Source organism: Nannobrachium achirus (assembly GCF_963921795.1).
Source record: "Nannobrachium achirus genome assembly, chromosome: 6".
NCBI classification, from domain to species: Eukaryota; Metazoa; Chordata; class Actinopteri; order Myctophiformes; family Myctophidae; genus Nannobrachium; species Nannobrachium achirus.
This window is the reverse complement of record NC_137815.1, coordinates 49941323-50013411: the sequence shown is the minus strand read 5'-3', so window position 1 is coordinate 50013411 and position 72089 is coordinate 49941323. Positions and strand designations below refer to the sequence as shown.

The 72089-nt window shown below is 41.8% G+C and overlaps 3 protein-coding genes across 9 annotated transcripts in view; 1 reads left to right on the top strand and 2 right to left on the bottom strand.

The window, feature by feature from the left end:
* fam83c (family with sequence similarity 83 member C) overlaps positions 1-11456 on the top strand; it is a 23145-nt gene extending 11689 nt beyond the window's left edge. The window contains exons 4-5 of the mRNA XM_080727887.1: positions 7544-7768; positions 8944-11456. Of these exons, the coding sequence (XP_080584013.1) occupies positions 7544-7768; positions 8944-9775 (1057 nt within the window). The 3' untranslated portion in view covers positions 9776-11456. The remainder of the gene's footprint in view (positions 1-7543; positions 7769-8943) is intronic.
* Positions 11457-22228: 10772 nt separating this feature from the next.
* Positions 22229-26240, bottom strand: LOC308287148 (transmembrane protein 233-like; the record flags this gene model as incomplete). The annotated part of the gene is made up of 4 exons (XM_080728268.1): positions 22229-22240; positions 22330-22464; positions 25213-25368; positions 26145-26240. The coding sequence occupies 4 exons, from the start codon at positions 26238-26240 to the stop codon at positions 22229-22231; spliced, it is 399 nt and encodes a 132-aa protein (XP_080584394.1).
* Positions 26241-31809: 5569 nt separating this feature from the next.
* LOC308287856 (RNA-binding protein Musashi homolog 1-like) lies at positions 31810-68725 on the bottom strand (the record flags this gene model as incomplete). 7 transcript variants are annotated; one of them, XM_080729163.1, is made up of 14 exons in its annotated part: positions 31810-31851; positions 32855-33012; positions 33506-33586; positions 35575-35631; positions 37606-37689; positions 38475-38592; positions 39102-39184; positions 40805-40853; positions 51075-51167; positions 53012-53053; positions 65128-65212; positions 66160-66241; positions 68063-68103; positions 68664-68725. In XM_080729163.1, the coding sequence occupies 14 exons, from the start codon at positions 68723-68725 to the stop codon at positions 31810-31812; spliced, it is 1077 nt and encodes a 358-aa protein (XP_080585289.1). The 7 variants fall into 7 exon arrangements, with proteins under 7 accessions (XP_080585289.1, XP_080585288.1, XP_080585290.1 ...); XM_080729162.1 differs by having other exon boundaries at positions 32855-33036; positions 33512-33586; XM_080729164.1 differs by having other exon boundaries at positions 33512-33586.
* Positions 68726-72089: the final 3364 nt, after the last annotated feature.

Sequence of the window (72089 nt, the reverse complement as noted above, 5' to 3'; positions counted from 1 at the left end):
TGCACAGTGCACATCCCATAACCCACACACTGCACATCATTTCGGAGCTCATATCTTTGAACGGGTAAGGACTAGTGTACTGTAATACACTAAAATGTGTTCCCGCCTGAATGGGTTGGGGGTAGTCAGAACTTTACATTGTGCTAATATGTCCTGAGAGTCAGGTTAAAGAATTCGGATAAGGTGGTTTATCTTTCACACCAATAACGATACAATGACATACCGGTATACCGGTATTTACGTGGCATCACATGAACATTCTATACATTATATAATATTATGTGTAGACTGCTGGTCATAAAGGTGGAATGTCCACCATTGTGCAAGTGTGTAGCTTGTAAAAATAAATGTCTAGTCGCTTACAGGAGAGGTGTTGCATTTCTTCTCTCTGATCTGTTAGTGGTATCTGTGTGTGGCAACTCAGTGGGTAGAGACAATGCAAGGCAGCCTGACAGGAATCAAACGCTCAATGTGGAATGTGTTACATGAACATCATTCCAGTGTTTACTATGAAGCTTGTACAATTGAATATCTAGTCACGAACAGTAGAAGTGTTGCATGTCTTTCCATAGATCTGTTTGTAGTATCGGTGTTTGGCAATTCTGGGTAGACACGGTCCAAGGCAACCTGACAGGAATCAAATGATTAATGTGGAATGCATGGGTGAGGCTTATGTCGGTGTTCTCTGTCTCATCTCTGGCTTATCATTCAGAGCGCTAATTTAACTCATACAGCATTATGGTTACTGGACATGGCTAATGGTGAAGTTGTTACACTTAAAGATGCAGGACATAAAACACAGGAGACTATTGGAGAATGTCTACATCTTGATTGCCAACACTGGCATGGCCACTTTCAAGATTAAGATCTTTGGTTCCAGGGTGAGAGTTGGCTCAGCAGCGAAGGTTGCAGAATTTCTGTATAATACATATTTAACATTAGAAAGGGTTCTAGAGCATTGAAAATGGACCTGGTTTACGAGACATCAATGTACTATAGGTCAGTATTGTAACAGTCAATAAGTACAGTCAGTACAGTCATGTACAACTAGCAACATCCTCCACTCGTGATGTCATAATTATTCAATTATATTCTGCTACCCGTACAGTCGCCTTTTAATTTATTTTCCATATAAAAAGCAACTGCTGAAGTTGTTGTCTAGATATGGCGTTACTTCTCCTAACTGGCTTTACTTTTGACATGTGATGTTGAGATTGTCCCTCTTTCCGCATAGCCTTTGTTAGATCTGATCTGAAAAACTAACACCGTAAAATGGAAATAGCGGCTCAATATTTGAATTGATAGGGAGACATGTAACCTAGGCCTAATGTTTTACATATGTGACAGTCTTGTATGCAACCTTAAACATAACATATAACCACGTTGTATGTAAAAGATCTGACAGCAGTTGTTGAAATTCTATATTGTGGTGTCTGGTGTCAGTTTAGAGCGGTCTTCAGTTAAGGTAATCATTTTGGTAATCCAGAATGAGTCTGTTCTATTTCAAGGTGAAGTTGTCTCTTCCATTTGAACCCTTCAAGCTAATTAAGATCACAAGACTCGGCTATCATACAGTACTTGGCCTTTTATGAGTGAGAGAAGTTCTGACTATGAAATACATTCTTATCGCACTCTTGCAATGAACTTGTCTTCAACAACCCAATCATTCTGACATCATACAAACTTTATGATTTACCACTTAGTGTAATAGGTAGCCTAATCATGGATGAGAATACATGGTATCATTTTTGATTTCATAACATTTAACACTGAAAACCCTGCATATTAAATAATAAATCATAAGACCTGTACACAGGGGCGTCACAAGGGGTAGGAAAGTGGGACTGAGTTACCAGGGCCCAAGGTGGAGGGGCTCTAGTAACTTTAGCTATTGAAAAATAGCAGATATCTGCTATTTTTGAAAAGTCGTGAAAATGTGTGCAAATCTTTGAATATGTATTTTTTAAGCGGCCATTTGAAACTCAAATTTTGCTTCCGGGGGGGTCCCTGGAACTAAATATTTTGAGATGGGGGTCCGTGGCCAAATTCATATCATTTTGGGGGTCCTTCACATGAAAAAGTTTGAGCATTACTGACATGGAAACATGGGTTTCTTGCACACTTTTTCACAATTTTTCAAAAATAGCAGATCTACAAGCTTGCAGCGCGGCACTCGGTGCCACGCTGTGAGCTTGTATTTCTGCTATTTTTCAATAGTTAACATTCATGGGGGGCCGCAGTGAATCCTTGTACCCAGGGCCCAGAATTTGGTGTGACGCCCTTGCCTGTACACCATGGCGTCTTGGAATTGTCTTAAATGCACCTGTATTTGACCCCCCTGCTTACATCATTCTGTGGAGCTTTGTGTAAGGCAGGGCTCCCTCCCTGTACAGTAGGAACAGTGAGTGGGTTAAAATGATAAAAGGCTGTCATGCAGGTTAGTCAAATGGCAAAGAAACTGACGGTGGCTGTGTTGTTTTTGGGTAATGGAAAATGCATTATCTGTCTCTGAATGTGTGTGACAGCTTTTCAAGTCTTTGACAGCTTCAAACGATTCAACCTTTTAAGCCCCATCTTTTTTACTTTGTTGTGCGATGGTGTCAAAGAATAGTGTGAGAAAACAGTTTATCTAAAATCTCACAATGCCTCACATTGCGAAACGTTGTGAGCTTGTAGATCTGCCATTTTTGAAAAATAATTGAAAATGTTTGCCTTCTTGAATATGAATAATAATGACATTCCCAAAATAGGGACGCCAGGTTTAAAGTGTTTAAAGTAAGTGCTACATTCTTCTTTCTCTACCCCGCACATTGTCTCTGTCCTACCATTCTTATTTTATGTCCCGTTCCCATGGCCAGTTCGCCGCCATGTCTGTCCAGTCAATGTGTCAAAGTACGACTAGGTGAGCAAAACACTTAACTGACAGTATGCCACTAACTGCTTCCCTTGCTGCTGTATTAAAACACCTTCAAAGCCGTCCGCACTTGCCCGTACTTGCCTCGACCTCCAATTAGCCGATCGTCTATTCCCGTACTTTCCCATAATTTATGAAATTAATCATAATTTTTTGAAAAATACAGTCGCAGGTCGTGCTCTGTCTCTTTAAGAGACGTTGTGCAATAAGAGACGTTGTGCAATAGGATCACGTCAGAAACGTGATGACGTCATCGGCTGGCTCTGCCACTGGCTCCACGAGCGGCCATTACGTTCCTTTGCACTGTGTGTGCGGCAGCCTGGCTTAGCCCATCCCCTCGTCTTTTTCGACCAGACGACAGGCGAAATCAAGGCTTCGGAATGAGTGGAATACATGGAATTAGATCGATGTGCGTGCGACGAGGACGTAATGTACTTTCGAACGCTGTTTTTTCTCGCGGATTACCCCATCTCGCTCCATGCAAATGAACGGCAGAAATACAGCCAGCAGCAGCTTCTAAGTAAGTGGCCGCCCAAACACGTAGTGTGTGCACGTCCTGCTGGCTTGCACTGAACGACCCGCGCGCGTTGTTTATCATTTGGTGTGTTTGTTTTTTAAAACATGTTTGTAAATAAAACGCTGATTGCACGGCAGTACCGGGGTTCAGGGGGTTCTGCCGGGGCTTGGAAGGTGTTAAGGTCACCCACATTTACACACGCATTTCACATGCGAAAATGTACTGTACAGATGCCTTAACAACAACATCATAGCTCCATGCTTCCATTTTGATAATTATAATAGAGTTGTTGACACATATAAGTATAGGTATAGGTAAGTTATGGCGCTTGGGTTACTATTGTTACCTTTGTTTACATACAGTACTTTGATATGCCTCCCCCTGGCCAGCCGGGGCGCTTGATGGAGGGGAAAGGAACTGGTTGGAATAACGTGTTCCTTCCACGAAAAGAAACAACTTGGACTACTCATGTATTGAAGGAAGCATGAGGTCAGTCCGTTGTCTCCCCAGGCGCGGCAGAGGGAGAGCAGAGCCCAGGATTACATAGGCAATTGGCACAGGGTGAAAAAATAATAAGATACAGTACTTTGATAAAAATGGTAAATTACCAACCAAGCACTTATTTATTTACAGTATTTTCTGGACTATAAGGCGCACCTGACTATAAGGCGCACATAATAGACGCTACCGTTGCGTTATGCATCCAACAGATGGAGCTGTGCTAAAGGGAATGTCAACGTCAATGAATGATCCATATATAAGGCGCACTGGACTATAAGGCGCACTGTAGTTTTTTGAGAAAATTAAAGGCTTTTAAGTGCGCCTTATAGTCCGGAAAATACGGTAGTTGGAGTATTCTGGCCTTTGTATATACACATTCTAAATTGTCCAACCAAGTTCCCAGTTGCCCTGATGCACCCATGCTGATTGGTACTCATATTTAGGGCAGTGAGTCACCACCTCAGTGACTCTGTTTGACCAGGAAGTTGTTAAAGGAAAATGCAGGATGACTTGCTATCTTATCGGCTAGATTTGAGTGGATATTTACCCAAGGCCAGTTAATAGCTTATAGGTTTTATATTAAGTCAATATGGTTTGAGTGTTTCACACTCCCTAGTTTAATCAAAGACACATGAAGGCACAGTGGATATATTTAATAGGCTAACTATACCAGTCAACGTAATTATGATGTTATGATGGAACTTAAGTATTATTAGTGATGCAATGTCCTGTTTTTCCATTTCCTGCCGTTCTGCCTCCTGCTTAATCAAAGAGCTTACACGGGAAGAAGTGGCAGCTAAAGCCTGAATTATACTTAGTTTCGTGCTCACAGCTGGGTGTGGGTGCACATGCTGCTATGTATGAACCACTTACGCCTCATTTGTAGAGTACTTCGTTGAAAACAGCTTTGTGCACCGAAAATAGACGATCTCCAAGCTCACTACACGTCGCAGTTCGATGTGTTGTGAGGTTGTTGATCTGCTATTTTTACTACTTTTGTGAACTAAATTTCATCATACTGTTGTGTACTGAAATAGTTATTTTATTTAAGGAAAAACAGATATAGGGGTTCAGACCGACAGCAATGATACGTATGTGGTTCTGTTGAAATGGACTAAAGTGGTATAACGAGTTCCAGTCTGTGCATGCGATCAATACATTGAATTTAAACAAGAGTTTAAATGTAAAAGTATGTATTGTTTAAATACAACTCTCAACAGTAACAGAGAAGAAATTAAGATGTATCTGCTGATGTAAACCGTCCCTCTGTTAAAAGTTATGTTGTTAATTACAGTCAGATATTCATAATATCCTGAAGCTCATAGCTAAGTATATTTCAGGTTCAGGTTCAGGTTCAGGTTTATTTGTCACACGCATATCCATACAGGTACAGATATACAATGAAATGCTTGTGCCAGGAGCACTCTCAGCCTTATTAGACACATGAGACAACCCAAAACAACAAGACAACAACAAGTCACCCAAGACAACCCAAAACAACAAAAACCATGCAGTGTAACAGTGTACAGTTTAAAAACTGCGTACAGTGCACATGACTACCTACGTCTCGCTTTCATCTCTTCGTTAAGCAACCTGATTGCTTGAGCATAGAAACTATTACTGAGACGAGTGGTGTGCGATGTGATGCTCTGGTAACGTTTTTTGGATGGGAGGAGATAGAACAGGATTTTGGATAGTAGTTAGTAAGCCTTGCCGAGCCTTGAGGCCCATAGGGCAGCAGCCTATCTCCTGTTTCTGTAGTGTGAGGCAGCTTGATGTACAAGTACATCCCCTCTTTGGTATGACCCGGCCACGGTTTTCCCGGTGACCCTGAGCGCAATGGTGGGGGCCGATGGGCAAGGAGGGTTGTGAGCTTATGAGAAACAACTAAAATAAGACCTTAAAACCTGGCAAAAACAGTTGTGTGCATTAGCGCAATATGACGATAAAGGAAATAATTAAATGGAAAACATTAAATTAACTTCTGAAAAGCCTACTAGGCCTTAAAACCTGGCGAAAACAGTTGTGTGCATTCGCGCAAGATGAGGATAAAGGAAATCATTAAATGGAAAACATAAATTAACTTCTGAAAATGATTCTAAGCCTACACTAGCCTACTATGAAAACTAGTGGAACCGCGATCTTGTCACACGTGAATAATTGTGGTTGTAAACAATAACACAGACAATATAAATCCGTATTAGTCTACTGTGGGAAGAAGGGGTTATCATCATGGCCCCAAATAACTTTTAAATATCTTGCAATTGGCGACGAGTCTCTTACGAAATCGGCAAGAGTGCCTCTCAATTCATAAAGCTACGGTATATAATCTCTCCATCATCGGCAATAATCAGTGGTGTGTTCCCCACACTCCCGCGCCCCCACAGTTGCGCTCAGGGTCACCGGGAAAACCATGATCGCCTACCTCCCAGTCTCAGGGACACTCTAACCACAAGGCCTGCTGGTATATTTGTACCATTGTATTAATTAATTGTTTGTACTTTTATGTGATTAGATTTGATATAGATTATTACAGTTAATGACAGCATTGTTCATGTGTCAAATACAGTATATACACGATAGTTGTCTTGGTATCAAGGCTCTTTGACATTTCAGAGCACATGTTGAAATTTCATATGAATATCAAGCCACTCACATTGTTTGGTATGTTGAATGTAAGTTCATCTGTATTCATCACGTAATGAGATAGTACAGAACACACAGAGACACGTGCAGGGATGTTAAAGAGCCTGAAGCGGAGAAAACCCCAGGACGTTGTACATACGCAGGACACTTACTGTATGAACTGGTAGAGCTGCCTGAGCAACTGCAGCTTCTAACTGACACGATCCCGGATGTTGTCACAGAATATTGACACCTTTGTGAGCTTCTTAACAATCTTTTGGCACTTCTGAACAGAACAGATTACTAGCGTTTTCATTTGGGATCAATATTTGTCAAGGCACTTCTACATGATTGTCAACAAGCACTGTTACGGTATGTGTATTTTATTGCGACCGTAGGTCGTGGATTAGTATGTAAACGGTCACAGCTTGTGTGTGTGTGTGTGTGTGTGTGTGTGTGTGTGTGTGTGTGTGTGTGTGTGTGTGTGTGTGTGTGTGTGTGTGTGTGTGTGTGTGTGTGTGTGTGTGTGTGTGTGTGTGTGTGTGTGTGTGTGTGTGTGAGTCACTGTGGTTCTATGGATGGATGTGTCGCTCTGACATCTTGCTCTGATGTCACTGTGATGTCAGGGGAACCACTCTTAACAGAATGGGTTTGCCGCTCTGACATCCCACTCTGGCTTCACTGTGATGTCACACTAACAGAAGGTCATTGTGCATGGTGAAAATGACACTTGCCTGTTCATGTAAGCAATCAATCAATGTCTCATGCCAATGAAGCCTATCTCCTCTTTAATTGGCACTTTTTCTTTTTAATTTAAATTCATATGCCCGGCGGGTAAATGTCATCCGCATAGCACATACAGTATCTGTAGCGACTCGCATTTGATACAGGTTGCACAGGTGTTTTCACTTGTACACTTCAATAGGATATACTTTCCTGTTTCCTGTGTAACATTTCCTGGTTCCTCTGTCTCCCCCCCCCTTTAGTTTCACCTGGCTATCAGCTCAAGTCCACAGTAACATGGTAATGCACTTCTCCGGACGCATCGTAGACAGCTTCGATCGAGAGTTCCGCTGTCTGTACGCAGACTCGCAGATCATCGACTGTTTCTACAACCAGGAGGAGGAGGAGGGACTGCCCTACTACCCCTCATACCCCTCCATGATGGGGATGGGCCAAGGAGGCCTGGTTCAGGACATGTTTTCTGAAAGGTAAGAAATTGCCATCAGGTGCTCAGAATTCACCATAATTCCCCACAAATATCCATAAACAAATAGACATAATGCTTGCAGCTTGCATAACATTTAAACAAATCATGGTACTCGCACAATTCACTATGTCAAAAATGGATATTAACAAATAGACACTATGCTTGCACCTACAGTAGCATAGTAACGACAAGGTTAACTAATCTGCTCAATTCTATATTTCAATGATTGGTGGAATAATTAACTAACCAATTAAATTAACTTTCCCTTTTTCACTTTCGATGTTATCATACAGGCTCATGGTGGATAATTGTGACATATTTGTCCCCGAACATGACGTGTAACCCTCAATTTAGTCACACACTTCACTCAAGCACTCAGTTGGTTATGTAACTGGCGTGTCACTAGCAGCTGACCTTAATTTTCTTTTTATGCTTGCCACTCTCCTTGCTCATTCCACTGCTATCATATGACACCAGCGCTGTTGGTATGCCATTCTATTGCTTACACCAACACCCCATTCCACCTGGATGCTCTGTTCTCCCCCGCAGGGTTTTGTGCTATATCTTGAGTTGAGCAGGAAATAATACGTCATGTAGCTGAGCCTGAACGCCTAGATTAAATATAATTGCTCCTGTGTTTACGGTTCATCAATAAATAAATAAATAAATCCAATCTGTACTTCAGTTGTCTGGACTGATTAAGAGTTTATGACTAATGCCAGTAAGTAGTATCACATTGTTTTTCTTGTATATACCGGTACTGTAGTTTCTTTGCAACACAACTTCTCCAAAAGAGAAGTATTATTCTTTGTAATTGTCCCAGTGTTAAGTATGGACAATAAATGTTACCCACTAATGAGAATTAGATTTATCCATTGAGTAAATATGATTATAATGTATTTATAAAAGGCTGAGTACATTACAGTATTTATGAAATAAATAAATACAGTACAAATGTAAAAGAATGACATATGAGCTGCTGGAAACATGTTTTCTGTGGATGTGGTTTCCCCCTTTTCTTTCATTGCATGCAGTAACATCAGTCAGCTTTGAAAGCTGAAGCTGAAATGCACAGACTTTAAACTTCATTACAACTTCATTAGACTCAGTTTCCAATGACTTTAGTCCAAGGGTTTAGTATGACAATTTGCACTTTCTCCCTTGCGTCTCCTACAGGCCGAGGGATCGGGAGAGGGTGTGTTCTGAAAACTCCAGCAGCCAGTCAAGCAGCAGCGTGTCCAGTGTGAAGGCTGCGCCCGGGATGTCCCCTAACACCGTCTACAAGGTGACCCAGGGTCACGACAAGAAGGAATCCAATAACAACTCTCCCCTGAGCCCGGACAGGAGGGGAGGAGACAGAGACAGAGACAGAGCAGGAGGGCAGACCCCAACACCTCAGAATCCAAACTCGCCGGCCCTCCGCAACGGAGGAGCCAATCACAGCCCGTCTCCGGAACTCCCATCAACGACTTTTGGCCAATCGCTGGGCATCGAGTGGGCCAAGTCCAACCCGGCCGACTTCCTGCGACCGAACTTGGGCGGCACCACCAACAAGTTCCAAGCGCTGGGTTTGTACGACCACAAGCCCAGTGCCTTCCACAGCGCGGGGAACGCCATGGGCAGCCCCAACCTGAACTCCAACCGCGGACCCAAGCCGCGGTCCCCGTCTCCCGCTGGTGAAAACAAGTTCTCCTCCAAGCAGAGGACTCCTTCCAACCAGTTCCTCAACAAACTCACAGACCTCTTCCTGCCCCCTTCCGGTAAGGAGAAAGACCTCTACAGGAAGTCGCCCCCGCACAGCGGGGTCCCGTCGCCCTGGAGTGGTCCGGACCTTACTCAGGCAGAACCAGAGAGCCAGCAGAGCCCGCCGCCCCCTCTTTCCCCAGTCGGGCTGATGAGCCGGCAGGACCAGAAGAGGATGACGCTGGGCCACAGCAAGCTGGACCTGGTCAACCACTACAACAAGATGAAGTCCAAACAGGTGTACAGCCGCTTTGAACTCAAGTAAGTGGGTTCGGGAGAGGCTTATTGTCGATCGGTATCAGTCGATAACGCGGGAGTCTGTCCCCGTTTACAATGCGCTGGACCCCTGGGAAAGGGACTGCTGAGGTGGCCAGACCTACCATCGGCTCCCAGTACTTAACGTACGACTTGCCGCACACAAGCTGTGCTGCGCATACGCTGAGTTGGCGATGCCCGGGATCGAACCCATGACCTTGTGGTTCAAAGGCAAGAGCTCTACTGACTGGACATTGAACAACTAACTACTGTAAATGGTGGGTTGGTTGGTGCCTTCCTTGATGGATGCAAACATCCATCTTACTAGTGGTGCACAAATAATAACTGGCATATCGGGTGATAACCAGGCTAAAATACTCATACTGTGTATTGGTGAAGCTCACCAATAACAAGAACCAATACATTCACTTCCACACACCTTGACCTACCTTTTTTCTTGAATGCTTGCGTTTGACCAGCTTTTTTTTTCTATATTTTTGTCCAAATGTTAGCAGTGTTCTAAAGGTATACTGAGTAGCTTTCTGCTGCTTGTCACCTGTAAAAACAAAAATCTGTTTACAAGCAACAGTTGGCTGGTTAGATCCAATCAGCCAGAAGGACGGTCACATTTTTGGCTGTTTGGTTGTCAAACAACTGCTATAAAGTACAGCACAGAAACTGAAAGTAATGCTTGAGAAGGATAACTTCAGGATATGTTGATGCTACTTAAGGGAGAAATCCTGCTCAGTATACATTAAAGCTACAATGCAACTGTTTTTGCAATGGTTGCATGGGGGAGAATTTGTTCTGGAATCTGGAGTTAAAAATGACTCGAATATATTGAACTTGCACATTGAACTAAGGGTGTTGCCAAGTCAAAAGTCACTGTTAAGTAGTGTCATCATCAGTGGACAATATTCAAGAGAACTGACTTGATTGAGAGCAGCGTGTTGTGACTGCGCATTATGGACAAATAATGTTATTACCATTTCCTTGGACTTTATTATAGAATTAATTAGTCATTTTCATTTTCTCTATCTTTTTCTCCTAACCTTTATATGTTTCTTTTTGCTATTAGAATCAGTACAATGTCAGCTGCTGTCTTTAAAACTTTAAAACACTCCAACGTGGTGATAACACAGTATAACATGTGCCTTCACCATACTTGCCTAAGGTTTACAATCCGATTTTTGTTTCTCAGTTCCACCTCAGATTAAAATTAAGTCATAAATCATAAATTAAATATGGGAAAAGCACTGCTGATTAACTCAACTATTCCCCTTTTATCTCCAAATATGTCACAGGCCATGGCCTGTTTACTTATTTGGTTACTTATTTTTTTTTAGGAACTGCCTGCACGGACAGTCGACTGTATACCCTGTATACTGTATGTTTATAGCTTTTCTTTTGTTATTGTTGTTTTTATTGGTTTTCATGAATATGTACAGATCTGTCTGTGTATTGAACTAACTTACTGGCTTTCAGTAATTTATATAATTTATATAATTTGCTGTCCTACACATCTTTTTTTTAAATGCTCTGCTATTCACATAATTCACAACATTCACTTAAATAGTGTTCTTGATTTAGACATCATAGCGTCACTGTCGGGCAGAAACCTCGTATCTCCAAGTTTCAAATTTGAACGTTTTTTCGTAAAGCAAAACCCTGCTTCATCACACAAGACTGTCGCACAAAACTAGTGAAAATAGCAGATCTACAAGCACACAACGCCTTGCAGTACGAGGTGTCGTGTGCTTGTAGATCAGCTATTTTCACTAGATTAGATTGACTATTTTCACTAGCTTAGATCAACGGTTTTGGACATACAAGGTTTTCACCCGACAACGACGATAACTACCTTAACTGTAGTAACAGGGCCCCAATACCCTGACATGTTTTCCAACGGTTTTCTCTTTGGTTACTGGAGAACCCAGGAGCTGGTGTGCAGAAAACTCATAACATAAGCAAATTGTGTGGCTACAGCACCTTGAAATGTTTTCCTTTCCATTTTGGATAGCATTCTGTTCATAGAAATGTAATGTAAAATATAATTTTGATCTTGTATTATAAGACAACACGATGTACATGACTACTGCTGTATGTGAATACTTTTTTATTTTTCTTGTTTATAAAACAAACTTGCAGGACTGTCTTCCAATAAAATCTTTATGGGAAGACTGCGGTGTTATTCTTATGTAGATCTTTACTGTTGATAATGTTGACACTTTTAACCGTTAACAATGGCCAGATTTTTCTTTTTTTTACCCATCACTCCTTTCATAATCAATTTGGTTTATCATCAATTAACTTAATGTGAAAGATTATGCATAAATCACTATCAGATACTGTATAATACTTTTGTATCAAAGTGATTTGTCAGATTATACTTCTAATCTGTTCAGGTAATGTACTGTATATGTACAGTATGTATCAATCAATGTCACAAATGAGGGTCATGGGTCAACGACACTTACTGTAGTAAATACAGTACATTGATTAATGATTAAATATTGTTATGCATTATTTTGTGCAGTCTTTATACCCTTTTACACCTTGAATGCCACATAACGAATTAAAATACATTATTACACAGCCGGTGCTATGGTCCTTAGTTTGAGTTTAGCTTGGGTGATATTATGGTATAACCCAGTGGTTCACAAACCTTTCAGGTCGAGACCCAAAAGAGAGATTAGACGCATTGGACCCAAACTAGTGAAAACGGCAGATCTATAAGCTCACAATGCGCCGTTTTAATTTTTGGAACTTCTTCGATTTTTATTTTATTTATTAATTAAATTACTTAGACAAAATCATTGCATTTAATTTTATTCATGAAAATCTTTTTGAAAATGTTTAGAAACAATAATAATTAAAAACAAAATGTAGGAAACAAAACATTAAGGGACCCATAAAAATGTGTCCGCGACCCACAAATAGGTCCCGACCCAGTGTTTGAGGAACAGTGCAGGCCCTCTCAACTCATGGGGTAGCAGCTGTGTTTGTCTTATTGGGACCCAAAGGACAACGGCATAATCTCACCTGGGATCCATGCTCATGGAAATGCAATTGTTTTTGTGTCATGTTGTGTGGAGCCTTGAGAGACAGTATAGCCTTGTAAACCGCCCTCTTCCGGAAAGCATTGGAGGTTGGTCGTTTACTAGGCTAGAGAGACAGATCCATGGACAATTTTGGGTCACGATCCATTGTTTATGAAACAAAACACTTGTGTCTTCCAAAGGGAGATGGATGGAAAGTTGCTAAAGAAGTCCCTCAATGGCCATTCACACAGCCATTTTGTTCTTTGTACTTTCTAGTAGAGGGAGTGCATGAAGTAAGAGCAAAAAATGACCGCTGTGTGAATATTCTCCATGATTCATCTCTGCTGTATTAGTCTTGAATTAGTTCTGCACCTGTAAACTATTTTTTAAGTCACACATTATTCTACCTCTGTTGCCTGGCCACAGAAAACAGACATAACTAGTGTAAATACTGTATATTGGGATTTCGACAGTATCTACATCAGTAGAACTGTACTAGTCAAAGTGAGACTAGTTGGCAGAGATGGGCACGAAATAAGAAAAATACAAATTAAAATACTATGTGAAATACTTACCAGGATACTGTCACCAGGATAGTATCTTGGTGACAGTATCCTGGTCAGTATTAGATCAAGTACTGACGAAGTATTTTGAATTTTTATCAAAATACTTTTTTGTATTTTGTGCCAATCTCTGCTAGTTGGATATTACCATGGTTTTTATTTGTTTGTTTATGTGATTGTTGAAGGTATGAGCAAGTGTTAACGGTTGCAAGGGCTACTGTGAATTGTTAACAGTGTTAACTTACTACACAATGATGCAATAAAGATGCTTTGCTATTGGGATTCTGTATTGTCACTGATGTGGATGGTGATGATTGTGAAGGGTCAGGAAGTAGTGGCGATGATGATAATAATAATAATAATGTATTGCATTTTTATATCGCTTTTCTAAGCAAGTTGCGAACTCAATGCGTTTTACAATGGTCCAATTATTGATGATGAAGGGCAGGATAGCAGGATGTTAGTCACCTTTATTGGCCAAATGCACATAAAGGGATTTGACGATATATCGTTGTTCATAGACATAATCATAATAAAACAATTATTAAAAAGAGAAATTTGCTGGGGGGGGGGGGAACAAATAACAATCGTTGTTTTTATGACTATTAGGCGTTATGGGTGTGTAATTAACAAATATTACATGAGATGCTGTTCTTTACTGTTATTAGTTGTGGTGTATCGGATTTATTCAAGCGTGCAATTTCGTGAGATGATTTTATGTTCCAAGTAGATTCCAGTTTCACTTGAAAATAAGCAATGTACAAGCTGCACTGAGAGCTTGTTTTCAGTAGAAGTGTACATCGAAAACAGGAGGAGAGGGCCTTGTAATCTTGTATGGAGCCTCAGTGGTGTAAAACCACCACTTACTGCATGCAGGAATTGTCAAGCAATGGCTGCACTGTTCTCCTCATTCCCATATCAAGTCAAAGTCAAGTCCATTTTATACAATGTTAGGCATTGTTTACAGCAAATATTCATTCATGATGACAAAAAAAATCATTTCATTTCTTCCTCTAAAAGTCATCTTCAGTATGTTATACTTGTACACCACTCTTGGTTCTGAACTGATCCGTAAGAATGTGGGTTCTTTGTAAAAATAAATAAATACATTTGTCTGGTTATCTCTAATGCCTCATTCACACTACAGATATATAGTTGAACGTTTTGCTTGGTAATTCAATGTAATCTCAATGGAAACCAGTTTTAAAGGCTGGGCATGTTGGCTGTCCTTGGAATCCAGTCTTTAAAGCTGGTTTCCATTGAGATTACATTGAATTACCAAGCAAAACGTTCAACTATATATCTGTAGTGTGAATGAGGCATAAGCCTATGGTTAGGAGAATATGGATAAAAGGTTTTATGCTCGTCATATTCACTTTCATAAGTTTCCTTTATAAGAATCGCCTTTCACCGCTGTCTTCTCTGGGGCATTTGTACTGTACTGAATGTCTTCCTTTCAGGAAATACAGTCCACCGGCTGCATCCTTCTCTTTGGGCTATTTTTATACTGAACAGTAACAAAAGCAGGATGGTTAGAGAGATGGACCGCTACAGTAACAGGCTGAATACTGCCATGGACACAAATATGAACAATGCAACAGGTTAAAACCTCCATTACCGGTATATATCTTTTTTTTTTTCTTTCTTTCTTTTTCTTATTTCTTTTCCTAGTCCTCTCCTGCAAGCTATGGACAAAGGGACATGCATTGAATGTCATAACATGTCAGCAATTAATCATTTGCTGCCTCAGCACTGAGGAAAGAATTATAAATTACAAAAAAGCTTGACAGCGTATTTCCATTGTGTGTGTGTTTATTTATGTATTCATTCATTCATTCATCTTTATCAATATGGAAATACATCTTCTGTTGTAAATATGTCCATGATTTAGACTTAAATGCATGAGACATGAAGTTATCATTGTCCTCTTGTAATTGACATGGGCAATCTGACCCAAGAACAGACTCAGAGACAAAGCCAGATTGCAGGCGAAAGTGCACACACGTGTCTTTACTTCACAAAGATACAGCAGCTACACAGACAATGTACTACACACAAGCAAAAGGCAACTCAAAAGGTGACTCAGAGAGACAGAACATTAAATGAATAATGAAGAGGTATACAATGAGGACACCTACTGGATCTAATGAGAATGCATAGAAGACATGAGGTACAGGAAGTCTAGAATCACAGGAGACAAGCAGGACTGAATTAGCCTGGCTCCAGACCCTAGGACTGAATGACAGGTGACACATTTGTCCATGTTACAGTGTGGACAGAAAGATGTATCATTCCGGTGTTTCCTTTGGGTCTTTCCGGACCCAAAAGTGAATATGAACTAGGATACATACTGTGGTAATGGAGCCAATATGGCCTAATGCTTTATGCTGATGATGTTAAACCATGTAAAAATGTCATACTATTGTATTGTATTACCATGTAAAAAGGTCATACCATACTATAGTATGATGTTAAACTGTGTAAAAAGGCCATACCATACTATATATAGTATGGTGTTAAACTATGTAAAAAGGTCATACCATACTATAGTATGATGTTAAACTATGTAAAAAGGTCATACCATACTATTATAGTATGATGTTAAACTAGCCTATGTAAAAAGGTCATACTGGTATATAGGCCTAATGTATTAAATGAAAGCACAAATACATAATAGTAAGACGCCTCAGGGCGACAATTCTTGGCCATCTGGCCAGTGATGTATATCGGACCAGTTACCCATATATGGAGACCCCTGGTACCCATATATGGAGATCCATGTACTGTATTATGGAGATATGCTGTGAGAGCCCAAACATGCGTACTCAGTTATTCGTTATGTGAAAGTCCTATGATGTCTATGACATCTGACATCGTACCCTTTTATGCCCATACATGGAGATCCCTGTCTGTAGAACCAGCCGTTAATAGTGTGGTATGTGGCCGATGTGGCCTCCATATATGGGATTTCCCATATGAAGTCCTGTTAGATATGGGCTTGATATTGATGAACATCAGGGAACTCCATATTTGGGCATAAAAGGGATTCTGTTAGTGTGACATCACAGTGAAGCCAGAGCATGATGTCAAAGTGGCAAACCCATTCTGTTAAGAGTGCTTCCCCTGACATCACAGTGAAGTCAGAGCATGATGTCAGAGTGACAAACCCATAGAACCACACCACAGTGTCAGGTGTGACAGACAGACAGAGATACATTCAAACAAGCTGTGACCGTTCACATATACTAACTGTGACATATACTAACTGTGACTATAGTATGACTTTAAACCATTAAGGTCATACTATAGTATGATGTTAAACCATGTATTGTTGTACATCTATCTATAAATGCGACAAATCTCTGCGTGTCTGCATGTAATCCGCGTATCTCGAGAACTGTTCGTCCCACCGGCTTCAGATTCGGCACGCGCGTTCCACGCCGCGGCGCGGAGTGCAGTGCCGGGCCTCGAACCGGCGCAAAACGTTCGGAATCTCCTTATGCAGAGCTGATTGTTGACATTAGGCTGTTCCGGAGGAAATCGGCGCAAGCACTGACTCATTGTGACATCACTTCATAATAAGGCTCTGACATCACGTACCGTTCTTCCCACAGGCTTCAAATTCGGCATTCACGTTCCCCGCCGCAGCAGGGAGTGCAATGCCCGGCCTCGACCGCACCCAATACGCGATTTTCCGGAACCGGCGCGAAAGGTTTGGATTCTCCGTATGCGCTGATGTCCGTTAGGCAATAACCGAACAACGGGTATGATGGGTATTGCCTAACAACCGGAGGGGCATCATTCCCCACGGGTGGCAAAGCAAGCAGGCTGCATATTATTGCAGGGTCCTTAGACAGACGGATACAGAGATATCCATATATAGGCATAAAATGGATGCAGACAATATATCTCCATATATGGGCATAAATGGACACAGGCAAACAGATAAATGGGGTTTGCGTTAAAGAGCGGGGCATTCATTCCTATTTACATCGTTCCCGAGTAGGCCGATCCCCGACTAGACGATTGGCTGCCCGAAGGGCAGATATCTCCATATATGGGCATAAAATGGACGCAGACAGACAGATATCTCCATATATGGGCATGATATCTCCATATATGGGCATACATGGACACAGGCAAACAGATGGTCAAAACGGGTCCTATGACAACAGGTACAATGGGGTTTGCATTAAAGGGTGGGGCATTCATTCCCTATTAACATCGTTCCCGAGTAGGCCGGCCCCGGACTAGACGCTTGGCCGCCCGAAGGGCAGAGATCTCCATATATGGGCATAAAAGGGACACAGAAGACAGATACAGAGATCACCATATATGGGCATAACATGGACGCAGACAGACAGATACCGGTATCTCCATGGACACAAGCAAACAGATGGTCAAAATGGGTCCTATGACAACAGGTATAATGGGGTTTGCATTAAAGGGCGGGGCATTCATTTCCTATTTACATCGTTCCCGAGTTGGCCAGGTCGCTGACTAGACGCTCGTCCGCCCGAAGGGCAGCCGTTCGTCCCACCGGCTTCAGATTCGGCACGCGCGTTCCCCGCCGCGGCACGGAGTGCAGTGCCGGGCCTCAGCCCGAACCGATGCGCGGGTGTCCCGAACCGGCGCAAAATGTTCGGAATTTCTGTATGCGGAGATGATTGTTGACATCAGGCTGTTTCTGAGGAAACTGGTGCAAGCGCTGACTCATTGTGACATCACATCATAAAAGCCTCTGACATCACGTACGCCACATGAGTCAACAAAAAATGCCATGGTTACGTATTGAATGTCATCAGTATGACGTGTTCTGATGTTCATATATGGGCAGAAATGGACACAGGCAAACATGGTCAAAACGGCTCTTATAACAACAGGTATAATGGGGTTTGCATTAAAGGGTAGGGCATTCACAGAGATCTCCATATATGGGCATAAAATGGATGCCTGTATGGAGCTGATGTCTGACATCAGAGTTTTCCGGAACCGGTACTGTGTCTGCAGAGTTCTCCATATATGGGCATAAGTGGACAAAGGCAAACAGATGGTCAAAACGGGTCCTATGACAACAGGTATAATGGGGTTTGCATTAAAGGGTGGGGCATTCATTCCCTATTTCAAATTCGGCACGCGCGTTCCCCGCCGCAGCAGGTAGTGCAGTGCCCGGCCTCGACCCGACCCGATACGCGATGTTCTGGAACCGGCATGAAAGGTTCGGATTCTGATGTCTGACATCAGGGTTTTCCGGAACTAGCACTGTGTCTGCATAGATTTCCATATATGGGCATAAAATGGATGCAGACAGACAGATACAGATATCTCCATATATGGGCATAAATGGACACAGGCAAACAGAAGGTCAAAGATCTCCATATGGGCATAAAATGGACGCAGACAACAGACACAGATATTTCCATATATGGGCATAAATGGACACAGGCAAACAGATGGTCAAAACGGGTCCTATGACAACAGGTATAATGGGGTTTGCATTAAAGGGCGGGTATTCATTCCCTATTTTCATTGTTCCCGAGTTGGCCAGGTTGCCGACTAGATGCTCGGCAGCCGAGCTTCTAATAATTTCAAATAAAGTGAATTGCCTTGCTATGATTTATAGGCTATAACACTGGCATACATTATTAAAGGGCCTACACCATGCTTTTAAAACTATATTTTTTGTATAAATATATGCTCAAAATTGAGTCTAAAACAGGTTTTAACCCTCAACAAACACTCTGACCATTCCTTTTGTTTGTTCTAGCTCTACTATAATGAGGCTCTCCAGCTGCAATACCAAAACGGCCTCTGTTTGCTCAGGGGCGCATCTAGTGGGGTTTTTCCACTGAAAAAAAAAAATGTTTTTTGGAAAAAAAATGTTTTTTGAAAAAAAAAATGTTTTTTTTTTGTTTGTTTTTTTTAACGGGAACGCGTGTGACGTCACATGCGTCAACTCTCAGAACAGCACTGTTCTGAGAACCCGTGGAAAGCTTTTCATCTCTGTCTTCCCAAAACCAGAGAAAGACACAATTGTCAGAAATAGGACTTTGTGAGGATAGAAGGTACCAGTGGGACCCCAAAAAAAGGTTTTAAAATAGAAAAAGTGAAAATTCATGGTGTAGGTCCTTTAAAGAGATTGTTATATCTAGCTCTTATCTAAAGGATTCATACAGTCTATATAGAGAAACAAACTGAACTGCAGAACTTCAAAAGTTTTGCATGGGCCAGACTAAAACACTGTAGGAACTATAGCCGGGGAGCCACTGGGCCAAAATGAGAGAGGACCTGTGATGTCATGACATACTCCAAATTTTTGTTTGTCCTATTAATTTGGTCAATAAGGTACACAGAATGAGAGGCCTGCTCTGCCGGAAATCCTGCGAAAAAAAGTTTCCCATTGACTTCACTATACTGGAAAAAAACACACCAAAAAAAGTAGCATTTGAGGGGTCAAACTAAGGGTTCTTCATGATTCTGAATCCATTGCAAGCATTTGTTTTGCATGAAAAACATTCCTTGGGCTAGATTTCAGCCTCTCAAACCTGTGAAAAGTGATGAGTCATCACTTTTCACCGTTATTTTGGTCCGTTTTCTAGCCCAAGGAATCTTTTTCATGCAAAACAAATGCTTGCAATGGATTCAGAATCATCAAGAATCCCTGGTTTGACCCCTCACATGCTACTTAAAGCATATTTTTTTTGGTGTGTTTCTTTCCTTTATATTGAAGTCGATGGAGTGAATATACAAATGGCCATAACTTTTTTTCGCAGGATTTCCGGCAGAGCAGGCCTCTCATTCTGTGGACCTTGATGACCAAATTAATAGAAAAAACAAAAATTAAAAGTATGTCATGACATCACAGGTAACATCCTATTCTTTGAGCTTTTGGGCCTGTGGCTCCCCGGCTAGACTAGGAACAAATTATTTTGCTCTGGCAGATTCTGGTTTCTAGGCTACAACTTCAATGTATTCAACTGCAACACAGTTGATGCCACATTGCAGTACTTCTATTTGAACAGCAGAGGTCAGTGCAATACAACTCCTTACATAGGTCGCTTTCCTCCCCTTTCCTTTTCTTTTTTTCTTTTTTTAATTTCCTTTTTAACATCAAAAGAGAGAGAGTGTGAGACTAGTGCAGTGACACAACATCCAGCTTTTAAGGCACAAGTGTTAACTGCTAAGGACTGCTACCAGTCTGGCAGTCTCTTTCTAAATTCTCGCAGCTATCCTCTTTCATTCCTCTTATTTAGATCATCAAAATATACTCTGTGGGAGGAAAGTGTCAAAAGTGTATTTGAAGACAACATGATAGAAGTGTTAACACTTTCTCTCTTTTTTTTACTGGAATACATCTAACTAATTTTACCAACATGTATTGCTTGTAGTGGTGTTCTCGGTTACAATGGATTGTGTACCTTAATCCTTCAAAATTGGGTTCCTTGGTTTGGTGTTTGCATGTTTTGCTGTTTCATTGTCAATGGAACTGTGAATCAGTGTCACATCATAATAGACATAACATGAGACATGACTACTGTATTACATGAACATTCATTAATGTAGGCCTACACCACCAGAGTATAGAAATGTATTTACAAACTGAAATTGAGCAGAGCAGTATAGTTTTACAAATTGGAAGACATCTTGCTTTTTATTTACAGTTGAGTACAATACATTATCATTCCAACATACAGTAGCTATTGGCATGGTTACTAGGGATACTGTGAACATGGGCTACACAATCAAATACAGGCCAATAAAAATGCATGGGCATTAATCTGAAAATAAGATATTACTCTTTGTGTCTCTGTCTCTCTCTCTCTCTCTCTCTGATGCACGCACGCACGCACGCACGCACGCACGCACGCACGCACGCACACACACACACACACACACACACACACACACACACACACACACACACACACACACACACACACACACACACACACACACACACACACACACACACACACACACACACACACACACACACACACACACTACCAGTTGACAGAACATGTTGGGTGTACCAGTACATCAAGGGGAGATCTTCTATATTTAGACAGGGAGATATTATGACATATCATACTACATTATTCTTCTGACTCGGCAGATACTGTAGCTCTTAGCTCACCAAGGTTGTTGTAGTGGAACAGGAAAAGATATTGCACCTTCCCGAAATTACACAATAAAAATATACAAAAGACTTACATATTGAAAATAATTAAACATCTCAATCTAATATCTGATCTGCATGATTCATACAGTATGTAGCCAACACCTTAAAGACTCCTTTAGACTATATGAATTATTTATAATAAGTAGCCTACTGTACAGTACGTTGCCATAATGATTATGGGGGAAATAAACAGGTATGAGACATTATATGCCTTTTGTTCAATTCAAAATGTAGATGTAGTATTTTCCCCCACTCTACCCTATTACACAGTCAGCACATACTGTACATTCTGTGTGCCTGTGGTTATGATTGTGTAATTTGCATGTATGTTGTTTGTGCATGTGTATGCATGCAGTCATGCAAGACACCAGGTCTGCAGTATGTGGAGGTTTGAAGCTGCCTTAATACCCTCAAACACATAATTGACAATAGGTAATTGTAGAACAACAGGTGTCCGATACTTTCTTCATTGTTAATAGTCCTTGTTTCTCCAAAAAGGTAGGAGCATGGGGGACAGACAGCAGGATCAGTCCCCCAGGTTAGCCTGTCGTTGGGTTTATGAACAATCCATCCACGCCACAGTTCACCTACTGTAAGAAGGACATCCTTTTGTTTTACCTTGTCGTCCAGAAGCCCTGTTTTAGATCCTATTACATACACTCCCCACTTTCACTGCCTTAAAAGTCCCACTGAAATGAAAGCGGGACAATATTATTCAAAAGACATTTCAGGTTAGTTAAATAACTGATCAGTGTCTGTCAGTCGTGCCCTTACTTACGTGGATCAAGTTGACTGCGCAGAAGATGGCGATGATGATGAGACCTATGATGATGGAGGCAACGCCAAGATATAGAGCGTTCCTTCCCAGCCGCCTGGACCCATCATAGTCTCCAAGATCATGGCTTTTCCTAGACTTATAGAACCACAGGAGAGACCCACATGATCCACATGACTATTGTTAAAGGAGAATTCTGTGGTAAATCGCTTTTGTACCTTGTTTAAAAAAAACTGGTCCGGGTGTTTTTCTTACCCAAAAAAGCATTCTTGTCAATTTTGGCGAAACCAGGACAGGCTTGACAGCTCACAACAGCAGCCTTGGGCCATAAGCAATTTCGCTTATTTACATCGCTTTAAAATCCACTTTTTCATCTCATATCGGCCCTCTATACAAACACTGTTGTAGTAGCAACAACATTGTACTGTAGGTTTGCGTCATTGTTGTGAATTGGCCGTAAAACAATTCAGTCACGTTCAGGCCTGGAATTTCGTCATTTTAGGGGCAAGGCCACTTGGCCTTTGGTGTTGTAAATTTTTTGGGTGCACAAAGGCCAAATGCCAGGGCAGAAAGGCCATCAAATAAAACAAGATTTTAGTCCAATTAAATAATTTGTTGAATTTAAGGTTTAGGGATGATAAACTAATCTGCAGTGAAATAGATAAATTATGGTATTTACAATCTGATCCATGCTCAGCCCTGCACCAATCAAAGTCACTGGATTGGTTTAAAGATCGGGCCCCGGGGGAGTTAAGATTTCAGAACATAAAAAAAAAAAAAAAAAACACTGGTGTCTACTGTCTATATATTGACCATAAAGAGACATAGGAGAAATTGTTACAGTTAGCTGGCATAAGGCCACTGTGGCCTCAAGTCATGCCATTGGTTTGAGGGGCACAAGGCCAAACTGAGGAGCAACGGCAGCCATGGCCTTCATGGCCTCCATGAAATTCCTGCCCTGGTCACGTTCTAAATTTCGTCTCGCGAGACTTCAGCATCCAATAGAATTCTGAAGTCTCGCAAGACGAGATTTCAAACGCGGGTGAACCGTTGTACGGCAGATCTCAACAATAACATTACCATTGAGTAACCTCTGTATGTTAGCTCATCAGTGTGTTTATAAACAGTATAATAACTGAAATTTAGGAGCGATGTAAATAAGGAGAATTGCTTATGGCTGACAAGAATGCTTTTTTGGATAAAAAAAAACACCTGGACCAGTTTTTGAAGATAACAGGAAAACAAGGTAAAAAAGCGATTTACCACGGAATTCTCCTTTAAGGTTGAAAATGATAGTTATTCACCCTACAGATACATCGATTTTCTTTCTTGCCTTGATTTTGATTTCCTGTTTGATATTGGCCAATTGCTTTCAACTGTATAATTGAATCTCCTATAGGGGAAAAAAATATGTCCACAGGGTCCTATGTTCCCCTAAGTTAAAAATGTCCGGGGTTCTAATAGCACCCCCAGACATAGGAATGTCCCCCATTAAAGTGTACTGAAATACACCAGTCTATCCAGTCTGATCCAGCAAATTACATGTATTCGAATGATCTGTCTTCTTTGGAATGTTGGCAACACAACAGTCGTGGCACTACAAGACCTACACGTGATGTGATGTATGTGTATGTGAAGTGTAGTAACACAATACAGTGCTAACAGGCTGCTGTAATATCTGGCTCCTCGATGGCTGACTGTCTGTGTTGTCAAAAGTGTAATCCCAAATTGTAGATTCATTTCCTAAGGTGGAAAGTTAAGTCAAACATGTTTGATGGGCAGAGCAGGTGTGTGTGTGACTGGGTTACTAAGTGTCCACTGAAGCCACACTCTCCTTCAGTCTGTATTTCTAAGCAAGTGGCTCTCAAAGTGGAGTCCATGGACCCCCAGGGGTCCTTGAGTGGGTTCCAGGGGGTCCCCAGAAAGGAATAAAGAATTGATTAACCGCTTTTTTAAACCGTATTTTATACTTCAGTCATTTGAAAATATACGATCTACAAGCTCACAGTTGTAGCATGGTATCGCAACATTTTGAAAAAGATTGAACAAATCTTCCGGAGCCAAATACATATCAATTTGGTGGTCCTTGACATGAAAATGTTTGAGAATCACTGTTCTAATGATCTCTAAGTTTATTTTTGCCTTTTAAGCGAATGGGTTCCCAGATTGCTGTTCTATGCACTCATTGTAGATCTGATTTTCTTTTTACTTTGTAAGTACATGTTGATGCCAATTTTACTCAAGTACATTTATATAAAAGATCGGAGCATGTTATAAATGATTTTGATATGGATGAAATTATAATAATCTAATAATAGAATATTGTATTATAAGATGATATTTATTAGATATTTATAACATTTCTTTTTTTTTCTTCTTCTTCTTCTGGGTCAACATTATTTACCATGCTATTCCATTATGTTTGTTTGTGTATTTATGCTATTTATGCTAAGCATTTACTATAATTTTATTAGTGGCTATATTCACCAAAGGTTCACCCTAGAATAGGGATGATAGGGTTCAAGTGTTCATGTGATCCTCTAAACCAGTGGTTTTCAACCAGTGGTCCAGGGACCACCAGTGGTCCTTGAGGGGGTTCCAGGTGGTCCCCTGCTAAATGATGGAGAGTTGGTAACCAAATGGACCCTGATAGATCTTTAACTCTTGAGAGTAAAATGAAACCAAATGGACCCTTACAGGGTAAGGTTGACCATATATATACAGCATGGAATTGTGGACAAAATCTTATCCAACGACAACAAAAGATTCAAAGTCTGAGAGGCTAAAATCTCATCATGGTCCGTGACTCAAATGCTGAATACATAATGGGCCTTCATATGAAAGGGGTAGAAAACCAATGCTCTAGTCTAAACTGCCCCTACTTACCATGATAGAGAATACCAGGGCCACAATGTTGACGGGGTACGCGGGACAAAAGCAGGTGAAAATAGTCAAACAGAGATAGCTGTGAAGTGGAGGCGGGGGCTCTCTTTCCTCCATAAAACTGTACCTGCTCCCAGACAGGGAGCTCTTCCTCAGATCCTGACATGGCACAGCCAGAGACATTATAGCACAATGAAGAGGGGAAAAAAAAATAGAAGAAGTTGGATCTCAGTCAAAAAAGTCCATTTCAAAAAGTAAAGTCTTGTGGCACTGGATAACCCTGGAAGGATTTGTTGTGTGTTGACCACGACGACCAGTCCAGAACCCTGACCTCGTTTACTCCAGGGTGGGCAAAAATCTACTCCAGCAGCCAGGGAGAGAGCAAGAGGTGGGAGAGGAGAGGAGACAGGGTCGTCACACCACATTCTGGGCCCTGGGTACAAGGATTCACTGAGGGCCCCCCATGAATGTTCTTCATAAGGGGAGGGGTTTTAAACCATTTAGACTGGGAACGCATTATTACGCATTATTTTGTGCTTTAAATTTTGAAAAATAGCAGATGTACAAGCTCACAGCGAGCTTGTAGATCTGCTATTTTTGAAAAATCGTGAAGTCTTTGAATATTTCAAATCCTTCTATGGTTTTTTGAAAAACCTATATGTTTCTGTGTCAGTGGTGCTCAAACCTTTTCATGTGAAGGACCCCCAAAATGATATGTATTTGGCCACGGACCCCCATCTCAAAATATTTAGTTCCAGGGACCCCCCAGAAGCAAAATTTGAGTTACAGATGTTCGCTTAATAAATACATATATTCAAAGATTTGCACACATTTTCTAAAAATAGCACATCTACAAGCTCGCATGGCGCGGCACTGTGAGCTTGTATATCTGCTATTTTTCAATAGCTAAAGTATAATGATTAAGGCCCCTCCACCTTGGGCCCTGGTAACTCTGTCCCACGTTTCCTCCCCCGCTTGTGACGCCCGTGGGTGGGAGAGGAGAGAAGATCACTGTCGCTGTTGGCCCCCATCCATGCTGATGACATGAGCTTTACAGGTTTCAGTGATGGAAAGCAACAAGTACATTTTACTGTTGTGACGGCCCTGACCCTCTGCCTCACTGTTGGCTAGCCGCAGCCCCAGTGATTGCCAGAGTGGAGCAGGCCGTCAGGCCAACTTGATACACCTGGGTTATGGGTGTGGAGGAGGGTATATAAGGACCTCTCCTTTCTCTAGTTCCTCCCCAGTGCTGTCTTGGGTGCCATTGGCCTGAGTGGGCTTAGCCCTTTTGTTTAGGATTTTTGCACCTTTATATACAACACGCACACAACACACTCCACACATTCACACACTGCATAGTGTAAACTTCACACCTCACCCCCTTTTTTGGATTCTTTTCTGTAAATCTAAACTTAAATATTTGAATTATGTAGACTTTGCCATTCTTTTGCTATGTGACCCCCAGTACATGACACTGTACTTAAAGGGATAGCTCACCCCCAAACATATATATATTTTTTTCTATCGATTTCCCCATGGAGACTTTAATTCATGGATATTTTTTTGTTTTTGTCACACTAAAGCTGTGTACACACTACAGATATATAGTTGAACGTTTTGCTTGGTAATTCAATGTAATCTCAATGGAAACCAGCTTTAAAGATGCAGGACACAAAGAACGAAGCTTTGAAAGCTTTAAAGCTGGTTTCCATTGAGATAACATTGAATTACCAAGCTAAACGTTCAACTATATATCTGTAGTGTGTACACAGCTTAAGCCAATAATTTGAGGAGGCTGTTTGTTTCTCCATAGGGAACAAAGCAGGCTCTTTGTGTCTCCATAAGGTGGTCCACTGCTGTCCACTTTTACTCAACCGAATACCTTGCAATCTTTTATAGTGATTGATATTGTTACATGAGTAAAACATCTGAGTAGATTTCCACTGAAAACACAGTGATGACGGCATCTCATATCATCTCACTACTGTCAGTGGTGGAGAATATGTACTTTACGTAAATGTTTGGAGTGTTTGTTTTTTGATTTTGTAAGCGTATGACTTTCACTCCACCTCATTTTAAAAAGAAATATCATACTTTTGACTCCACTACATTTCTAGAAAAAGATTCTAGGGACCAACATTTTGAAAAATATATATTTAAAATTGTAGAAGTTCGGGCCAGTTTTTGGCCTGGATTTTTGGCTGGATTCCACCCATGTGTTGTATAATGACTATAGCCATCTAATGAGGAGAGCCAGGGGATACCGCCATGTACAGGCTAGAATTGAATTGGCTGGGATATAATCTGAATCTGCCAGCATAGAATAGATATGCAAATATTATAGAAGATGTACAGCAAACAAAAAAGGGCAGGGAAAAAAGAACATTACGATTTTATGTTTTAGAATAATTTATTAGGAATTTTAAAATCGAAATTTCCAGAGAAAGAAAGGGGGAGAAAAAAAACAAAAAACTTTGTGATAAAGCTTGGTTGGGATTTGCCCAAATGGGCTCTGTTAAAGTGTTGTTCAAGAGCTCACAGTTAAGCCCGATTTATACCGTGTTGTACAATGGTGTTGCACGGCAACCGCAGCAGCTCCACAAGCTCACTCACGGTATCTGCAACGCGCCATTGTGAGCTTGTAGATCTGCTACTTTTGGCACGTGACACTGTGGTACGAAGGAGCATAAATTAAGCATTAGAGCTTCAAGCTCCTGTCAAAAGCATTGGCCCTTTTCCTGACATCAACACACACAAAGAAATCGTTAAAATCACTGTACAAGGGGTAGCAAGATCTGGAAACAAAAATATAGTTTCTTTTTTTTTCTTCAGAAAATAAGTCTTAATGCCGCAGAAATATCAATAAGTCATCTGCTACTACCAACATCAGTATTATTCTCATTTGTAAGGTAAAAAATAACTTATTGCTTTATTGTAAAGTTAAAAAGTTACAGTGTTGGTGTCCAGCAGTAGTTTTGTGTTGTTTTCCCAGAAAAGACTGAGAGAGGTACAAAATGGCCCTGTCAGGAAGTCATTACAAGCCTTGCCTTCGTCAACCAGCAGAATGGAGCTGTACAGATGAACACAAACTAATAATATGGTATATATTTGACACACTTGGAACTTTTTTTCACCCAAATGTTTTTTCAATATTTTCCTTCCAGCGCAGCCAGTATTGTCTAAAGTAAACCAGTGGTTCTCAAATGTCCAAATGTCAATGACCCGCACATAACTGTGAGAGGGTACAAATGGATGTAGAAACGTGTGCACTCTCAGAGTTACAGGGTCCATTTGGAACCCCTGTAAAAGCAACCGTGAGGGGTCCCTGGACACCACTTTGAGAACCACTGTTCTATACCAGTGGTTCTCAACCTTTTCAGGCCGCGACTCCCCAAATAATCATATTTGGACTGGGGACCCCCCACCACCCTGAGAAGCACTACATTTTGTATAACACGGTTCAATTGTTGCGAGGCATTGGGGCATGTAAATCGCCTATTTTCACAATTTCTGCCTCTAATATTTTACAATTTGGCCAATGTTTCATTTGTCATTTCAGAGAAAGTCCTTAAATTGTCACAAATGTGCTATACACTTTTGGTTGGTTTGTTTACTGTTGAGTGAGAAAACAGTGTTGCACATTAAGTTAATCATCTGGGGACCCCCAAAACCATTTGGGGACCCCCTTGTTTGAGAACCACTGGTCTATACGGACAGTCCTTTCTATAGAAGTGACTGAGGTGAGTCCCAGTACCTTTGTGACTCCTCACCCCAAACCCCTGACCATCATTACAATGAGTAGCAATGGCATTCAAACAAAAACAAAAAAGGAACAGCGGATAACGGAAGGTCACAAACCAGCGTCACTGGAAACCTTGTATGTCCAAAACCCTCACTTGTCAGGAAATTGGAAAAAAAACAATAACCTGGTATTCCAAAGAATTAATGTACACTAGTTATTTAGTCACAAGCTCATGTTGATATTCGTCATCCCTTTACGTACTTATGAAACTCACAGACTTAACCAATTTAAACCTGCCATCCCTATATTATTAGGCATGTCATCAGTTTGTGAAAACACATTTAAAATCTTCAAAATAGCAGACCTACAAGCTCACCTTGTCAACTCACCTTGTCAACTTGCGAGTTGTGACACATTGTGAGCTTGTAGACTGGCTATTTGTACTACTTTGGCATGACATGCGACAAAGGACAAAGGAAAAAAATAAGTAATATGGAGATACAAGGTTTCTGCCTGACAGTGACAGTAGTTCATAACTTCAGATCAGTCAGTAAAGATTAAATGAAAAAAGATAGGAAGAAAATGAAGGAAGCAGGGGATGGGGCAATAGACCAAAATGGAACCAGGCAATTGTATCAGTACCGAAACTGGCAATCAAAATGCTCTTTTGATGCCAAAAGTAGTTCCGTATTACAACTTGATGTATGTGCACAGACAGTCAATTGCACACACTCAACTGTAAGCACATGCACCTTCAATATTTATAAGAGGACAAAAACATGACCCATGATCTTTAGAATAGCTTCTCCTTGAATGTCCTTCATTTGAGTTCACGGCTGATAACACCGTATTAAAGAATCGCAAAAATAAAGAAAGAAACAAAAACATTATGAAGGAAAATGCAACAAAAATATATATATATAATCCTTTCCAAAAATGGTAGTCAAGTGAACCCCCAATCCCATTAAACCCCCATTCCTCGAAATCCTTTAAGTCGTACTTTGTCCTTCGTGCCAATCCATTATTATGAATTCAAGTTGAACACGTTTCATGATGTCAGAGCATTTCAGTTATTCACCAGGTCTCATGAGTACATTAAGAAATCTAGTCCATCATGTTAATAAAATGATCGCAAAATAATACAATCATTGGTGCTTTTTCAAAGGCAAGTAAATGGATGATGAATTTGAAAGACTAACATCATTTGACTCATTGAACTGAATGGATATGCAAAAACATATTCATAAAAGGTTATTTCTTAAGATGTACCGATGCATCGTGCCTGAGGCAATGCTGGGATAGTAGTCTCTCGAGACAGATCATTGACTCACACAATATTCAAATGCTTCCACCTAACAGTCTGTACATCGGGAAGCGCTGAAAGATGCGTAGAAAATAGAGCGGATGTCCCGCTTCGCCTTTCTCAATCGCGTAAATACAAGTCCTACTGGAAATCGAATCAGTCGAAGCCTATCTAGCTTGCTGCGTGGCAGAAATGGAAATTCAAAAATATAGTTGAGATATTTTAAAATATACATTTGTGAACGGAAATAACAGATGACAGATTGCTATGCTACAACTTTTGCGAGGTGACGTTACAGACTACTGTATTGCATTCGAAGATTGTGGAAGAGTCGTCTGGTTTGAGAGACCACTGGGATGGGACCTGGCCTACATTATGTACACCAGATGCATACGAGGAAACATATATTGAGATGACCACACTTAGTAGTTGATCACATCCAGTTAAATCACAGCCAGTACCTTAACTCTTTTCAAACAAATCATTGACATGCTAAAAGCCTGAGTTGTACTTGGGCGCAGGCCAGTGTCGCGCGCCAAAAAGCTGACAACGGGTCGCAGCGCAACATGTTGTCAACTTGTAGATCTGCTATTTTCGGTGCGAGACAACAATGCGCAACTAAGTACAAATCAGGCTTAAACTGGTTTAGTAACCCTTCCACCCAAACAACCCTCCCTTATCCCAAACTCTATGTACAATATCTTACAAGAAGACATAAAAACATTGCTTTAAAACCAATTACAGAATAAAATACCTTACAGATTATCATCATCATCATCATCATCATCACCGTCAATATTAATAACAATATTACAAAGGTTTGCTTTAAAAGACTACCAAAATATACATTTTAGTTTTTTTTCCATCTTTCTTGTGACACAAGGTAAAAAAATGAGTTTGACTGATTTTAATTTGTTCTTCCTCTGTTAAAAGTGGTTGGGTTCATTTTAGAGGAGGAGGATGAACCCAGCTTTGTGGCACGTCATCTCTCTCCACTCACCTCGGTAACAGTTTCAAAGGGTTTTTGTGATGAAACAGCATTTTATCACAGAGAAATGAAACAACATAATAAAATAAAAATAAAAAATATCTAATAAGTAAGTAAAAAGAGAGTCCTCTGTGACACTTGCCATGAACTCAATGGCAAACCTTTACACAGAGTTGGTTCGTTCTTCTTGGTTTTTTTTTCTCGTTGTCGTTTTTTGTCTTTTTGTGTTTTTTTTAGTTTTTTTTGTTCTTTTTTTTTCAAGCTGCAGAGAAAGTGGTGAAAGAAGAGGATATTGGAGCTCTAATAATCAGCCTACACGTGGACAAAAGGAGAGGAGAGGAAAGACAAATGGGGTCATGGTGGTAAGATTAGTAGCAAAGAAAAAACAGAACTCAAGGTTTTTTGAAAGAAGATCTTCGGTCGGTGGGTGGAGTCACAGCAGGCCAGGGCTGCAGCGGTCGAGCCTGTGGCCGGCCAATCGCATTTAGCCAAGAATGGACACCCCGGCAGTTTTGATTGGCTCATCTGCAGAGAAGAGCCCGCCCCTGTCCAGTGACCTGAGTCTCCTCAGTGGTAGCCATTAGTGAAGGCAGTAGCAATAAGAGGACCCTGTGGATAGGACAAACAAATAATACATATAAATACAAAACAATAAAAGATATTATACCTCGCTACTGGGTGGAAAACCTTGTATGTCCAAAACTGTTACTTTTCCAAAAATGGAAAAACAATCGACTTGAACCTCGGCATGCGTATGCCGAGCACCCGTCACCCGAGGGAGTGATAAACCGAGAGGGAAGGCGGTCGGATCAAAAATCACCATATATGGAGTACCCTGATGTCCTCATTATGACGTCATAGCACTGACATCATAGACTGGCCTGGACTAAATATTTGGACATGCCTCACATGGAACTCCATATAAAGTATGGGCATAAAAGGGACACAGTCACAGATTGACAGATACAGAAATCTCCATATATGGGCATAAAGGGGACACAGAAAGACGGACGATGACACACAAAAGAAGAAGAAGACAGGTGCAACAGGTGCTCTGACTACGGGTACAAAATGGTATTGGATAACCGGGTGGGGCAATCCAGAGCCTTGTATAGAGAGTTCTGCCAATGCAGGGTCAGAAACAGTGCCGGTCACGTGGTTCATGTACCCCGGAAGACTTCAATGCATTCTGTAAACTTCCAGTTCAGCGCTTTGTCACTATTCGCCAATAGAAGACCTGACCCCATGAATTGAACGGAGAATGACGCAACTCTCCAATAGTAGGCTCAGGGACAATCGTTCCTGAGCCTGTCTAGCGTTTATAAAGCCCACAGACACAGTTAGACATTTCATTGCACAATTCAAAACACAGAGAAATTAGACGATCTACAAGCTCTCAACGTGTCACGACGCAGCGCGTAGTGAGCTAATAGATCGGCTAATTTTGCGAGACTCTCTTGTAAGACAAAGTAAGGCATTCATTTATGACAAGACAAAAGAAAACGTAATATGGAGAATTTGGAGATACAAGGTTTCTGCCCGACAGCGACCATACCATACGCATGTGCGTCCCATGATGACCATGTGACGATGGCGTGTGGGCGTGGCCTACCCCGAGACTGTGGCCAAATCCTGAGTTGGGGGCGGGGCTGGCAGCGCTGATGTAGCTGCCCACTCCTGAGTCCTGATTGGCTGCAGCGTACAGGTCAGCCAGGTTGGGCCCGGGACTGCTGGTGCCCAGGTAGCCTGCCGTACGAGAAGGGGTGGAGCCTGAGAGAAACACATCAGGTACGACTGTTAAGTGTTAATAGGCTTCTGATTCCATCCATCCATCCATCCATCCATCCATCCATCCATCCATCCAATCCATCTATCCCAGGTAGCGATATGGAATGGAAAAGTAATTAGACCCCTCTTGTATGTACTGTATATGTATGTATTACATTCATATCTATCCATCCATCCATCTACTGTCCAATCTATCTTTATGCTTGCCTTGTACACAAATCCAAACACATTCACACGTTTGTGGATATTCAAGAACAAGAGCACTCAACATCATCATACCATTACCTTAACGAATCCTAGCACCCCTATGAATCCTAGCATCCCTATGATAGTATGATGAGGATAGTAGGCGGACATTATTCAGTGAAAACAGCCGTTCTAGATTGTCTATTTTCACACGCGCGCGCACACACGCACGCACGCACGCACGCGCACCCCCCCCCCCCCCCCCCCCCCCCCACACACACACACACACACACACACATAAACATACCTCTAACTAATGCTGATGCTGCAGCTGCTGCTGCCATTGGTCCATATGCAGTCAGGGGAATAGCTGAGGGACAGAACAGAATAGAAACAAGGTGTTTTATCTCTTGAATTGATACTGTATAAGTAAATTATGACAACAGATATAAAGCTCAGCCCCATAAAGTATCCTTATCATGAAAAATATTAGGGGGCTTGGAGCGCAAAGGGTGTATGTCACATTTTATACATTTTAAAGGTTCTATGAGCCTTTAAAAAAGAAGCATGGTCAAGCATGTCAGTATCATGGTCAGTGCTGTGACCTGTGCGACTGAACAAAGATTCACGCATACCCACACACACGGCCACGTATACGAGACGGTGTGACCACCGCTCAAAAACCAATTGGAGTACAGTGGATTACATAGCTGGCAATACTCAAGTGAAGATACAAGTACAACCGAATGCCACTAGATGGCAGCATCAATGTAGTGAAGAAAGAGCTACAAATGCTTGCATGCCCCTCTTCTAGGCCGATTCTTGCAAAACACATTTTTGGACACTGCTCATAAAATGTTTGCCCTAAAATCACGCAAATCGGTACACAGTATGTCTACACTCATCTCATCAACATGGATCTGTCCCATTTAGCGCCACCTTCAGGCCGATTTTCTAAAACACATTTTTGGACACTACTCCTACAGATTTGGCCCTAAAATCACGCAAATCGCTACACAGTATGTCTACACTCATGTCATCAACATGGATCTGTCCCATATAGCGCCTCCATCAGGCCGACTTTTTCAAACACATTTTTGGACACTGCTCCTACACATTTTGGCCTAAAATCACGCTGCGACCTGACGGTCGCTTATCTCCCGATTAGGGAGTCTTACTGGTATGGTAGTTCTGTCTGAACTCATATAGTCATAAAGCATGTCAGAGTCAGAATGAACTCACTAAACAAAAAGCCTGTTTGTCTATGACACTTTGGCAACAATAAAAAGCGAAATGATTAAAAGGAATATTAGTTAATATAAATGTTACATATTGATTTACAACAACTATCCATCTAGTAGGATTTTCCTGCTCACGATATCAGTTTAACTCATACTGTGCCCGGGCCACAAGGTGCCGCTAGAGTGCCAGACATTTCTGTATAGGCCTTCGCTGTAACATCCGTCTACAGAGGCAGTAGTGCCTTGTGATTTCACTGTACCCACTGTTATGGATGACGAGAGGAGGAAGTTAGCTAACAGTTAGCTATTAGCTTCTTTATTTTTTAGAAGCCCGATCTGAAGCTATTTTAGTTGCAAAAAAACTATGTCGCTGCACTGGGAACACAGTTCAGAGAAAAAGGTCTCTAAAGATGTGAGTTTGTATTGTAGTGGGCGGCGCGGTGCGGCCGCGTTGCCCGATTACGGGCCGATGTAAACAGAGTCGCGGCCCCGGCCATGGATGGAAAATTAGACCGGGGCTTCGTTGAGGCCTCCGATTAATTAATTCATTTTATTAAATATCCCGGACTAGTCCGGGATAGGCACCCCGGAATACGTCGCGCCGCCGACAGTATAGATTGAGTTTTTTTTGTGGGGGCTCTAAACTTTATTTTAAACCATTTTCAATGGAATAAATCGTCAGACCATCTAGGATCACTCGTTGGAAAGCGTAGGACGAGCCAAGACCACCCACATCTCTACAAGCAGCTCAGGGTAAATAAAATAGCAAAAAAAAACATTGTATCGGATTGAAATAAAGCCGAACTTGTTCGGGATAGGCACAAAAAGGGTTAACAACAGTTTAAAACCAGGAGAGCATCTGTATCATTTTAGATTTAAGCATTGAGGCTATTCAAAAGCAGCCGATATAGAAGCTCACAGGGCGTCACTTTGTGCCGCGCTGCAAAATTGTACATCTGCTATTTTTGAACATTTTTGAAAATCTTGAAAGTGTTTCGGGGTCCTTGGCACAAAAAAGATTGAGAACTACTGATTTAGAAGGCATAAGAATCGGCCTCAAGTCTTATTGGGTCAAAAACCAAACCCAGGCTGTGAGGACAAAAGGCGAGCCACTGACCTGCCAGCTCATGGGGGTGGGATGATGTCAGGAGGGGGGTCCTCTCTAAATGGAATTCTAGAAACAGAAAAGGGCAAGAGAGAGCACTGAAGGTAAATACAGTTTACCGTCCACCAGCAAGGCTACAAAGCCACACACACACGCACACATGCACTGTTTTGTGCAAATATCCAATCTACAAGCTCCCAGTGAGTCGCATTGCGATGGATTGTTTGTTGATCGGCTATTTTCACTACTTTTGCTATTTTCAAAAGATTTTTATACATTTGAAAACATCAAATAGGACATTCTGCCCACTTTTGGTACTTTAAGTACATTTTGATACCAATACTTTTGTACATTTACTTCACTTGTAACAGAGTATTTCTACATTGCAGTATTAAGTAAAACATTTGAGTACTTTTTCCACCACTGGACTCGGAGGGGAGGAGGGGTGAACGAAAGAGTGAACGTTACAATTTAAGGAAATGAGCGAATCTTTCATGGATCTTTCTTGTGATTCGTTCTTATGAGCGAATCACTCATGAACGACACATCACCAGCTTGAAGCTCAAAGTTTAATATCTCCTGCCCAAGCAGCAGGTGATCCTTCTTAGCTCACTGGTAGAACTTTAGTCTCCTGCACAGGAGGCCTGGGTTTGAATACCCTGAAGGACATACACATTGTATGGACTGCAATTTTAACCATTTAAACCCCCAGCGGTCATATTTTAGGGAAAACCTGCACAGAAAATCATCTGTGAAGATATTTAGAAGCGCTAAAACATAAAATGACACTAGTATAGAGCCCAGAGGGACTCCTAAAAGTTGAGATGAGGCTGCATGGGAGTGAGCAGCATGAATACATGGAAAGGTTATTAATAATAAGCATCAAACTGTAGCTGTCAAAATTATTCGAGGAATGAGAAATAATTTTGCGAAAAGGTAAAGGTCTGGAAAGAATGTGCAGCATGAGGTTGAATAACGGGGGTGCAGAGAATTACAGCGGCTGAGACAGAGACACCTCGTACAAGCTGAACATACAGTAGGTGTATGGACTTCAGTGTTGTAAAAAGTACTTACATTTCATACTTAAGTAAAAGTATCAATACAGCAATGTAGAAATACTCCTTTACAAGTAAAAGTCCAGAATTCAAAATGTACTTGAGTAAAAGTACGAAAGTATTGGCATCAAAATGTACTTAAAGTACCAAAAGTAAAAGTACAAAATGTTTGAAAATAGCAGATCTACAAGCTCACAACGCGTCGCAATGCGACACGTTGTGAGCTTGTAGATCGGCTATTTTCAAATAGCCATGGTATAAAATAGGGGTAAAGTGGTTTATGTATGTTTTATGATATTATAATTTATATCTGCAAAGTAACTAGTAACTAAAGTTTTCAAATAATTGTAGTGGAGTAAAAGTACAATATTTGCATCCGAGATGTAGTGGATTAGAAGTAAAAGTACTGAAAACTGGAAATACTCAAGTAAAGTACAAATACCTATAACTGTACTTAAAGCTATACTATGTAACTTTTTTAATAAAACAAATCTTAAAATTGTCCTAATTATTAAATCGCTAAAGTTTTAGAACACCCACTCTGTTCATTTCAGCTCCCAAAGCCTTTTCTTTATATGTGTTCTACTGAGCCCTGGTGGCCGTGACCGGGGCTGTTTTTCCCTTACGTCATATGCATCATTCTGTACACGTGTCTCCCTACCGGCCAATCAAAGCCCAGATCATACACTGCCGAGCTCTTCAGGAAATACACTGCAGTGTTTACACTGGGCTAGGAGTTTAGCATGTAGCTCCCCAACCGAGGCTCGTAGAGGGACACGAAAGACCTCTATGGATAGGTCTCGGCGAGGCGAGGCGGACGTGGTGGTCTGAAGGCCCGGTCCGCGGCGAAAAACGGCCGAAAAAAGCAGACGCGACCGCGGTTTGCTATAACGCTACTGACCACTAGTTGAGCAACTTACACAGTATAGCTTTAAGTACAGTACTTAAGTAAAAGTACTTAGTTATTTTACACCACTGATGGACTTACCAGGGAACTGATAATGAGTGTATCCAGGGGCAATGCCAGAGTAACTGCGACTAGTGTAGGTTGTAGTCTGGAAACCTGGGTAGCCTGTGGGCAAAGAGAATAAAACACTTTTAAATACATTTCTGCAAAGAATTTAAACGTTCAAATATATCGTTGCTGTCGGACAGAAACCTTGTTTCAAAAATTAATTCCTGTATACTTCATCATACAAGTGTCGTACAAAAGTAACTAGTAAATAGTAGATTTAAGAGCTCACAGCGCATTGTGACGTGATGTGCTGTGAGCTTGTAGATCGGCTATTTTCACTATTTATAAAAGATGTAAGTGCTTGGGTGTGCTTGTGGGTTTTATAAATATGTAACCAATGAAAAGTGTTAACAAGATCTTGTGACTAAATAATAACTACCTGAAAAGTTTTGGACAGTTTCTACCCAACAGCAACGAATAAGATAATATCCAAACATGTCTATTTATGTCAAACATGCCCAGAGTGTATACACAGTGTTGTCCAGTAGAGGGCACCAAACAACCACAGACAACATGAGCATCTCCCTCTGGCTCCACACATCTACCTCCTTGACCCCACTACTCAGTAAGACTAGTTCTACTTTGTGGAATGATGAAGGTGCCAGATGGTCTGCATAAATATCTATCACAAATACCAAAATGCGAGCATTAAGGCGGGGGGGAGAGCGTTCAAAGCATCTTTTCCATTTTGCCAAATACCTCAATAATGTTTGCATTAACAAGCATTGGTCTGGCTTCACAAACAAAACACGCGTGCCTCTGAATGCGATGGCCAAAGGGGCTTTTTGTCAGTAATGGAAATATCAGCGTGCTCTCTTCATACTTACAGGCTTTGATCTTACCTAGCATGCCTATGCCCAGCATAAAGGCATCCATGCCATAGGGCATCACTCTGGAACGACCCCTGGCTGACCCCGTCGGTGACATCACTTCTTTGGGCTGGGCTTTCTTCACCTCAACCTAAAGGAAGGGATAATCACATGTCCATACATTCACACACAGATGCCGGTGGGAAAAACATTATGCATTACCATGCCCTACTCATCAGTGTATTTTATCTCCCATAATCACATTGTTGGCATATTCAAAGCATAGGGCTTACTGGCTTTGTTAGGGCTTGTTGGACAGTAACTATTAAGTACATTTACTTGACTACTGTTCTTTTACTGTAGTAGACAGTGGTACTGCACTGTACAATGTCTGAAAATGTACTTCATAATTTGTACTTTTGAATAAACGAGTAATTAATCGAGTAATTACTTCAGTATACACTGACTATTTCCATGAAATGAACATTGGTCAGAAATACATTATCTCCATCAAAAGTGTAAATTCTCAACCCAAAACCAAACCAGAATTAACTAATTAATAATGAATCAGTGACCAAAGTCCCCCAGGGGTCTATACTGGCCCACCTCTTTTTTCCCTCCACACCACATTGCTGGGGTTCATGTGAAATGTATACATACCATTTTATTGTTGATGTCATGGAAATGGATCTCACACACTTTCTCCACCACGTCCTCGCACTCAAAGGTAACGAAACCGAAACCTGAGAGAGAGAGAGAGAGAGAGAGAGAGAGAGACAGAGAGAGAGAGAGAGAGAGAGAGGGAGGAACACACTGTTATCTAACACGTACTAAATAACTTTGTCAATGGAGCAGAGCACTTTGTTTTAAAGTGCCATGATTTTACATGGCAGCCATGTATGATTTCTCACCCGGTTTTTACATGTTAGGGAAGATGCAACATCACAAAGCATTTTTGGAAATGCTTGAGATCAGAATACTAAGTGTGGTCAAATGAATGTTAAAAGTCCCCCTGTGTAACGTCCAGTTTGGTAGTGTTTTTACTGCACCTCAGACACTATAGCGATGTAAAATTGTGTTTAGACAAGTTGTCAAAAAAACACATTTATCTATCTACCATTTATTGTCAATGTACAGTATGTATCACGAATAAGTACATGCAGAGTTTGCTAAAGAGGACTGACTGACCAGTGACCACAATGTTGGACTTGACCCAATTCCCACTGACCTGTAACCCCCCCTTCTGACACAAGAAGCTGAGGCGATAAGAAAAGCCTCTCATAGCCCACCTGTCAGCGTGCTGTTGGAAAGTTGGAAGGAGAGTGGTTCACCTCCACTGAGCCCAGATTAAAGCATCTGATTCATCAACTCTCAACCACTTCCTCCAGCTCCACCAACCAGCTTCCCCTTTACCCCTCCTTTCCTTTCCTTGTCTCACAAACTTGGAAATGGCACCTTTCTCCACTGCATGGTACTGGCTAAACTCAACTCTAGTCATGTTCATCATTTTTTCCACTGTAGATAGATCTAGGGGTGCGAAAGTTACTCAAACTAACCAATCAGTGCACCTACCAACAGTCAACAAACCCCAGTGCACGCAATGGGAGACGCCGCCGATCAGACCGCGTATTTGCTCGGCCCAGTGGATGGGAAATATATAACAATATATAACAAAATGCGTTTTAATTGAAATTGAATTGCTTCTCAGTCAAATATGTATGCGATTAAACATGTGATTAAGGAATTACAAAGCCTCTAATGAATTAGATTAACTTTTTTAATCGAGTCCCAGCTCCAATTCTAACTCATAGAGCGACTAGCGAGAACAAAATAATTGATTTGCATGAATCTCAAGCCAGTGGAAACAAGAAACAATGCGACGCCATCCGGAACCAACCACCAGAACCACTGTTTTTTTTCTTTTTTCTAAAGCGGATCACACAGCTATAGTCTTAGAATGAATACCAGCTTTTCCTCCGAAGGGGAAAGTCTGGCGACGCCAGGTTAACTGTAACCTAGCATTGCTATCATATTACTCTGAGAAAGCACAAAACAAGATAACACAGAAACCCAGGAGCTGGTTAAGCAGGAAATGACAACAGATAACTATTGCACACTTTCTTAAACATTATTTCTAATGCAAAACTATGATGATGGTGATGATAATGATATACCGCCGGTATTGCTCCTCCTTTAATTCATGAAGGAATAATCTGGGTGGGTGTCCCTTTTACTGAGTCACCACACATTACCATCCGAGTGTGTGTGTGTGTGTGTGTGTGTGTGTGTGTGTGTGTGTGTGTGTGTGTGTGTGTGTGTGTGTGTGTGTGTGTGTGTGTGTGTGTGTGTGTAGTTTTCCATACCTCTGTGTCTGTTGGTTGTTTTGTCGAACATGAGCATGGCATCATCGACCTACGGGAACAAAGCAACGAATAGGAGATGAGCTTTGAGTTGACACGTCAACAGACAGACACACGCTCACACTCACACTCACACACACACACACACACACACACACACACACACACACACACACACACACCATTACACAGCATGGGGTTCTATTGTCCCTTCTTAGCTTTGGAGCCAGAGAGGGGAAAACAGATGGAGAGAGGGAGGAGGGGACAGGGAGGGGTGACAGGTGACAAAGGAGGAAGAAAAGAAAGAAAGAAAGAAAGAAGGAGAGAATGAAAAGAGGAATGGGACAGAATAGAAGAGATGAATGAAAGGAGAGGGTGAAAAAAAACAGACCTGTACAGAAAAGAAAGTAAAATATTCCAGAAGTGAAATGGAACTACTGAATGTCTGTTCACACACATGCACTCTCTCTCACTCACTCACTCACTCACTCACTCACTCACTCACTCACTCACTCACTCATTTTAAATTCAAGGAGCTTTATTGGCATGAGAGAAAATATGTTTACATTGCCAAGTGCCAAATATAATAGACACAGTTGAAAAGGGGGAACATATATACAGGGGAGGGGGTACAGCATTGTGTAAACAGAGCTATGTCACATTTTGGCGTTATGAACATGTTATATATACAGTATACAGAGTATAAAGATTGTTGGAACAACTAGCTCGCTCACTCACTCACTCACTCACTCACTCACTCACTCACTCACTCACTCAATTCACACACACTCTCTCTCTCTCTCTCTCTCTCTCTCTGAATGTGTATGTGTGTGTGTGTGTGTGTGTGTGTGTGTGTGTGTGTGTGTGTGTGTGTGTGTGTGTGTGTGTGTGTGTGTGTGTGCGTGCGTGCGTGCGTGCGTGCGTGCGTCTCATTGCTTCTCTGTGACGCGGCGAAGGCTAGCTTTTCACAAACTCTACCCCGTTCTCTTTCTCCTTTTGATTTGCTCGCTCTTGTCTTTTCTTTACCTCTGCAAAGTTTACAATTCCCATGGAGACCCTACAAAGAATTTCAATTGGAAGACCCCCCTCCCCTCCCCTCTCCACACACACACACACACACACACACACACACACACACACACACACACACACACACACACACACACACACACACACACACACACACACACACACACACACACACACACACACACACCCCACCAGCCCTCCCTCCCTGTGAATAGAAGGACAGACAGAAAGGGAGAGAGCTTGTGCGGAGAAAAGTGTGGAGGAAACACAGAAGGTGACGAAAAATGTGGTGCTAAGAAACTGAACAGAAAGGTACATTTTTGATGGAGGATGCAAAATCTGTCTATGGACATTTGTGTGTGTGTGTGTGTGTGTGTGTTTGTGTGTGTGGGGGGGGGGGGGGGAGGGCGAGAGAGAGAGAAAGAGAGAGAGAGAGAGAGAGAGAAGAGAAGAGAGAGAGAGAGAGGACTTGTGAACAGGGAACATTCAGTCATTCTATTTCAGAGAGACGGGGACAAATAGAGAGAGAAACTTTCTCTCTTTCAAAGAGAGAGACAGACAGATAGAGAGAAATAACCTTTCCAGACAGAGAGAGGGGGCTAGAGAGAGAGAGAGAGAGAGAGAGAGAGAGAGAGTGAGAGAGTGAGAGAGAGAGAGAACAGTGGAGTGGGAGCTTTGTCAACATGCTCCCCTTTCATTCTTCCTCTCCCTCCACTTTCCTTTTCTCCCTCACTCAAACTTTACTCTATTCATACTCCTCTTTCTTCTTCTCCCTCTTGCCCCCCCCCCCTCCCCCCCTCCCTCCCTCACACTTCACTTGTAAGCATGATGGTTTGTGGCTTCTACACCAACCAACTCTCAAGCCGCCAACGTTGTCACCTTAAATATTGGCAACAGACTACGAATTAGGCTTCACCTGTGTACGAGCAGCAGCCAGACAGACATGGAACACAACGCTGCCATGATTATTACTGACTGAGTGAATATTCTACACTGACGAGAGATAATAAGCAGGTTAAAGCATGGCGGAGGCAGGAAGGAGAGTGTTCAAACATTCCCTCCCTCTGCGTCTCAAACCCTATGTGTGCATGTGCTTGCCTATCTTTCACGCGTCGCTTCAAGTAGATCGACCCCACTCCCCCTCCTCCCCGTTAGGAAATCTTCCAAACTAGAGAGAAGAAAATGAATGAAATGGAAATAAAATAACACCACGCTCACAGAGGCGCAATGATCGCTTCAGCACACACAAAACACGCACGAAGCAAACAAAAAACACGGGCGAGAGAGAAGAAAATGACTTAAATGGAAAGAAAATAACACCACGCTCACAGAGGCGCTTCTTGCCTCTGTGAAAACGATGATAAATGGATCAGATATTGATCAGCTTCCTCGTAACGTTGTGAATCTCAGACACCACATTTCTTAACCGATGTGTCAACCACTCCAAAAGTTATACGATTGGAAGTTATTTTTCTAGTCCAGGGGTCTTCAACGTTTTCAGGCCAAGGACCCCTTAGTCGAGAGAGAGATGGAGCAGGGACCCCCACAACATTTTCATAGATTCAATATAGTTTCATCGTTTGACAGCACGATCATCAGTGTATTTTGAATTCATGTCAATTTGTGTTTTCAGATATTTAACCACTTGAACCGTCAATACTTAATAAACTTGACCTTTCACTCTGTACTTAGTCTGCTCTTTTTCCCCTCTACACCAAACCTCTTTGTCGAAAATAGCCGATCTACAAGCTCGCGCGAGGCGTTGTGAGCTTGTAGATATGCTATTTTTGGCTAAAATTCTCAGAATATGGACTCTAGGGTTCAAATGGTTAATATAAAAAATTAGGAAAAAACAGCTTCTATCACACAAAGATTTGGAGGACCCCCTGCAGTATGAGAATACCCTAGGGGTCCCGGACCCCCTGTTGAAGACCCTTGCTCTAGTCTACACAAACTCAGAGGAACAGGGAGGCGGGGAAAAGGGTTGATCTACTTGAAGCGACGTGTGAAAGATAGGCAAGCTGTGCATGTGCCTGCGAGCACACACACACACACACACACACACACACACACACACACACACACACACACACACACACACACACACACACACACACCATTGGTTCTCAAAGTGGGGTCCGGAGACCCCCAGGGATCCTTGAGGGAGTTCCAGGGGGTCCCCAGCTAAATGATAGTTAGGAACCAAATGGACCCTTATGGGTCTGTAACTCTGAGAGTGTACAAATGGAACCAAATGGACGGGTCCATTTGGTTCCATTTGTACATTCTCAAGTCAAGAGAGTTAAAGTAACATTGATTTTACAATATAAATTGGTGTCCGTAGCCTAATACATGTCAAACTGGGGGTTCTTGAAAATAAACTGGTTGAGAACCAGTCAGTGGTTAACGTCAGTGGTCACGTAAAAATCTTCTCTTATATGGGGGTCCCTACCATATCTTTTCAACTGGTGGTCCGCGGGCTAATAAGTGTCAATTTGGGGGTCCTTCACATAAAAAAGTTTGAAAACCACTGCCCTACACACAAACACACCAATACCCTCGCGCACACACACACACACACACACACACACACACACACACACACACACACACACACACACACACACACACACACACACACACACACACACACACACACACACACACACACACACACACACACACACACACACGGACTATGACTACATAGCTATTTTCAATAACTAGTATTGAATCACAAGCCAGTGTAATGCGAGTGGTGGAAGATTCTGGCCCGCTGCCTCCCATGAAGAACACATCTACCTCCTTGAGTCACTCTCTCTCTCTCTCTCCCACTGACTCACTCATATTTATTTAATTAGAGAACTATAAGTGGCTACGAGAGTGTTTGAGTTGTTTTGTGTTTTGCGTAATAGAAAGATCACAGCAGCTGTGTGTTCCCGTACTCATACTGTATTACACACGGTCAAATGGTGGAGAGGCACAGCTCAAAACATAGTTATACTTGGTTACGTCGTGGGCAAAATCTTGATAGTCCGACGTCCCATTAGTCCGACTTAGGGCCGATGCATACTCCACTTTTAGAGACGAATTTATTTTGGTTCAGTTCTGGGAGTCACAAAATCTCTGCAGCACCGAACAGCCGAATTAATGACGGTACCCGCCACCCCGAACCTAAAGACAGGGTAAATCCTTGCTGGCCAGGATGGTCACTGGTCAGGCCTGGTAGAGAGATACTCTAAGTGAGGCCATGCTTCCAATCTAACTTCTGCCTGCTTTTAACAAGCACCAGCGCTCATAAAAGCACAGGCCCCCTGCCCCACGCACTCACTCTCTCTCTGCCCTTCATTCTGTGGTCTACATCCCACCCACCACCCACCACACCACCACCATCCCATCCACCCTTCCGGTCCTTCCAAACTCAATGACACAGCAGCAGCAGCAGCAGCAAGCTGAGGGGACGCGGCAGTAAGTAGACAGCTGCAAGCCAACATGTTATCATAAGAATAGTGTTACAAGCTCAACTAGCCTCCTGTTAGCATTAGCCACGTCTATTCTGGACCACGATGACCATTCGTTAGCACTGTCTGCGCCGCGCCAGGACACGTATTTTGTCCGCGGTGTGCTTTGGGCCTGATTTATGCCTCGTTGTATGACGCATCTGTCGCATCACAAGGGGAAAAAAACAGTCCTTGAAGCTCACAGTGCATTAAATTAAGCATTCACGTCCACTTTCTGAACATGTGCTTACAGTGAAATATGTGGCGAATGCTTTCATGCCCAACAGTACGTACGGGTTAACCTTGATGTCTTCAGTAAAAACACAATGTTGTGTTAAGTGGCAAAGTATTTTGACATGTGTTAACTTATGCCATGGTCACACGCTAGGCCTCTTGCCTTAGCCAAAACCAATAATAAGGAAAGCTCACATGTCCAAAGCCAGGGGTGCTGTAAGACAATATGATTGGATAGCGATGGGGGACCGAGATTGGCTTAGCAGCAGCTCTGTTGCTAACTACCCCGGTGTGTATTTGGAGTGTCAGGAAATCTTAAGGTCATGTTCTCATGATGAGTGACATTCTCAAACATGCTGATATAAAAACCTTGCGCATAGATGTTTTGGAGAAAAGCCCTGTGAGAATGTCCAAAAGACATTTGCGAAATGCATTATGCCGTTGTCTTACGTATACACAGGGGCATCACAAGGGGGGGGGGGGGGGGGGGGGGGATGGGACTGAGTTACAAGGGCCCAAGGTGGAGGAGGCCTTAATTATTTATACTATGCTATCGTGAAAGTCGTGAAAATGTGTGCAAATCTTTGAATATATATTTTTTTTTTAAGCAAACATTTGTAACTCCAAAAAAAACTTTGCTTCTGGGGGGTCCCTGGAACTAAATATTTTGAGATGGGGGTCCGTGGCAAATACCGTACATATCATTTTGGGGGTCTTTCACATGAAAAGTTTGAGCACCACTGACATTTTTCTCAAAAAACCTTAGAAGGATTTGAAATATATAATAAGACTTGCAAAAATGTTAACGATTTAAAAGAAATAGCAGATCTACAAGCTTGCAGCACGGCACTCTGTGCTGCGCTGTGAGCTTGTATATCTGCTATTTTTCAAAAGTTAAAGAACAAATTAATGCGTTCTAAATGGGTTAAACCCCCTCCCCCTATGAAGAACATTCATGGGGGGCCCGCAGTGAATCCTTGTACCCAGGGCCCAGAATTTGGTGCGACACCCCTGCGTATACAGTACGTAACAAGTCCTGGATGCCAAGTGCATCATTAATGCACCCAAACATTCTCGTGATGTTAAGAAATGTGGCATTCACATTCTCTCCAGACCGTCTTCCCCTTGTATATCGCTCTTTCATTCTCCTCTCTCTCAGCCCTCATATCTCGCTCTCCCTCTCTCTCTCTCTCTCTCTCTCTCTCTCTCTCTCTCTCTCTCTCTCTCTCTCTCCAGCAATCTTTCTAAACAGTGCCGCGGACAAAGTGTCCAGTCAAGCCTCCTAATCGGCAACTTGCATGGGTGAGTGGAGCCCAAACTTTCCCGTCTGTAGTCACCATGGCCTGTCCAGTCCGCCCATAGCACACCGCTCCCCCCCGCATTCCCTCGTATCTTCTTTTTTTTTTAGTTTGAGAGGAGATTTCGGTAACCTCTGAAGTTCCTCTACACATTGTATTTTCAGGGATGTGAGCAGGAGCTCAAACACAAAGGGGGGTTTGCACGAACCCTCGTGTTCTCTCACTAAAAAGAAATTGGTAGAACTGTGCGACATCTGGAAACGCCATGCCTGCGGACCTACAAAAACCAACAGCTGATTCCAGAGTTGCAGGAATTTTCAGCTTTAGGTGTGATGTTCAAAGTCTTTGAGCCTGGCTGGAAGCGGGTGGGGGGGATTACGAGACCTTTTATACTGATGTTCAGATCCATTTCTCACTCACAGCTGGCTGGTTTGCGTGGAATGAGCAACCGGTGCACGGCTATGGACCGTTGGGAAGTCACACGAGAGAAGTGGACCTTTGACTCTGACACCTCACATTGGTTCAAAACGTCCCCGACTATCTTAACCACATGAAGCCTAGCATCCCCGCTCTGCGGAAAAACATTGTTCCCCACATCAACAAGGTCACGAGAGCTGCTATTTTTTTGCATAAGATCTTTATTGTAGAGCGAAAACAGGAGGGATCGTAGGGAACTCTGACCAGCTAAGTATATATACTCTTATATTACCATTTCGTCACAAATATAGCATACTATATAATATAGCGATAATTAAGTACACACATCAAATAAATCATCTTCATCCTCTCTAGCAGATTGCTGCAGACCGTGTCGAGTGTAGCAGCACATGGTGTGTTTTCCATGTGGGGTGGTGCCACAGTAAGAAAATAAACAGGACACTGAGTCCTATTCCATCCCAACCTGCACCATGTAACCAGGCTCAGATAATAAACAAGAGATACCCCCTGCTCGGCAAGAATGCACTGTGGGATTGGAGCTATCTACTATGCATGATACACAGCGCGGGTCTCAGGGAGAATCTCACGTGTCCTAAAAGTCCAAATATTCTCTCATCCGAAGGAGAGGATGATCTCTTATAAGGCTTTTCCCCGGCAACATCGAATTTCTGTTTGGCACTGTTTGGAACGGTTGCATGAACAGGGCTCCAAACCAATCCGGTGGGAGGGCTTATGTAGATTTTCAATTATTGGTTTTTGGCTCTGCACTCTGAGAGTCAACACAAAATACTGGTCCAAAAAATGCATGTCTGAATATTTACAACTGCCAGACAGTTGAGGAGACAACAATACATTTCCAAATCTATTCAAAGAAGACTTAATGGTTGTCACTTGTCAACTATAGACACTAAATTACTTTTTAACCACATGGTTGATTACAGGTCATTCAGGTAAAGCTCAGCTTCTCACCAGACAAATGGTTTTGTGTCAAATACAGGCGAGATGGATCGACACTCAACAAAGCAGCTGTCACTCCAATGCAAACCTAGGGTTCTGGTCAAGGAAAGGCATATATATTTTGTTTTTGATCTGTAATAGCAATATTAAGCCTGATCAATTTATGCTAATGTTTAACATTATACCCCATTGTGCTCCATCTGTTGTATGCACATACTGTACTTCATACACAACTCACAGAAAATGTGTTTACAGTTACAGTTAAAATGTTAACCTGCGTTCTTCTATCTTTTTTTATCAAACTTCAATCAGAGGTTGCAATTTAGAGTACTAAATTCTAATCATTGCAATAATAAGTTTGTTCAGTAACAGGGGTCTTCCAAACAGAAAATACATTTTCAGGTGGGTCACCAATTTCATCCAGTCAGGAAAGACGATCACTTCCAATATCAAATGTTTATCCTGTATTCTCGATTATTTATCCTGACTTAATTTATAAACACTTAATAATGATTTCTATGGGCATATAGAAAATTGAACGCTGATTTTAACAAAACAAAAATAATCACTTATGCCCCCTTTAACATCGCTTTAGGGCAGTGGTTTCAATCTTTTTAATGTCAAGGACCCCCAAATTGACAATTATTAGCTGACGGACCCCCATTTGAAAAGATATGCCATGGACCCCCATATGAGAAGATTGTTACGGCTCTAGCAGTGATTCTCAACCATTTTGATTTCAAGGACCACCAGTCTGACATGCATTAGGGCTACGGACCCCCATGCAAAGGCATTTCTATCTCAGGGACCCCAATTTATATTGTAAAATCAATGTTAATTTCACTCTGAGAGTGTAAACTCTCTGAGTTACATAACCATAGGGTCAATTTGATTCCTAACTATCTATCATTTAGCTGGGGACCCCCTGGAACTCCCTCAAGGACCCCTGGGGATCCCCGGACTTTGAGAACCAATGCTTTAGGGGACGTCCTACTCCTGATTCAAGCACGGTCTACAGTTCAGTGGAAACACAAATGCTAACTGTTCACACAAGCCCGTCACGGAACGGAGCACTGCAGCACAGTCCCATTTGGCCTCAGAACGATGGTGGAAAAGCGGTATTAGACATGAAAGTCAATAATCACCACCAGGGCGGACTGATTAGTGCACAAACAGCCATTCACACCGGCGGACAGTGTGAATCACAGCACACGAAAACCCAAGTTCAATGAAAGATCACTTTGACTAAACTGTGGTTCACAATGTAGAATCAAAGACACAGTGTTGTTGTTGTATTAACAATAATACCCCAGACAATCATCACACTCACCGATGGAATAAGAGACACACAAAATGAAGGTGAGAGAGAAAGAGCGGCCTGTGCTGTTAATATCTTCCAATTCATTAAACCTAAAGTGACGGTGATCTTCAGAGTGACCCTATGCTGCTCAACAACATTGGAACCAGACACTGAGTCTGTTTGACAGCAGGACAGAGAGAGAGAGAGAGAGAGAGAGAGAGAGAGAGAGAGAGAGAGAGAGAGAGAGAGAGAGAGAGAGAGAGAGAGAAAGAAATAGTTCAGTGTTTGCATGTTAAGCTTCTTTTCTCCGCCACGGCTGCATGCTCGCCCATGCAAATACACACTTCACACATATTTTAAAGGAAGCATAAAAACAGCAGTACAATAGGGCACAAGAAGTCTCCACAGCAACCGACCGAGGGGACTTAGCTGGTGTGTGAGTTTGTTTGCGTCTAGGATGGCCTCTAGGCTAGCAGCTGTTCACACCGGAGTCCCACACTTTACTACACTTCTCTTAAGGAGACAAACTTTCACCCACTCTTTTTTTTTTTACATGAACCGCCATCATTCTCCAACACTGCATTGTCACTGAATCTCTGAGCGGTAACGTTTCATGCACCTCCCGCACGCTTCCGCTTATTCCGTCTGGTTCCACTCCTCCGTGAACATTCCTACTTTCTCCTTGCTCTTCTGCCTGGCTTCGTGCCCCTCCCTCCCTACGGGGGTTTGCTTCTTCCCCTTCAAAGCCCCTCCGTTTCCCTGCCTCTCCCCACCCACCGCCACCTCCACCTCCCTTTATTTTTCACTTTCCCTGGCCACTCATCTGTCCCCACAGCATGTGCTTGCCTTTCACCAGATTTCATTCAGAGGAGCTGGCCCTGAAATAAAACGGTCGAGCCAAAAAGGGGTCTTTTAACCGCTGACAACAAACAAACAACTTAATATGGCATCGTCCAGATGCAGAACAGGACAGCCAGTGCCCCCGAAAAAGGCGCACGTCTCTCGCTTAAGCCATTTTTGCCATCTTTTTCTTCTTCTTCAAAATTATCCTCATTGCACAGTCAAATCTGGGGTTTTCATTTGACTCAGAAAGTGTACAGTTGGACCTGTAAGGTTCTATTTGGATACTCTCTGAGTTAAATGAACACTTCAGATTTGATTGTGTAAAATGAGGCACCCTGTGCCTTTTGTCAACTGAAAAACCCCAAAATAAAAACCCAGATAAAAAGCCTGTAAATGGTAAATCTCTGACAAATGTCCAGAGAAAGATGTGGGGAAAATAAGTCATCTGGGACACATGAATAGAAACCTGAATTATAATAAATGAGCACGAGCAGTTTGAACATGAAAGATGTGTGTCATCGACTGACTTCCAAAAATGTCAGTTCAAAACGGACAATTCCGTATTTCACGGGAAGGTTGGCGACCCTAATCACGGACAACACATGAAAAGCGGAAACCAGCAAATGATGATGGTTTCCCGATGGTGTCAAAGATCCAATGCGTGCGTGACATACCTTTCCAAACTGGTCAAAGTACTGCTTCACGTCTTCAATGGTGGTGTTGACTGACAGTCCACCCACAAAGATCTTCTTTGTCCTGGTCACCAGCTATAGGAACACACAGAACAAGATGTCATAATTACCACAAATCACATTAGCCAGGGGAAGATGCCGGTAATAAAGAGACTTGTGTTTTGTTGGTGTTTATCTAATCTTCAATGGCTTTCTGAATGGGCCATTCAACGTTCAACCTGATGTGAGCTGAGTTCAAGGCCCACAGATATGCTGGGATGTTGGAAAGGGGGGGGCAGGGGTGTCACAAGGGGGGGTAAAGTGGGACTGAGTTACTAGGGCCCAAGGTGGAGGGGACTTCATTATTTTATGCTTTAGCTATTGAAAAATAGCAGATTTACGAGCTCACAGCGCGGCACCAAGTGCCGCGCTGCGAGCTTGTAGATCTGCTATTTTTGAAAAGTCGTGAAAATGTGTGCAAATCTTTGAATAAATGTATTTTTTAAGCGAACATTTGTAACTCAAATTTTGCTTCTGAGGGGGTCCCTGGAACTAAATATTTTGAGATGGGGGTCCATGGCCAAATACCGGTACATATTATTTTGGGTGTCCTTCACATGAAAAGGTTTGAGCACCACTGACATAGAAACATAGGTTTTTCATGATTTTTCAAAAATAGCAGATCTACAAGCTCGCAGCACTTTGTGCCGCGCTGTGAGCTTGTATATCTGCTGTTTTTCAATAGTTAAAGCACAAAATAATGCGTTCGCCAAACTTATTTGCCTTTCTTTACTATTTTAAAGTAAAATACTTCAAATAGACGATCTACATTGACACGTTGTGAGCTTGTAGATCAGCTATTTGAAATATTAAAAAAATATTTTAACAATAGTAAAAGAATTGCAAAAGAGTTTAGGGACAAGGAGTAAGGCATGGATGACCCTGTGCCGACTGTCACGCTACTACTGTAACTATGACTAAAACAGAATGTAAATCTATATCTGCGTGTGTGTGTGTGTGTGTGTGTGTATACTTGTGATGGTCAGATGTTCCCGCAAGTATAGTAGAATTTGAGAAATACAGTAGACGTGTGTGTGACTGCATGTAGCAGGTGAGAGTGTTTGTGTGTGACTGCTTTCAAGGCAACAGGCACATGAAACACGTGTGTGTGTGTGTGTGTGTGTGTGTGTGTGTGTGTGTGTGTGTGTGTGTGTGTGTGTGTGTGCGTGTGCGCGTGCGTGCGTGCGTGCGTGCGTGCGTGTGTGCACGCACACGTGTGCCACTGGTGTAGTAATTAAGTACATTTAGTACAATTACTACAAAAGTACAATTCTGAGGTATTTGTACTTTATTTCCAATACTTTTACTCCACTACATCTCGGATCCAAATATTGTGTTATTAATAATAATATTTTGATTATACTTTTTTGAAAACTTTAGTTACTAGTTACTTTGTAGATAATTATTACAAAACATACATTACCCACTTCAGCCCTATATACATTTCGGACATCTGAAAATAGCTGATCTACAAGCTCACAATGTGTTGCGCTTCGGCGCATTGTGAGCTTGTAGGTCTACATTTTATACATTTGAAAACTTGTGAAATGGGACATTTTGTATTACAAGCACTTTTCTACTTTTGGCACTTGACTTTGACTTGTAACGGAGTATTTCTACATTGCGGTATTGATACTTTTACTTTTACTTTTTCCACCACTGAAGCGAGTGTGCACACACACACACCCACGTGCGTGATCGTGTGTTTGCTGGGTCAGGGTGGACGGGCGGTCATGGTGTCAGGCTGGGCAAAGGGATTGCAGCCCCCCGCCGGGTCACGTGACAGACACTAATCCCGGCCGACCACAGGCAGAGTGATGAGTTGTGACACATCTGAGATCATCATCCCTCCTTTACCATTAACCCCTTCACACACTCACCTTGGGCTGCGCTCGGCGGGGAAACGCCACCTTCGGGTCGATCTGAAGGACAGAAGGGAAATGTAGATCAGGGGAGGACAAAGTGGACATCTCTGGCACTTGAGTCAAAGTATGGATAAGATACTCCAGGTCAAATATTACTCTATTACTCTACAACACAAGTTTAAGTTGACATTTTCAAAAGATATCAATAATGCTGAAAATAGCAGACCTACAAGCTGTAGATCGGCTGTTATCACTATATTTAAAATGTGGTTTCAGTGGTTCGTTCATAAAGTACTTTTTCCCTTCCTAGAAATGTAGAAACAAACTCACTAAATGCAACTTTGTTACTGCCCACCACTGGTGACAATTCATTTGTCAACTTCTGAGAGAAACCAGCCAGGAAAAAAGGATCAGATTGCAACAATAAATCAAAAACTTAAGCCTGACTTATACATAGCCAGCATCATGCACTGAAAATAGACAATCTATATTTTTATTTACAAGTATAAATCAGGCCACTAGTTGAGTAGTGCTTCTTCAGTGTTAGTTTCTCCCTGTGTAACTCTGAGTGCACAAATGTAGGGGTCTATTTGGTTACATTTCTATACTATCTATCATTTATATACTATCAATCAGAGCTAAATGAACACTGGGGATTTTACTGTGTAGTAGGTTGTTGTGGTAGTATGCAGGCTACGTACAGTCATACACCTGTTGTATCAACTCAAAATCAAAGTATCAAATATGAAATCGATTTGCACAAGTCGGACAACACCGAGGCTTTTCACACGCGTCTAAGCGTAGAATTTACTGCGTGCGCACAGCGCGTTTAGAAAGACCCAATATATATCAATGATATCGGCTACACCAGGCTCACGGATAGTGCGAGCCCCAGATACGCATGCTGTAAAAATAGGATTGGTTCTATTTTGTACACGTGCATATGCGTTTTGTACACAGACTCCTCCTTGGTGTAGCCAAGGGCTTTTCGCACGCGCACGGACAGCGCACGCGTGCTTGCACATTTTCTGGTATAGTCCGGCCGTAAAAGACAATAACCTCAATGTCGGGTAGAAACCTTTATGTCCAAAACTTGTCAGGAAATGAAAAAATAAATAAGTGAATAATTTTCATTGGTTCAATATTTATAAACCCCACAGACAAACACTTTCACTTTAACTTAAAAAAAAAAAAAGAAAAAAGAAAGCGCCACGATGCGTATGAGCATGTAGATCTGCTATTTTCACAAATTCTGAGTGACATTTCTGTACAGGGCATTTATTTATCCTCCAACAATAATATTGAAGGCTTCTGCTGGACAACAGCGATATGCTAAGCACTTGGAGGAGTTGCAGTGGAACTTCATTTAATAAACCCTCCAAGCTCTAAGTTGACCAGCTATTCATATTCATAAGAGTTAAAATACTGTAAATATGTCAGTACATTCTATTACTTTTGTTATGTACTGTATATCGGTTTCTGTACTGGAATATACAGAATAACACAAAACATCTAAATTAATAATTAGACCGTACAGTATATTTTGAGTTCTGCAAGGCCCATTTAATATTCAGAATAAATTATGGATGGGTACAGTATACATCTTCTCTTTTTTCACACTGATTCAGACTGCATCCATTTAGGATTAGCCATATTTTGCCGCTTGCCTAATTTTTCCCTTGCGGAATGTCTCATCAGTAGTCAAGGTTGTGGATATAAATAGAACCAAATGAATTTTAAGAGCGCTGGCCTTTAGTAATACTGAATATGCAAATGAGAGTCTGGCATTTGAGAACTGTGTGGAATCTTTCAGGATATTATCATTCCAGCCAATGAGAGTGATGAGCTCAGGTCAAATGACCTTAGCCTTGGAAACAGCATCATTCCTCTATCTATTATATGAAAATGGGAAGCAAAAATACCTGTCACACACTGTCATCAACTATCAAACTAACTATTAACTAAACAATACCGTAAGGGCTTTTTTGGGGTGTTCATTTTAGGCAGGGTGTTTGACTGTACTTGTGCTGTACTACATTTCTTTTGTTTTGACTGTACTTGTACTGTTCTTCTACATTTTTGTCTAATAAAATATTCAATCAATCAATCAAACTAACGTATGGACCTGATATTAGCAATAGCTAAATAACGATCATTTCAACAAAACGCTCACTTACAAGATGAGTGAGAGGGGGAATTACTGTGAAAAACCTAACAGATCTTAAGCAACAGAGTGGTTCCCAAAGACCCTCCAAGCGCCATAGCCTCTGGCGGTTTCTATTGTAAATTTTTATTAATTTGACAATAATAAAATGCTCAATGTTCGAACTTTTAGAATGTTTATAGATATGTTTTGATGATTAATTATATTTTATTTTATTAATTTTCCTCTCCTTTCCAACTGGCAGGTCAGCACCAGGAGACTAAAACCAAAGGCTATCAAATATATTATAACCACACATACTGTAGTGTACAGTATATAGTACGTGAGCAAAACACCAAAGCAAAGGAGATGTGATTGAAACGTCCTTGGATGTGGATGGGGATGGGGGGGTCTTTGCACCTTCAAGTAGGACAAAGATGAAAGGAGTCACGTCACTTCCAGCTGGTCTGATCACAGACAAAGGTGACAGGGACACGCAAAGAGCACGCTGACCACAACAGTGTATGGCAGAGGTGGCATTGGCCACATTTAATTTGAAGCCTGATGATGTGTTTACATTCACTGGCAACATAGTCTACCCTACAATTCATAGCTTAACATAAACTGAAACAAAAAGATGACAACAAAGATGACACTAAAACTAGCATCACCTAGTAATCGGCATAAATATGCAGATGTACTGATGCACTATTCATGCAGGTCTGATATTACTACATGCCGTATATATAGTGCACTGTAGTGACTACATGAAACAATGCAATAGTCCTGCATTGCTACATACCCGAGGGGAATTGGTCTATAAACTGGAATTTACTTCTTATAGGGATGGGACGATACGTGATATTATCGTTTATTGTGATAAAAAACACTAATGATAATCGTATCGTGGAGATTTTATTTATCGTGATAAATGTCTTAAGACAAAAAACAAAAAATATTATTGAACTCTACTCTCCATGGCATGACTAATCAATAGAAAAAAGGTCATTTTGGGGGTGAACTACTCCTTTAAGGAGAAAAATATCCCCATTTGGCTTGACTTAATAACAAGCACTGTAACAGTTCCTCCATACCTGCATGGTCAAATCAAATAATATTGCTCATGTCATTTTCCGTTTTCACATTTATCGTGATTCAAAACAATTTGGATACAAAGAAACTCCCTGAGGAACAGAGAAAGAATTGCATCGTCTTGACATTTCTGTAGGATGGCATATGTGAATGGCATGTGAAGTTAGGTGGACGACAATGCAGGACTTAGACTGTAATAGGCTCTCAACTCAGTCTGAGGTCACTGCACCAACGATTTAACTGTTTTAACAGGACTACGGGATGTGAGTTGTCCTAAAGCGATTATGTGACAGAGACAGATCATGGGCTTATGAAAAAAGTGGTCAGGTGCAAACTACTACCACAATTGTCCACACTGACATAAGACAAGAACAATAACAGCCATGAAGGCGGTTCTAAAGGTTACAGCAAAAATTGCCGTAATGATAATCCTTGTCGGCATGCATACAAAGAATATAGCATGAAATCAGGGCCTCAGTGCCAGTTCATGTTGTAATTACACTGACTAATCTGATTAATTTGCAATTCACCTTGAATTTGGTTTTGATATGGTGCAATGAGTGTCATCAGATCATCCATATTATGTACTTCATCACTAGTCTAAAGAGAAACAGCCTAAAATAAAGTAGGCTACCATACCATTCCGACTACGTTGAGGTAATGCAATATACACTGTATAATGTTGCTATAGCTAGTTCATGCCATGCAGTTAAAATTAACTCATCTGAGAATTCTAAAAAAATCTAAATCTACTATTATGTAGTATGTATTGTACACCTGGCTGTGCTAAAAGAAAATAACACAGAGAGCCTATAGAATTAACACTAATGCATCTATCAAAGATTGCTGCATGCTAGACTGAGACAGAGGTTAGCCTTGGTGAAGGCAGATAGGCCACAAAGCAAAACTCAAATGGCTTAGTAGTCAGAACACTGTTAGCAACACTCAGCAATAGCTCTTCATTTTGGGACAAAAAAGCATTACATTTTACAGTTAGTGACTCAACATTGTCATGAGCTCATCATATCTAATCAGTAAATTATAACCACTTAAACCCCATTCTTCATTGACTGGGTTCCCCCAGGGGTCAATTCTTGGCCCACTCCTTTTTTCCCCTCAACAACAAATTTCTTCACCGAAAGAATAAAAGCAAAAGTCTACAAGCGCACAACGCCTCACAACACAGCCTGTTGTGAGCTTGGAGACTTTGCAGAATGTTCAGCTATTATGACATGCCCAGAATAGAGAAGAAAGGGTTCAAGTGGTTTACTACTCCGGAATAATGTTAAAACTATTCCATCAGATTTTTGTGTTACATAGAAAGAGATATGACAGAGTGTTTGTGACATGGTCTGGCTAAATGATCCATTCTTGCCTCGTGACATCCAACCTCCACTGATTATGTGGTATAAAATCAGTTTGAAGGCAGAGCCTACAATATGATTTTTAGTAGTTTAGCTTACAGAACTATACTATTCTACCACCGATAGTCACCTCATGTGGCCCAGCATGTCCACCTGTCCAACTGGGAAACAAAATAGAATGTCAAATCAATACAAGCAAAGATTATCCTGGGAAAATGATAAGAAAGGCAAAAGAGCATAGAAACAGCTTGCTGTCACATGAGACAGTAGTTGGAGAGACAGCTGTATTTAAGTCCAAGTAGCAAGAGTATAATACTAATACTAATACTAATACTGCAACTTGCAACCCTCTAACAGTTTAGAGAAGAAAGAAACACACACTAAATGGTGTAAAAGAGAGAGGATTAGAGAGAGAGAGAGAGAGAGAGAGAGAGAGAGAGAGAGAGAGAGAGAGAGAAATTCCTTGTACTTGCAAACATACCTGGTAAAATAAAATAATTAAGATTCTGAATTAATCAGAAACTGTGTAAGTGTATATGAGAGAGAGAGAGAGAGAGAGAGAGAGAGAGAGAGAGAGAGAGAGAGAGAGAGAGAGAGAGAGAGAGAGAGAGAGAGAGAGAGATAGATAGATAGATAGATAGATAGATAGATAGATAGATAGATAGATAGATAGATAGATAGAAAAGGGGCAGCATGCATAGACAGAGAAAGAGGGAAGCACAGAGAGTCAGAGAAAAGGGACAGAGGGAAACCATGAGAGAAGCAGAGAGGGCCCATTCATTTGGAAAGCAGAGAGCCTGCCCATGAGAAAGTGGGCCTGTCCAGTGTAGCGGGGCTGTCCCAGCAGGCAGCCCCTCTGATTTCATTAATTAACAGGACAAAGAGGACAAAACAGATGGGCCCATAGAGGAACAGGGGCTCCCCTGCTACCCCCACTTTGCACACACACACACACACACACACACACACACACACACACACACACACACACACACACACACACTCGCACACTCACGCACACACAAACAGAGGCACTCGCTTAATACAGTGCAAACATACACACCCCCATTGCCAAACATTAACACATGTATATACAAGATGCAAAGATACACGCATACATATAATTAAACATAAAAACACACACACACACACACACACACACACACACACACACACACACACACACACACACACACACACACACACACACACACACACACACACACACACACACACACACACACACACACACACTGTGCAACATGTGCCCTTGTCCAAGGCAAATACAAAAATATACTCTTCCCAAATGAGTAAGAAATTAGTTATTATAATGAGTTGTGTATGCAATGCCTTCGCTATACTGTACGCAGTGACATGCATCCACACAATCTTAAGGTCTCATTAACTCACACATTGTGCGATATCCCAAGACACCTCCTCACAACAAAACAGCCAACAACGAGTACATGTTTTGCTTCCCCATTGCGGCTGTAAAACTAAAAGCCAAGTTTTACAGAGCGGACACAAACAGATATGGCGTGTCGTCAATGCATGGACACACAGAGGGAGAGAGAGACTCGTTCTGGGTCCAAGCCAGCGGGGTCAATCTGCACAGCTGAACAATGGCACCGTAATTAGTTAACGAAGCTCACTGAGGAAGGCCCCCAACCCTACTCTGACGACCCCTGCTAGAATAGCTTGTTGGTGTGTGTGTGTGTGTGTGTGTGTGTGTGTGTGTGTGTGTGTGTGCGTGTGCGTGCGTGTGCGTGTGCGTGCGTGTGTGAGCAGTCATGTGTACACAGTAAAATCAGTGTTAATTATCCATTTGTAACTCTGTAGAGTAGGGCTTCATTTATCAATTATTCTCTTAGCGATTATTCTAACAATTACTTTTTTTAATTAATTGAATAAGCGAGAAGCGCAAATGCGCAATTTATTATATATATTCTTAGATCAACTTATTGATTAACTAACTGCTAAGTGTTACTTTATACTTCATCACAAACGGTGACATGCAAAAATTGTGAAAATAGTTGATGTACAAGCTCACAACACGTTCCATCGTGACGCATGTGAGCTTGTATATCTGCTATTTTGTAAACCATTTTTACATCTTGTGAAACTTTTTGCCGATAATAACAAGTCTAAAGGGGATAGGAATATTAATCTGTTATATTGATGATGATGATGATGATATCATTTTTATAACTAAATCGATTCGTTTTATTTACTTTTGCACCCCTGAAGTACATATGTATCCAAATGGACTCTTACAGGTCCTTTTGGATAGTTACAGTATGTAGTAAGTACACTCTACAGCAGCGGTTCTCAAACTATGGGTCCCAAACCAAAATGGGGTCACAGGGAGGTGCCATTGGGGTCGCCAATTGGCTATCAAAAAAATAAGCAATATATTTTTTATCAAGAAACGGTAAAAAAAGGGAAAAAAGGAACGTACGCACACACAAAGATCCGCCTCTAACACTGAGCAACAACAGGAGACAAGACGACACAGAGAGTCGAGACACACACAAGCAGCAGTAGTAGGCTGAGGCACGCCGCACACAGGAGCTGATTTAGCTCAAGCGGTTAATTTACTTGGGAAATATCTTCAATACGAGTGCGAACGTGTGTTTTTTGTTACTCCGGGAGCGAATGGGTACCGGTCTATCGGATCTGCATGGTTACATCTGTACCCTCACAGAGTTACATTTAGACCGTGGCGCGATGTAACGTTGCCGACAGACAACCGATGACAACTACTTACTGGGGGTGACCCCAGGAATACTGGGGTCGCCAAATAGTTTCCCTCATATTATGGGGTCCTGGTATAAAAAGGTTTGAGTGTAGGTTGCTATGTAGGGTGCTTCCACCTATAGGACAGGACCAAGGCTTTAGCCTCAGCTTTGTGGACATACCTCGGAAGCCCAATCCAGTTTGTTTCCTCCAATCCGATTAGTTGCTTTTGGGATCTATACTAATTACAGTGCATGAGCTGGGCCTCTTTCATTCTCTGCCCCGTCTCTCTCTCTCTCCATCCCCCTCTCATGTCTTGTCCACGTCAGCATTAACTGCTAATCTCCAGACAGCTAGGAGCTATAGTCCTAGCTTCTAGTGCCACTAACCAGAGACCATGGCTGGCTTTGGCACCGGCGGCCCCCATCATGCAACTCAGCCCACAGACAGAAGCCTGGTGGCGCTAACATATGTTGCATGGCTATGGATGGATGCAGCTACATTAGCACCATGCTGTTGACTGCTACATTCACAAATGGACAGTGTTGCCAAAAAATAGGCAATAGCCACCAACCACACTGTCCAACTGTAGGGAAACATACACTGTAAAACGTACTGAAAGTGCACTTGATGACGCAAAACGACTTGTTTGGCATCATTGTTACGCAAGGTCAACATGAGGGGAAATACACAGAAGGAATTGGGTGTTTTTACAGTGAGGCTCTTGTAGAAGGCTAGCCGTCTATGAGAGTGGGTATGTGTGATTGTCTGGAGATAATCTGGCAAACTGCTGGACCAATCAAGCACCACATTTCTAGTGCAAATTGAAAGGAAGCCAAAGAAGTACCGGCATGCATTTGTATCACTTTGTTTTTATATTTTTTGAAATACATAACTTTTATTTTAGAATGGAGTTGAGGAGTTAACTAAGGGGTCCTTGGCCTGAAAACGTTGAAGACCCCTGTCATAGATACATCAGTAGATTGACAACTGAGATCACAGGATGGCCATATGAAGCCTGAGATCCACATGATTGGATTCTTGTTTACCACACACACTATGGTGGTGCTCAATATTATTATTATTGATCTCCTAGATTGAATATGGTTTTATGGTTAAACTGAACAGCTGTTATGCTATAGAACTTCTAATTTGTATACAAGTAGTTATTACATACTATTAAAACATTTATCAATTTGTACATTTGTTTGATAAACACAACCTGTTACACTATCCTTCTGTGAGAGATGCCATTCATTTATACAGAGAAAAAGTACAAGAGTAAGATCAAATAACTGAGCACAGAAGAGTAAAGGCCCATTTATACTCAACGTTAAATACATGTACGTAAACTTCTCTCAAGTTCTCTGCATTCATTCATTTAGTCCATCTTTGTGCACATTTTCTGAAAGCTTACAGAATACGGACATTACATATCCACAAGATGCAATAGTGCAAAGGCAAAGAGCAATGCCACTTATATTTTTTGAATACATTCATAATCAGATAAATGGGTCCTTAAAGCAGAGAATTTTTCATTAAATGCTACATAAAATGGTGACTGTTGTAGTGGGGATTTCTCTTATTCTGTAAGTTGATATCAATAATACAAAATGCCAAAATATTAATTATTCAGACATTAAATAGTGGTTGCTTTACAGTGCAGACTTGCCTTCCCTGTCCAAAACAACAAACAGCACACCACTGCCCTGAGGCCATCTGCGCTGCTCAGGCAGGAAATCTAAACTCTCCAAAACAACCATCTTAAGCCCAATTTATGCTTCACCATACAACAGTGTCACGTACCGAACATAGCAGATCTACAAGCCCACAACACATTGCATCCGTGACACGTAGTGAGCTTGTCGATCTACTACGTTCGGTGCGTGACACCATCATACAAGAAAGTATAAATCAGGCTTTAGATCTAAAGAAAGACCAGTTCCCATGTATCTTTTAATTCACTCAATTTCTAATGAAAAACCAGGCCCTATTCAGGCCCTAATTCATATAAATGGACAATAACAGTAAATAATCATTCATATCCAAATGTATTAACTAGCATTCACCTTGCCCACCACCTTCCTCTAGCTCTACTTCTTTTTCTCAGTCTCCATGGGGCGAACATGAAAAAAACACTCAAAACAGAACATTCTTCCTAATTCCCAGGGAGGAATCTCAACCTCCTTCTTCTCCTCTCATCTCACGCTGATCAAACAATAACTATGACCCGACTGGGAAGAGAGGGAGAGACAACTGGACCAATACAGAGGTCAACGAAAAATATAAGCAGAGAAAATAATCATAGTCAATGCAGGTTTTAAGAGGCATGTCATAATAATTCCCAAGATTTTTCCCTCTCTTAGTTCTTACTTGGAACATTGTTTAACCCAATGTACTGAAAACGGCCAAAAACAGATTTAGAACTTTTGATAGTGATTTTAATAAGTCTTCCCTGAATAATTACATTTCAATTTTGTTTTTATATTGTTTGAAATGTAACTGTAGCTGTTGTGGTAGACTACTATCAACCTCCTACACTGCAAATGTTCCACCATGTGCTTAAGTTAAATTGAACATCCACTGTCTGCACTTAACATCCTAACATCAGGAGCAGTAGTAGTAGCAAAGAATTTCTACCGTTGAAATATGAAATTGGAACTGATCATAATGAGTAATTATTTTCCCCATGGTTATTAAGCTTGGGTTTGTAAGCATAACAAAAACTATTATTACTATTATGTCAATTATGAAAAGTAAACAAGATTGTAAATTGTGTTTCCTACTAAAAACACAAAGCATGGTGGGAAGAAAATCACTATTGTGTTCTCCCTGAGAACGACAGATGCTATGAGTTGTTTACAGTATTCTTGTTTAGCCTTATACAGGATTCTGGTTGAAGGCTACGCCTAACCCTGCCGGTGGCCTAGCAGGCTGCTGAGCTTCCAGAAGCCCCAAACCAGCATTAGAATCAAACCCAAACAAAGCCTGCTTTAAGAAGTAGTGAAACGACTCCCAGAAATAATCATTTGCATCTGCTTGGAGACGATTACAAAGCTTACAGCAACAGAATGCTTTAAATAAATAAACCAACTCTAACCATTGCGGAAGGTGATTCTGTGTGTGTGTGTGTGTGTGTGTGTGTGTGTGTGTGTGTGTGTGTGTGTGTGTGTGTGTGTGTGTGTGTATGCGTGCACGCGCGCTTGTGTGTGTGTGTGTGTGTGTGTGTGTGTGTGTGTGTGTGTGTATGTGTGTGTGTGTGAGAGAGAGAGAGAGAGAGAGAGAGAGAGAGAGAGAGAGAGAGAGAGAGAAGGGTGGGTGAATAATAAAGTTATAGTTGTGGTGATCTTATTAAACTTGGTTTAATTATTCAAATATCCTGACCATTCATTAAGTGCGTATAGTTTAAAGTTATGTATTTACAGGATCCGATCCACGATGCGCTACACCAACAGCCAGAGCTGACCTAGTAGAAATGGCTATGATTTGATGGTTAAGACTAAAAATGGATGTTTTTAGACATCAGGTTAACGATCCTTAAGTTTCAGTAATGATTTCCGTGTTTTTACTCTACAGGGTAAAGTATCTGGGAGGGAGGGCAGGCGAGCAACTGTGATTGTGAGCTCCCGGGAAAAGGAGCCACAAATGTAAAGTTATTACTCATTTATTATCACATCTGAAAGCAGACAAAATATTTTTTGATAAACTTCTAATCCAAAAAAACAAACAAACATGCATAAAGGCCTATGTATGAAGGTGCTAGTGTGACACAACACAGTGTATCCGTCCGTGCATCCATGCGTGTGTACATATGATGTGTGTGTGTGTGTGTGTGTGTGTGTGTGTGTGTGTTCAGCACTACCTACAGAGGACTGCGTGTGTGTAGGTGATATAAATGCTGGGAAGTTGTTATGGCGACATAAATCCCACGAGGCCGTTGCAGTCACAGTACTGTCCCTTGTGCCTGCTGTCACCCACGGCAACGGGCCTGGCTGCACTGACAACCAAGTAAACTTTACTATTCTCCACCCCTGTCTTTCTCCCTTAATGTTCCAATGACTCTTGCTCTAAAATGATCCTAATTGTGTACGTATAAGCTAGGGAAAAACAGACAAGTTGAAGACGCGCTGCACTCACAAAACAGATCTGTGAAGGTCCGATTGGAATCCCCTCAAGGAACCCTGAGGGTCCGTGGACCCCACTTTTAGAAAACCATGCGTTAGCAGTTTAGCAAACCCTAACACCTACCCAACCAAGGAACATTCACAACTTCATTGAGATTTAAACACGAGCCAGCAGCACTAAGCCAAAGCTTTGAGCAAAGTGTTGCTGCACAAAACAACTAGCAAAAAGGAGCAGCTTATAACCAGGTCAAACAATTCAACACTAACCCTTCAAACTAACAAAAAAAAAAAAAAAAGCAATTTCCTTCCTCAAACTGTTTTCAGTGAGTGGACAGAGTGGCCACCAAACGGTGCTGTTTTTTCCCCCTGCAGATTCAGAACTCCCTGAGTTCTACACGAGTCTACCCCATTCAGGTCCCCAGGTAACCATGGCAATGAAGACCAAGAAAGAACGCTTTCATGTTGGCGCCCTGAACCAGGATTTGGAGGGGGAAATGAAGAGGGGGGGGGGGGGGGGGTTGCTGCTCCAAAATACACTCTGCAACCTTACAAGCCATAAACTACAAACGAACATCTAGGGGAAATATACTCTGTGAATATGAATGCCTGTGTAGGCATTAAAGAAAGTTTCTGTTAAGACCATGATTAAAACTAAATAAAAAGATAACTTACTGTTTTAGAATCCAGCTCATGTCTGTTTTGAGCTAGAACTTTGTCGACTCCAGCTTGGTCTGCGTATGTTACAAACCCGAATCCCCTGCAAAGAAACAAACAAATAAACAATGGTGGGAAAAGTACTCAAAATGTTTTCTTAAGTAAAAGTATCAACACTGCAATATAAAAATACTCTGACTGTTACATAAAAGTCTGGAATTCAATTCATTTTACTTGAACTAAAAGTACAAAAATAGTTGTATCAAAATGTACTTAAAGCCCCAGAAGTAATTATGCAGAATATGTCCCATTTCAAGTTTCCAAATGTATAAAAATCTTTTGAAAATAGCAGATCTACAGCTTGTAGTCCGGCTATTTTCAAATGGTCTAAATGTCTATATTCGGGCAGTTGATGTATGTGTCGTAATAATAATCCAAATCTACAAAGTAACTAGTAACTATAATAGTTCTCAAACAATTGTAGTGGAATAAAAGAACAATATTTGGATGCTGTTAAGTATGACATCATTTTGTAGGCAGAGGAGAATTTCTGCCCCCAGTTTCCGTGAATCTTTTTATTATTTTTACTATTTACACATTTTTCTTCTCTTTGTTGTTGAAAGGAAAGTGTTAGAATTATACCTTAGTCGTTATTTTTGTCTCGGATCTGTTGAAAATAGCGAGGCACAGAAAATGATCTGGGGGCAGATTCTCCTCTGCCTACAAAATGATGTCACGGCTTAAGTGGAAATAAGCTTAGTCTTTTCATGGATCTCCTTTTAGTAGACCTTGTACCAGTGAACTGTACCGTCATGAAACTGTACCTTTTCCTATGCAAACTTCTAATAAAGTCTTCAATCAATCAATCAAAAAAGCCCCTAGCTAAAAGTATTGGAAATTGAAAATACTGAGGTAAAGTACAAATACCTAATAAATGCATGAAAAAGAGGAAGAGAAAAGAAACGCAACATCCAGGAGTATCAGGATAAAGGTAGTAGGGTCGTTGCACAGTGATAGGACGGTGCAGCACACGCCTCCTTTTCCTCTTACCTCGACCGCTTGGTAACGGGATCCCGCATCACCATGCACTCCTTCACTTCTCCGAATTTACAGAAGTACTCCTTCAAGCCCTCTGGAAGAACATGTCATCGGGAGGGGAAAAAACATGGCACACAATCAATTCAACCGTGTATTTTCTTAAATCGCTAACCGACTCGCACACCTTATGAAAGTACATGGTCCACTGACGGGAGACAATGGGGGTCGGGCTGCAGACCACGTTGTTTGCGTCCCTCGAGGAGGCTCAGAGCTAGCTCTGGTCCATAGCGTTAGATGGAGTTCTCCTTAATGCTATGTCACTAATGATCCGGTGCGCCCGCAGGAAACGCTGCGCACCTCTCTTCTCTAGTAAAAATAAAAAATACAGTTTCGCTACTCACCAAAACAAAGACGGCTTTTGGGAGTTGAAAGCCTACTTCCCTTAGTGGGAACACTCGGAGCCCCCCCACCTCACGTCTAAAATACACTTTTTGGCCAGAAAAGAAAATATTTCACCGGAAGGCGAAAATCTGGTCAATGGACATTTCTATTGACAAGATCTGTAGGGGGCGCTGTGGAGTAGCTAACATTACGGTGAAATATTTTCTTTTCTGGCCAAAAAGTGTATTTTAGACGTGGGGTGGGGGGCTCCGAGTGTTCCCACTAAGGAAAGTAGGCTTTCAACTCCCAAAACCCGTCTTTGTTTTGGTGAGTAGCGAAACTGTATTTTTTTATTTTCTTTTACAAACAGACGAGAGGTGCGCAGCGTTTCCTGCGGGCGCACCGGATCATACAGCGTTAAGGAGAACTCCTTCTAACGCTATGGACCAGAGCTAAACCAGAGAGAACGATGGGACTATCTGGCTATTCAGCATAACATCCCATTATTAAGGCCTTGACTGATAACAAAACGTTGCATTGTGACGCCGAATATTGTTCCCAAAAACAATAGTTTTTTTGGGGGGGGGGAAACAACAGCGTCGTAGAATAAAGCCCCTATACATCCGGTAGGTAAGACTATGATGCGAGGCCTTCAAAATAAATGAATGGGTTATTAGGAGTAGTAGTGGAAGCTGGAGGAGTGCAACAATGCAGTGACGAAAAACAAAACACGTCCTCAGCATCAAAACCAAACGCGATGCGAAGTTCTCAAGAGAAGAGAACGGTGCAATAAATCACACGTCCAAATACAATGTAATAACGATGGTGTAGCTACAGAAGACGAGACTGGTCGATTTCATAGCAGTTTGCGGTAATAATAATAATAATCTCTTGGTGTTTTCAGCCAGCCTAAATCCCAAGCTTTATCTTTATTATGAATGAATAGAGGGCAGGCTTTGATTTCAGACTGCACGTGAAGTAGCCTAGCTATTCCGCCCCACTATAACTTCAGAAAGCTTTTTAACTCGGATTCGTATACGAGCAAATATAGATTATAGCCTATGGCATTAATTAAAGCCAGAGGCGTCATTTGATTTGGGAGGGCATCAGGGGATGGCGTTGTACATAACCTCAGATCTAGTTATTTTATGCATATTGTTGTCCCCAACTCAATTATTAACCACTTTCAACGTGGCGTCCCAATTTAGGGGAATGTCATTTGAAAGAGAACATCTTCAAACGATGTCTCTTTTCGCTCCCCAAACAAATAGCGAAAGAAGCCAAGAAGCGACGCGTTGGGAGCCTGTAGTTCCACTATTATTTTCGCTATTTGTTTGACCATGTAATCGAGGGGGATTTGGTCACATAAACGAGGCTTTAAGTGGTAAACACGTTTTTGCCACCCCCCGTTTCTTTCTGAAATTACGCCTCTACTACGCTTTCATTGGAAGCACCAACACTCGCATCCATCTGATACACGGCTTCATCCATAGACTGGGTTAAAGTATGGTGTGGGACAGGCAGGGCAGCTCACCTTGTGTCGTCTGCCAACTCAGACCCCCGATGAACATTTTGCTGAATGAATGGGAGAAACAAGCCATGAGTTACAACCACGCAGGATAAACAACAAACACATGTATTCGTTTCAACATCCAAGCGGGCAAACGCAAAATCTAGACGACTTTAGCATCAATAAAGTAGCTTAAATGTGTGGGGGGAAAATATCGGCCATGTTGTGGAGAGACACGAATGGGCAGCTAGATCCGTTATAATCCCTAAAGGAGGGGGGAAAGCAAAAAAGAAAGGCTTTTTTCCAGCCCGTCCAGGCGACGATGAAAAAGTTGCAGGATGCCCTTTTTTCACGAAGCAGAACAAGACAAACACAGCCGTCCTGGTGCGTCTGGTGCGCGGCTGAGTGGAACACACACACACTCACACACGCGCGCACACACACACACAGCCTGCATGGGCTCTCACATCACACAGAACGCATGCTTGTCTTTTGTCTCGGTGCTGCTCCAGCTATAAAGATCCACACTTTTAACTCCCAAGGTTACAAAGTCCTGCTGGAAACGAGCCGGGACCCAGGCAGGGTAGGGTGGGTAGGTAATAGGCGGCAGAGGACAGGCATTTACCAGGGGTCGTGGGGGGAGTTGTCCGTGGAGGACAGGCTGCTCTGGCTCCCTTCCGTATCCATTCTGCTCTACTAGTATTCCCGCACAGTGTGGCGAGGAGAACGGAGAAGCAGCGAGAGCTTCACTGCTCCAGACTGAGGGGCGGGTGGCTGCGAGGGAGGGGAGGGGAGGGGGGGGGGGTGTCTAAAGGAGGAGGGACGAGCGCGGAGCGCCACACACACACACACACACACACACACACACACACACACACACACACACACACACACACACACACACACACACACACACACACACACACACACGGCTCCGCCTCTACCTCGTTCTCCCGTAGCCTGCCCTACACCAATGGTTCTCAACCTGTGGGCCGGGACCCCCAGGGGGGTCCCCACATTATTTTGGGGGGGGTCCCCCAGATGATTGACTTAATGTGAAACATTGTTTTCTCTCTCAACAGTTAACAAATCATCACACAGTTTAAGTGTAGGGCAGGCTATAGTATATAGAGGGTATCTGCACATTTCTAAAGTGACAATTAAAGGACTTTTTAATACATCTAAAACATTTACATTTACATTTCCCAAATTGTCAAATATAGGCTATTAGAGGCAGACTATTGTGAAAATTGCAGATCTACATGCTCACTACATGCTGAGCATGTAGAGCTGCTATTTAGAACCATGTTATACAAAATGTAATGCCTCAACTCTTAGTGCTCGTCAGGATGGGGGGTTCCCAGTTAAATATGATTATTTGGGGGTCACGGCCTGAAAAGTTTTAGAACTGCCCTACACCAGACTCGAACCTCCCTACCCTGTACATTGCTTTTATATCCATATCAGTGTCTCTCTCTCTCTCTCTCTCTCTCTCTCTCTCTCTCTCTCTCTCTCTCTCTCTCTCTCTCTCTCTCTCTTCCTCTCTGGTGTTTCCCTGTGGTTTGTGACATTGGTTGATCATCATCATAGCAACAACATGGCTCATAAAAGTGTGTTGTGAGATCCATTCCACAGTAGCTTATCTCTAGCCTATGAGATAAACTAACGGACATCACCAGGATCGTTTTTGCGCTCTAGACCACAATTTGGTATATGCTGGAATTTCTATCTATCTATCTATCTATCTATCTATCTATCTATCTATCTATCTATCTATCTCAGAAAGTATAGTGCATTAAAAGCAAGGAGAACGCTGGTGTCAGGACAAAACCGTAGATTAAAAAGAGGATAATTGATGGAAATTCTCAAAACCGTGAAATAGGTAATTGTCAAGCTTGCATTTGTACAATCCCCCAATTCACACACAACCACCCAAGATTATTACCATCCAAACAACATTCAACTCAAAGCTTGCTGGTCCAACTCTTGTACGACCTTCATTTGACCTTTATCCCCCACCATCCATCTATCCATCTCCAATGCTTCATCCAGTTCTGGAACAAGTCAATTTACATGAAGATTTGTCTTGCGTCACGCAATCATCAACATCAAAAAAAAAAACATCTGACATAAAATAATCTACAGTCAAAACATCTGACAACATGCGCACATATACATATGCATGATGCACACATATTCTGGGTTCTCAATCCGCATGAGCGGCGAGCACATTTGAACACGTGTGTGTGTGTGTGTAGTTAGCCCATATGAGAGTGTATGTATGTACTGTATGAGGGAGGGGTACAGAATGCTATAACGTACCATCTCCCACAGGCATATTACTATGCATATTATTATGACTGTCTATTATCATAATCTATTTGCTAGGGGGACAACTCTTTCCTCATGCTCTCCCTTCCTCAAGATATAGTTCTTATGTAGTCCTCATTTCAACTCCTCTAACACCAACCAGCACTACCCGACCTTCATCTATTCTACAGTATGCCTCACACAACCTATAGGATGGCGCCCCACTCTCAGATTCCACGTGACAAGCTTGTCCTAACCAGCTAAGTGGCAGATTAGCAGCATTACCTCGAACAAGTCTGACACTCTCTTTGGCTGGCCATGATCAGTCAGCTAAGCACTTTCAACATGCACCTCAGCTGCCTCCTACATCACAGGCGGTACTGCTCACACGTTTAATGTGAAATACGCTCACTCAATTCAACAGCTTGTGCCTTCAGCAAACTGTAAAAAAAAGATATATATATATATATATATATATTAGATGCATAATAAACAAGTTGTTGAATTTCTCAGACAGATTAGTTATTCCTTAGGGTAAACTGAGTTGAACAGTAGTAGAGCTGTCTGTCTGATTACAGTAGCAATGGCACCACCCTGCATTTAGAAGTGTGTATGTGGCAGCATTATAGGGGTGATTACTGTATTTGGTGTGAACAACTATTCTATGACCACATTTCTTTTTTCGATTTTTGTTTTCTGTTGGTGTCTTGTTAACTCATCTGGTGCCGATCCCGAACTAGTTCGGCTTTATTTCAATCCAATACAATCTTTTTTTTATTAATTCACTTACCCCGAGCTGCTTGTAGAGTCGTGGGTGGTCCTGGCTCGCTAGCCGCTAGCCAGCTAGCCGTTCTACTCTGTCCGACGATATATTCCATTAAAAATGGTTTAAAATACATTTTTGAGCTCCCCAATGTTCACCCGATGTTCGGCGCCGCTTCCGATGAGTACACGAGTGTGCCGATCCCGAAGTAGTTCGGCTTTATTTAATTAAATGAATAAAATGATAAGAGGCCTTCTGAAGCCTGGCTTGATTTTTGTAGCTACTAGCCGAAAGCTAACAACGTCCCGGCCGGCCGTAATTTGCGAACGCAATCGCCAATCTCCGCCTAATCCAATGAAAGACCGCATCTTTAAAGGCTTATATCTCTTTTTTGTGTTTTAGGAAAGCGGCGCGAGGTTTATTTACGGCGAAATCGCCCAAAAATGATCTTTTAGATGACAAAATGGGAATAGCCATTCTGTTAGCATCTTCATCCGGGACATTTCCATGCCGTGCATCAACGTGAGCACGTCAGGTCCTGGAAGCTGAAGTCCTGGAAGCTAAAGCGCTCGCCTATGAGAGATGCGCTGGCATTCTTTGGCCCCTAGAGGGCGCTGGCACGCAAAGAGTTAAAGGGCCATTTATAGTTACGTATGGTTGATTTTGTGTACGTTTGGGGGTGAGACAGTACGTACGGTAATTGCGTTGACATTCATAGTACCGTACGGTCTCTGTGTTACAGGGTTCAATAAAGCCTATATGTACATACTATATCCACTAGATGGCACCCAAATGCATCTTCCCAATGAGCAAATGCTACATGCTACATACATAGCGCCTACATTGTTGACAGAGAGGTTTATAGACACCCTTGGAGGATACACTCGGATTGAACAACACTAACCATCGGCGCTAGTCACTGTGCTGTCTGGGTATAATATAAAAAGGACTGGAGAATGGATGAGCGTGGACACATGC